Raw genomic sequence first — 60,948 nt, forward strand, 5'->3', positions numbered from 1 at the left:
CTCTTCCAATGTGTCTTGAACTTCATGTTGGCCATCTTCCATTTGAGATGGCGCCATCAACAACTCATCGACTTGGAGCTCATCATCTTCGTATTCTTCTTCTTGGACAACTTTAGTTCCATAAGTGTCCCATGCTTCCTCTTCCTTTAGTTTGTCCAGTACTTGCTGCACATGTGCCTTTCATATAGAGGTTGCAGCTACCTCTTTTTCTTTTTGGTTCGAATCAATCATCAATCTCCTCAATCAGCGGCTGAATTATCGGCCTAGACAGCACGATAATAGTAGGTTTGAGGATTCTTTCCAACGCCGAGCTTGGAGTTGGTGTTTGAATGTACAATGGATTTTCTTTCTTGTTATTGCTACGGATTTTGATGGGCCCAAAATCCCCATTGTAATATCTTGCCTCAAATGCACTTGCATTTGTTTGAAACGGTTGTCCATCAGCTTCTACAACCACCACATCATCCCCTTTCCAAAATAATAACAGTTGGTGCATTGAGGATGGTATGCACTGGTTTGCATGGATCCAATATCTGCCTAACAACGCTTGGAAGTTGGCAGAGGAGTTTACCACAAAAAATGCACATAAAGATGACATACTCCCCACAGTAACATCAGCGGGGAATACCCCAATGGTCTTGGTGGTTTCCCCTGTAAATGCAGCAACCGAAACTTCCGAAGGAATCAAGTCTTCTTCATTTTTGCCCAGATTTTTCAACATTCTTATTGGAAGAACATTCACAGCTGAGCCATTGTCAATCAAGACCCTGGACACTGGCTTCCCATTCAAGTGGGCTTTGATGTACAACGGCCTTATGTGCTTGGTCATGGCCGGTGTAGGCTTTTCAAGTATCACTTGTTTAGGCTTATTCGGGTGATCTTCCTTGATAATCACTCTTGAACTCCCTTCAGGGAGTTTATTTGCATGCTCTTTCTTTTTCACTGATTCTTGGGGCATCAACTCCCCATTATCTTCTTCCATCATTTTAAATCTCTCGGGTAGTATCACTACTCCTGTGGCACAGTGTTGCGTGTTTTAACTACCGCAAGTGTACGGTGTCAAGTTTTAGTACTGGTTAGAGTACAGATATCGATCCAACGAGGAGTGTGTGTAAAAATGTATATCAGTGCTCGTAATTAAAATAGTTTCAACTTTATTTAGAAAAATCAAATAAAAGGTTGGTTTGTTTGAAACAATTAAAAAGCGACTAAGCAATAAATCGAATTACCGACCGGAGAAATATCAGTGATAGAAAATATCTAGAGGAATGATTTCACTAAGTTTCCACGATTATTCTTCCTGGTAGCATTTAAATTCTTGAATTCCTATTATTTAATGGCCAAGAACACTTACGTATTTTATTCCCCCTTTCCCAAGCGACGAATAACTGTATAATTCAAACTTCGATTCAATTATTCCTAATACAAATCTAAGTTTAATTGATAGATGCAATCAATGTTCTTACCTAAGCCTCGCAAAAGTTATACGCCTTACGAACGATATAAACATCCCACGATGTGCCTCTAGTGATCTATAATCCTAATCCCTCTCCCGAGTTGCAGAATTAATCACAACATACAATTTATGGTCAGTAAATTGCAATGAAATAAGAGTAGAGAACACAATTAAATAAAACGGAATCCAATCATAAAAATATCCACGTCAAATCATCGTAAAGACAAAACTACGTCAACCTCTAGAATGGAAATTTAGTTCATCACGAAATCCAAGAGAAAACAAGACATGTTTGTGATTCTAAACATCGCCACGCAATAAAATAAAGAAACAAAGGAAAAGATAACAAATCCGAAGCGTCGTCTCTGTCCCCAGATCCGTCGTTCTTCGTAGTTGTGGCTGTTCTTCACACTCTGAATCTTCGTCCTGTGTATGCGCTCCGTCTCTTGCTTCTTTTCCCGTCCCAAGATGGTGTATTTTCGTCCAAAACGGCTAACTCCCTTTCTGACCTAGACGATCGCGCTTTTATATTTTTTTCTCGACGCGGCGCGCACGGTGCCGTGCTCGGTGCTGCTCCTCTGGCCATGCGTGTGTGCTTGCAGGTGCGCGTAATCTCACGCGGGCGCGCACGAGGTTATGTCCATTTGCTTCATTTGTGTACGCAAGGCTGCGCGTGATCTCGCGCTGGCGCGTGCGAGGTTCTGGTCATGCATGTGCGCGCGCTGGTGCGTGAGGTGTCGCGCGGCCGCGCGCAAGCCCCTGCCGAGTTTTTTTCATGTATGCACGCGCGGTAGCGCGTGATGTAGCGCGACCGCGCGCGCCCTTCTGGTCTTGGCAATGGTTGTACTCGCGGCTCGGTTTATGATTTCTTGGTCCACTTGGTTTCGTCTTCAATTATTTTTCCATTCGTGAAATGACAACAAAAACAAACCAAAAAACGCATAATTCTGTTCGACACCAGCATAATTCAAAATGGATTCTAATATAAATTAAGTGCAAATCTTGCACTTATCAAACCCCCCAAACTTAAACTTTTGCTAGTCCCGAGCAAAATAGAATAAAAACAGGAAGACAATTAACAAGTAATGAAACTCTTAACAGTCATGGATTCGTAAAAAGTGATATTGGCCTCAGACTTTATCTATTTTAATGTAATTCATGATTTCTCAAGAGTCACGTGTGTGTGTGATAATTCAATGTTCGTTTACCCCATCAAGTGCTCAAATAGAGTCATAATGCCCATCCACCTTACAGAATCAAGAAATCCTCAGTTTAGTTCAACTCACACTTCATCAAAATATAAATTCGCATTCATAGATCACCTAGGACTTTATCAGTGATTATTTGGCTCGAAAGATGGTCAACACACGTATGCCAAAGATGAAATCACACAATGAGATGCTCGCAAGCAAGTGATTAAAGTCTATACTCGATGACAATGTTTTTCAGGTATCCATAGGCTTGACTTGAACAACTTTTCTCCACTAGTATATTGGATAAATGTAACAAGGTTAATAGGTCTTGTAGGCTTGTAACGTTAGGCCACGGCTCACGGCTACAATAAAAGGTATGGAATTCAAAATTTGAGAGAAATAATCAAATCTTCATCAATTTCACTCCTTTTCATTCGCCATCCACTTATTGTTTTCTTTTCATTCATATCCTTCATCTCCCATATATTTTCTTTTTCACCACTTTTGATTCATCCTTTTCTTTGTTTTTCTTCTTCTTTTCTTTGCCAACTCCTTTTTGCACACTTTAAATTTTTCTTTTTTTTTTTCTTTTTCAAGGAGCATTTGAATCACTACAACACCAATGAATTTATTTCTCTCAAAATCAGGTAGGGAAATAAGTGTATGAGCTTCATTTGGTAGTTGTTGTGGGATATAGAATAGATACAAGTGGGGGCTAATTGTATGTCGTTGACACACACCACTTTATTTTTCAGTAGGCTCGAAATGGGACACTAGGGATATTTCATGTTCATTTGGTAGGCTCGAAGGCTCAACGGTTTCAAAGATCGCCTAAATCATTCCTATGTCACATATTATCCGTATTTCGCCTCGAAAAGTGTTCAAACAAGTTCTAGAGTACCGTCAATCCATTAATCAACCCATACAAACCAGCCACATGCAATTTTCAATCAAAATAATATACGAGGTAGGTATAAAAGAAATTTTAAGCATCTCAATCACTTCGAGGCTCAAAGGGCTACAATTGAAAGTTAGACAAAGAACACATGCCCAAAGATATTGTGAAAAATTTCCTAGATCATTTCTATGTCTGCAAAAGTGTCAATCAATGTCATGCAAGATTTACCAAGAATCGGATCTCCATCGTCTATTTAGCATCACAGGCATGCAACTTGTCTTTGAGCAATGATAGTATCAACAAACACGACAGTGCAGAATAATTGTGACTCCTAAGTTATCATGAACACATATAAACTTCAGGACCATAATTCAATTCTCATCATCGGCCACACATTTACTTATCCATGACTCTACCTAACAAGTTCTAACATGCAATAAAAAAAATTCAAATTAACTAATACTACGCAATAAATAAAAAAACTAACTAACAAAGCAATTGCACCCCCCCAAACTTAAATTATGCATTGTCCTCAATGTGTGGGGCCCTTAGCTCCTAATCGTTATTACAATACAATCTGATTAGGGTTAAGTAATCACAGCGGAAAACGAGTTTAAATTTTCTTTACGACGAGCCCAAAAATATCTCTTCTATAATTTGAATACTAAAAATAGTATCTAAATTCAAATCATAAACACGCCCACACATAACTAAAACCAATCACATACAAACAATTCATATCCTCGGGACATGCCCTGGTATATAGATACATATACATATATACTGGGAACAAGACATAAACATAAACCTCAGCCCAAGCTGTGGCTCCCACCAGAAGTACCATCTCCGGTCTCCTGATATCCTAGAATACCTGCCATTGTCCACACACAAAGACAACAACAGCCCCCCTTGGGGGTGAGCAAAGCTCCGTATGGAACAACCAATCATATATACAACAGATATCTAAACAATGATATATGGTATGCAATGCATGTATGTCGTGGAGGTATCAGGTCAAATGCCCATCCACTGAGCACATGTCAGAATCAATCGAATCGTTATCAAATCAATGCTCGAGCTGGCACACCGGCCGATATGGGAATACACGTATGATAGCATCGACAAAGCGCCATCAAATCCCACATCTCATATCCAATCATATGGGGCCACAATTGTCTATGCTTTACGGGCCATATAATACCGGCATAGCGATTGAGTTCACAAACCCCGGAATCCAATCAAATCATATCAGGGTATCCAAGGATCATAGCTCAACGTGTATGTCATGTATCGATGTATGCATCAAACAATGTGTGTTAACAAAACATTTATTTTATACATCGATACTCAAATCTCAATGTCATGTATGCCACATCAAATCATCAAACAGGCACATAGACACGTATTCCAATCCAATCAATCCAACATATATCATATAATACAGATACATGTCGTATGTTACCCGGTTGCAACATACCTCAATTCTTCGTTTCCAATTGATGTAGCCTGAAGATATTGATATTACACTTTATCTACATCAATAACATACTCATTCCAATCAATAACATACTCCAAAATCATTAATATGAGTTTCAAATATCATTTGAAACTTCAAAAATTCATATCAAATCATAATCATATCATAATTCAATTCCGACTTCAAAACTTAGTTTCTTGTCAGTTATTCTACTACATATCAGAAATTCAACTTCAAATACATGCTATTCCAGCACTTTGATATTTCAAGCTGCTGGAACTAGAAGAAAATTACCTCAGTCTGAAGCTCTCGACGCGACGATCACAAATATATAATTTGTTTCGTGTTTAGACAGCGTTTCGAAGTCGATTTAGAAGAAAGAAATCAGAATTCTCTCGACTTTCTCGAAGGTGTGAAATGATAAAATGAATAAAACAAACGGCAAAACATTCTTATCTTTCCACCGCTCTCGCGCTCGGGCGGTAGAATTCTCGCGCCCGAGCGCGAGACATTCTGTCCCCGAGTCACAAATGCACCGCGCTCGGGCGGTCAAACATTACCGCTCGGGCGCGGCAGGTTCTGCCCCGACATACATAATTCCTACCTTGGCGCTCGGGCGGTCATTTTCTACCGCCCGGGCGCCACTTGTTCTGTACAAATTTTTATGTTTGTACTAAATTGCCGTCCGACCTCTCCAATCGAGCTCTTACAACGTCAATTCATATTTAATATTCATTTCTCAATTCATTGTCACGATATACATCAAATACATAATCACATGACAATTTCATTAATTATCGATAATCACACAGGATTTACGATAATACGATACACGGTCCTTACATTTCTCTCCCTCTTAAAAGATTTCGTCATCGAAATCTCAAACATCTCTATCTTCATAACATTGGTAAACATACATATGTCACCAGTTATAGTACATATCAAAACTAAAATCAGAATAAGGATCAGAATACATCGAATACAATGGAACAGATGGACTAACATCGAATAAATGCGGATACGATTCTCGCATTTTGTTCTCCAATTCCCATGTCGATTCTTCAACACCGTGTCGTGTCCATTGCACTCGAACTAGAGGAATCGATTTGTTTCTCAATATCTTTTCCTTTCGATCCATAATGCGAACAGGTTGTTCAACATAGGAAAGAGAAGGATCAAGTTCAACCTCGTCAGGTGCAAGTACATATGACGGATCTGGTTCATATTTCCTCAACATAGAAACATGAAACACATCGTGAATGACAGATAGAGCTGGTGGCAATGCCAATCGATACGCAAGATCACCAACCCGATCAAGAATTTCGTATGGACCAACGTATCGAGGAGATAACTTTCCTCGCATGCCGAATCGAACAGTGCCTCTAAAGGGAGATATTTTCAAAAACACTCTGTCACCTTTCTGGAATTCCGAGGGTCGTCTTCGTTTATTCGCATAACTCGTTTGACGATCCTGAGCAGCTTTCATCCGCTGCCGTATCAACTGAACCTTATCATTCATTTCCTGTATCATTTCAGGTCCAGTCAATTGTTTCTCACCAATTTCATCCCAGAATAACGGTGATCTACATCGTCTCCCGTATAGAGCTTCAAACGGTGCCATACCGATACTCGTCTGAAAGCTATTATTATAAGAAAATTCAACCAATGGTAAGGCATCTTGCCATCCCATTCTGAAATCCATCACAATAGCACGCAACATATCCTCCAACGTTTGAATTGTACGCTCAGTCTGGCCATCAGTTTGAGGATGATACACAGTACTCATAGCCAAACGCGTACCCATCGCTTCTTGGAAACTACTCCAGAATTTAGAAGCAAACCTGGGATCACGATCTGATACAATTGAGACTGGAACACCGTGCAGTCTCACAATATTCTCAATGTATAAACGGGCCATTCTCTTATAAGGATAAGTCCGCTCATACGGAATAAAATGTGCAGATTTCGAAAGCCGATCAATAATCACCCAAATAGCATCACAGCCCTTAGGCAAACGAGGCAAATGAGTCACGAAATCCATAGCAATATGTTCCCAATTCCATTTCGGGATTTCAAGACTATGGAGCAATCCTCCCGGTTTCATTCTCTCGGCTTTCACTTGCTGGCAGACAAGACATTTAGAAATAAACTCAGCAATGTCCTTCTTCATACGTCTCCACCAGAATTGAGGTCTCAATGTCAAATACATCTTTCGGCCTCCAGGGTGAATACTGTATTTGCTACAATGTGCTTCTCGAAGAAGGGCAGATTTCAAATCAGAGTCGTCAGGAACTACCAGCCCAACATTAAGTCGTAAAGAACCATCAGAAGAAATCTGGAATCTAGACTGATGTCCAGCAGATACAAGTTCTTTCGACTTCTGAATCTGAGCATCGCTTTGTTGGGCCTTTCGAATCTTCGATATCAAATTCGGATCAATTTGCAATGCTAAGACAGTGATAGAATTCCAATTCGAGTGAAAAGTCCAACCAGAAGTACATATATCCTCATGTACCTTGGCGACACTGACAGAAGCTAAAACAGAATCATAAAATTTACGGCTCAGGGCATCCGCAGTAACGTTCACCGATCCAGGGTGATACTGAATCTCACACTCAAAATCTTTCAGGAGATCCATCCACCTGTGTTGCCTCATATTCAAATCAGATTGAGAAAAGAGATATTTCAGACTTTTGTGGTCCGAATAGATAACAAACTTTTCTCCGTACAAATAATGACGCCAAATCTTCAAAGCAATGGCGGCCAATTCGAGATCATGAACAGGATAACGTGTTTCATGATATTTCAATTAACGAGACGCATAAGCAACCACCTTGCCATGTTGCATTAGAACACAGCCCAAACCTTTACCAGACGCATCTGTGCACACCACAAATCCTCCGGTACCTGAAGGAATAGTAAGCACAGGTGCTGTGGTCAATCTCGTCTTCAATTCAAGAAAACTAGCTTCACATTCATCTGACCAAATGAATCGCTGATTCTTCTGTGTCAGTTGAGTAATAGGTTTAGCTATCTTCGAAAATCCTTCAATAAAACGACGATAATATCCCGCTAAACCCATGAAGCTACGGATCTCAGGAACATTCGTAGGTCTTGGCCAATTCAAGACAGCTTCGACCTTCGAAGGATCAACAGATATGCCATGTCTCGAAATGACGTGGCCCAAAAATACCACTTTGTCCATCCAGAATTCACATTTGGACAATTTAGCATACAAATGACTAGTACGAAGAGTTTGAAGTACCAGTCTCAGATGTTCAGCATGCTCCTTTTTGGATTTTGAATAGACAAGAATATCATCGATAAAAACAATAAAGAATCGGTCAAGATAATCTTGGAAGACATGATTCATTAAATCCATAAAGATATCAGGAGGATTCGTAAGACCAAAAGGCATAACCAAAAATTCATAGTGGCCATACCTCGTACGAAAAGCAGTTTTGGGCACATCTTCGTCTCGAACTCGTACTTGATGATACCCAGAACGAAGATCAATCTTCGAGTAAACAGAAGTACCCTGAAGCTGATCAAATAAGTCATCAATACGAGGAAGTGGGTACTTTTTTTTCACAGTAGCCCGATTCAGCTGCCTATAATCGATACACATTCGCATAGTACCATCTTTCTTTCGAACAAATATAACTGGAGCTTCCCAAGGTGATACACTCAGTCGAATATATCCCTTATCGAGAAGATCCTGTAATTGTTCTTTCAATTCTTTCAATTCCAATGGTGCCATGCGATAGGGAGCTTTAGATATAGGTGCAGTCCCTGGCACAAGATCAATACTAAACTCAACTTCTCGATGAGGAGGAAAATCAGGAATCTCATCGGGAAATATATCCGGGAATTCTTTCGCAACTGGAATCTCGGATAAAAAAGACTCCTTCTTCGAAATATCAATAGCGTAGATAAGATAACCTTCATCTCCGCTATTCAAAAGTCGAGACATTTTCAAGGAAGATACCAATGGAATTTTGGCTTGGGAACCCTTGCCATAAAAATTCCACTTGGGTCTATCAATCGGTCGAAATCGAACCACTCCATGACAACAATCAACAGTAGCTCGATTTGTCGTCAAGATATCCATGCCAACAATACAATCAAAGTCATGCATAGGGAGGACAATCAAATTCAGAAATATCACATTATCCTCGTATATCAATACACAATTATGCACAACTTCCTCAGACAAAATAATCTTCCCTGCTGGCGTGGCTATCGACAAAGTATCATATAACGGGGTACACTCAATATCCTGAGATGCAACAAATGCATGAGATATGAATGAATGAGATGCTCCTATATCAAATAAAACACGTGCAGGATAATCGCAAAGCGTGCAAATACCTGCAATCACACCACCAGGAGCTTCTCTCGCCAGATCCTCAGTCATGGCGTACACTCTCACTTGAGGAGGAACTTGGGAACTCTGACCACCCGGTCCTCGATATCGTGGCACACTTGACTGCTGAAAAGATGGAACAGGAACAACAGGTCTCATCATACTAGGGCCACCTCTAAATCCTGGCTGGGGTTGAGCAGAAGTCATACCCCTGTTCGGACATACTCGAGAGAAATGACCTTCCTGCCCACACTGATAACAAGTACCAAACATACCTCGACACTGCTCGATAGTATGTTTACCCCCACAATGGCTATAATAGGGAGCAATCACAGGACTCCCTCGCTGTGATCCGCTAGAGCTCGAAGAAGACGAAGAAACAGAGCCAGTCTTCTTGAACTTCTTACCTCTCGGTCGCAAAGTAGGCTGCTGAGCTGACACCGGTGGTGGAGGAGTATATTGTGGACCACCTCTCCTAAGTCCAGCCTCGGCTGCCTTAGCTCGTTCAACTGCCTCTGCTAGCTGGTAGGCAATCCAGAAACAACGTATGTATATAAAACAGGATGTAAACCATTTACAAACCTGTTATATTTTGCCCTCGCATTTCCAGCTACGTGAGGTGCATACTTCAGTAAATTAGAAAATTTCGAATCATACTCTGCAACAGTCATCGTTCCTTGCTGCAGATTATTGAATTCATTCTCTTGGGCAGTATAATAAGAAGGAGGGGAATACTGCTCCAAAAACTGGGCCTTGAAGACATCCCATGTGACTTCAGTCCCGGCCTCTCTCAATCCAATCTCAGCGGCTTCCCACCAAGATTTAGCTCGGTCCTTCAACTGATAGAGAGCAAGTTTCAGTCTCCGAGCCTTGGAATACTCAACAATATTGAACAAGTGCTCGATATCCTTCAGCCAAGCCTCAGCTCTTTCGGCACTCTCAGTGCCAAAGAACTTCGGTGGTTTCAGATCCTGGAATCGAGCCATCACAGCATCCATGGACAACCCTTCAAATTGCCCAACAATCCTCTCAGTACTGCTACTCGCAGTTTCATTTGTGTGATCCATCTACAAATCAAAAGATGAATATCACAATTTTATATCAATTTCATAATCTCATCATCTCATATAATCAATCTCATCAAATACTTACTCAAATCAAATCACATAAGAGCAAGTAATACAAATAAGTCAAACACATACGCACAATTCATTTGTGCCTATTCAAGTGTACACAAGACTCAATAGAACATTCCCAGCTATGCTCTGATACCATCTAGTAATAGTGTGGGGCCCTTAGCTCCTAATCGTTATTAAAATGCAATCTGATTAGGGTTAAGTAATCACAACGGAAAACGAGTTTAAATTTTCTTTACGACGAGCCCAAAAATATCTCTTCTATAATTTGAATACTAAAAATAGTATCTAAATTCAAATCATAAACACGCCCACACATAACTAAAACCAATCACATACAAACAATTCATATCCTCGGGACATGCCCCGGTATATAGATACATATACATATATACTGGGAACAAGACATAAACATAAACCTCAGCCCAAGCTGTGGCTCCCACCAGAAGTACCCTCTCCGGTCTCCTGATATCCTGGAATACCTGCCATTGTCCACACACAAAGACAACAACAGCCCCCCTTGGGGGTGAGCAAAGCTCCGTATGGAACAACCAATCATATATACCACATATATCTAAACAATGATATATGGTATGCAATGCATGTATGTCGTGGAGGTATCAGGTCAAATGCCCATCCACTGAGCACATGTCAGAATCAATCGAATCGTTATCAAATCAATGCTCGAGCTGGCACACCGGCCGATATGGGAATACACGTATGATAGCGTCGACAAAGCGCCATCAAATCCCACATCTCATATCCAATCATATGGGGCCACAATTGTCTATGCTTTACGGGCCATATAATACCGGCATAGCGATTGAGTTCACAAACCCCGGAATCCAATCAAATCATATCAGGGTATCCAAGGATCATAGCTCAACGTGTATGTCATGTATCGATGTATGCATCAAACAATGTGTGTTAACAAAACATTTATTTTATACATCGATACTCAAATCTCAATGTCATGTATGCCACATCAAATCATCAAACAGGCACATAGACACGTATTCCAATCCAATCAATCCAACATATATCATATAATACAGATACATGTCGTATGTTACCCGGTTGCAACATACCTCAATTCTTCGTTTCCAATTGATGTAGCCTGAAGATATTGATATTACACTTTATCTACATCAATAACATACTCATTCCAATCAATAACATACTCCAAAATCATTAATATGAGTTTCAAATATCATTTGAAACTTCAAAAATTCATATCAAATCATAATCATATCATAATTCAATTCCGACTTCAAAACTTAGTTTCTTGTCAGTTATTCTACTACATATCAGAAATTCAACTTCAAATACATGCTATTCCAGCACTTTGATATTTCAAGCTGCTGGAACTAGAAGAAAATTACCTCAGTCTGAAGCTCTCGACGCGACGATCACAAATATATAATTTGTTTCGTGTTTAGACAGCGTTTCGAAGTCGATTTAGAAGAAAGAAATCAGAATTCTCTCGACTTTCTCGAAGGTGTGAAATGATAAAATGAATAAAACAAACGGCAAAACATTCTTATCTTTCCACCGCTCTCGCGCTCGGGCGGTAGAATTCTCGCGCCCGAGCGCGAGACATTCTGTCCCCGAGTCACAAATGCACCGCGCTCGGGCGGTCAAACATTACCGCTCGGGCGCGGCAGGTTCTGCCCCGACATACATAATTCCTACCTTGGCGCTCGGGCGGTCATTTTCTACCGCCCGGGCGCCACTTGTTCTGTACAAATTTTTATGTTTGTACTAAATTGCCGTCCGACCTCTCCAATCGAGCTCTTACAACATCAATTCATATTTAATATTCATTTCTCAATTCATTGTCACAATATACATCAAATACATAATCACATGACAATTTCATTAATTATCGATAATCACACAGGATTTATGATAATACGATACACGGTCCTTACACAATGTATAGAAATGAAGAACATGACAACACATACCTCGCTCCCAAGTGTCAGAACTCGGGGCTCGAGTCATCGTTCGAAGCCTCTTCATCATCATCATCCATGGGCTGCGGTGGTGATAGAACTGGTGGTGGGTACTGTGGTGGCCAGACTGGATGTGGTGGATAGGGAACATCCGCGGGTCCAATAGGTGCGAAACGCTGGGCAAGCACTGATGTGAAGTCCATCATAAAAGACATGAAGACACCAGTAGTGTGTCGGTGTTCAGCTTGCTCTTGGCGTTCGACCCGCATATCCTGTTCCAGTCGGAACATGCGATCTCCCAAACTTGATCGAGGGATCGAGGGTGGTGGTGGCCGATTGCGTACTCTGGCCCTCTGGTTGTACTTTGCCCTGGCCTCTTGTCGTTCTATTTCGTATCCAAAGCGTGAACGGTCTACTTCAAATACTATGATTGGGCCCTTGGCTTTCAAAACCTGTTCATCGGCGCCCCATTGCACACCGGCATGAAGATATAAGGCGGTGATAGTATGTGCACAAGGGAGGCTGAAGGTCATGAGTTCCGTACCAGCACGCATGATATAACTGTGAATGAGCTTCCCAAGATCGACGGTTTTCCCAGTCATGATGGCGTAAATCAACGCCACTTTATCTTTTGTAATTTCAGTCTGATGGGAGGAGGGCATGATCCGTGAGAGAATAAAAGATGCCCAGCGGCGTGGGTCACGGCGTAAATCAGATTTCTTCAGCGTAACCGGGGAGCCCTGATTCAATAGCCACTCTGCACCGTCGATGCATAAGGTCCTGATAATCTGATCGTAGTTCACATCCCTAGTGATCAACTCAGTGTACCCGTCATTCTCAAAATCCGGTAGATTGTAGATTGCATTAATGGTGGCCGAATCAAAATAGACTAGTTGCCCTCGCACCAAAACTCCTTACTCCTCATGTTTGATTCTCAAATTCGTATAAAATTCACGGACTACGGATATCACGGCGTCTGGCGGAGACTGTGCTATATCTACCCATCCCCTTCGCACAACTTCCTCAATTATATTACAGTCAAGGTGGGTCATATCTAGCTCTCTTTCAATAATGATAGATCGAGACATGGTGCTCTCATATACCCGAAAGGCTTCCTCGTTCCAAAATTTGTGAGCATCGTAGGAACGAGACGAGGAAGCCCCATCCTTTGATCTTTTTCTCGGCGGCATAATGTTCAATTTGTGTCCACACCAATAATTAACAAATATAGATCACAAACCCACCAACAATTGCTTGAAATCTGAAAATTATCCCAAACAATAATAATGTAGAAGAAATGGTACCCTTGAAGACAATATCTTGAGATGACACCCGGCAGCCGGGGAAGGCGGCGGCGATGACTTGCTGCTGGAAGTGAGGCGACGACGGCGGTGGCTGGGAGTGCGGCGACGGCGGCGGCGGCTGGGTGGAGGAGCGGCGGCTGCTGTGGAAGGCGGCGGTGGTTTGATGATGGAGATGACCTGTGTGAAGGTTTGATGGTGAAAGAAAGAGTTGGATTGAGTTATGGAGGTGGTGGAGTATGATTTGGAGAGGATTTGTGAGGGTGGCGGCTGTTTGTTGTGGAGAGAGATTTGTGAGTACACAAAATCGAGAGGTAGGATTTTGTTTTAAAAAAAAAAATCTGTACGATGCGCGCGGTCGCGCGAGAAATGGCGCGACCGCGCGCAGGTTTCTGTCATCTGCAACTAAGTATGCGCGTGCGGTCGCGCGTGAACTCGCGCTGGGGCGCGCGGGTTTCTGTCCCTTGCCTTTGATAATTAGCGCGCTGCCGCGCGAGATGTTGCGCGATGGCGCGCCAGCTGCTGTGCTCTCTCTTGGTTCTGGGCGCGCTGCAGCGCGAGAAGTCGCGCTGGGGCGCGCATGCATCTGTATTTTCACACCTTTTATATATAAATATATATATATATATATATTTATATATATATATATATATATATATATATAAATATATATATATATATATATAAATAACCTGCAAAAATAAAACGATTCAAATTAGTACTTAAATATAGAAAATTAAAAATATTAACTAAGAAATTGAGTTAAAATAATAAAGTAGAACAAATGCGAAATTAAATAAATGCGGGTTGCCTCCCACACAGCGCTTGGTTTAACGTCCTCAGCCCGACTACCAGTTTTGCTCAATTGGGTTCACTCAGACTGAAATTGTCAATATTCCTCACTTCAGTTCCATAGTATGCTTTAACCCGCTGTCCATTGACCTTGAAAGTTCGTCCATCACTGCACTTCAACTCGATAGCCCCATGAGGATATACTGTTTCCACTACAAATGGCCCTGACCAACGTGATTTCAGCTTACCAGGAAACAATTTCAGACGAGAATTGAATAGTAGTACTTGTTGTCCTGGTTTGAGCTCCCTTCGGACAATGATTTTGTCGTGCCACTTCTTAATGTGCTCCTTTAGATCTTGGCATTTTCATAAGCGTCATTTCGGAATTCATCCATCTCACTTAACTGCAGTTTTCTGACATCGCCAGAAGCTTTCAGGTCGAAGTTCAACTTTTTAACTGCCCAAAATGCTCGGTGCTCCAGTTCTAGTGGCTAGTGGCATGCTTTCCCAAAAACTAGCCTATAGGGGGACATCCCAATAGGCGTCTTGAATGCGGTCCGATAAGCACATAACGCATCATCCAACTTCATAGCCCAATCCCTCCGGTTGGTGTTGACAGTCTTTTCCAGAATTTGCTTAATTTCCCGGTTAGATACTTCAGCTTGGCCATTCGATTGAGGGTGATATGCTAGTGCCACTTTGTGCTTCACACTGTATTTAGCCAAAAGTGAGTTGAAAATTCTATTGCAAAAATGCGTACCTTCATCACTTATGATGGCTCTCGGTGTTCCAAATCTGGTGAAGATGTTCTTATGCACAAATTTCGCTACAACATGAGAGTCATTAGTACTGGTGGCGATTGCTTCCACCCATTTCGACACATAATAAACAGCTAACAGAATATAAGAGTTACCAAAAGACGGGGGAAAGGGTCCCATGAAATCTATGCCCCAAACGTCAAAAAGTTCCACTTCCAAAACATTTGTCAGTGGTAATTCGTGACGCCTAGAGATGTTTCCTAACCTTTGGCATCTATCACATGATTTTACTAAGGTATAACTATACTTAAACAAACTAGGCCAGTAAAAACCAGATTGTAATACCTTAGATGTTGTTCGTGATGCTCCAAAATGTCCACCATATGGTGAAAAATGACATTTCTCCAAAATTTGCTGCGCTTCAATACCTTCTACACATCTCCTAATCACTTGGTCAGCACACCTCTTATACACGAACGGCCGTCCCAATAAAAGAACTTTATATCATGGATGAACTTTTTCTTCTGATGATAGCTCATATCTGGAGGGAGGGTGCCGCAAGACAAAAAATTAGCAATATCAGCAAACCAAGGAAGTACAGATTTTACCTCAAAAAGCTGCTCATCTGGGAATGTTTCCTGTATGGCTCCTTCTACTCTCTTCTCTTCCAGCTCAAGCCTCGACAAATGATCAGCTACCTGATTCTCACTACCTTTTTTATCCTTGACCTCAAAGTCAAATTCTTGTAATAGCAAAATCCACCTTATCAAGCGTGGTTTTACATCTTTCTTGGCGAAAGGTAGCGAATGGCTGCATGGTCAGTGAAAACGATTATCTTTGTGCCAATCAAATAAGGCCTGAATTTGTCGAAGGCAAACACTACTGCAAGCATCTCTTTCTCGGTCGTAGTGTAATTCTGCTGAGCAGCATCCATTGTGCGGCTTGCGTAGTAGATCGCCCTAAACATCTTGTCCCTTCTTTGGCCTAAGACAGCGCCCACTGCATAATCACTTGTATCACACATTAATTCAAAGGGCTCCTTCCAGTCCGGCACTATCATGATCGGTGCGGTCACCAATGCCATTTTAATCTTCTCGAATGCCTGCAAACAATCATCATCAAATATAAAAGTCGACTCTTTTTCAAGCAAGTTACACAGGGCTTTAGTAATTTTGGAAAAGTCTCTAATAAATCTACGATAGAACCCCACATGTCCGAGAAAACTCCGTATTCCTTTGATGTTCTTTGGTGGGGGAAGTTTTTCGATCGCAACGACTTTAGCTCGGTCCACCTCTAATCCTTAGACGACACTTTATGTCCGAGAACAATACCCTCTTGGACCATAAAGTGACACTTCTCCCAATTAAGAACTAGGTTCTTATCCTGGCATCTCTGCAAAACGAGGGATAGGTTATGTAAACAATGATCAAACGACGAACCGAATACCGAAAAGTCGTCCATGAAGACTTCCATTATTTCCTCCACCATATCTGCAAAAATGGCCATCATACACCTCTGAAAAGTGGCAGGTGCATTGCATAGCCCAAACGGCATTCTCCGAAAAGCAAACGTGCCATAGGGACACGTGAAAGTAGTCTTCTCCTGATCTTCTGGCGCTATAGCAATTTGGTTATATCCTTAATAGCCATCTAAAAAACAATAATGACAATAGCCAGCAAGTCTATCAAGCATTTGATCAATAAAAGGCAATGGAAAATGATCTTTACGTGTGGCATTATTTAACTTTCTATAATCAATACATACCCGCCAGCCAGTTACAGTGCGAGTAGAAATCAGTTCATCATTTTTCGTTTTTAACCACAGTTATTCCACCCTTTTTCGGTACAACTTGTACAGGAGACACCCAACTACTATCAGAAATGGCATAAATCACACCAGCATTTAGTAATTTCATTACCTCGTTTTTCACAACCTCTTTCATTGCTGGGTTCAACCTCCTCTGGTGATCCACATAAGGAGTATACGATTCCTCCATCAAAATTTTATGCATGCATATAGTGGGGCTAATTCCCCTAATATCAGAAATCGACCATCCTAAAGCAGCTTTAAATTTCCTCAATACTCTCAATAATTTATCTTTTTCAGTACAAGTAAGGGGGGAAGAGATGATTACCGGATATGTCGACTTGTCACCTAAAAATGCATAACATAAGTGGCTTGGCAGTTCCTTCAAGTCAGGCGAAGGTGATTTTACCTCGATTCTCTCATTTATATCCAACTCTTCAGGCGGTGCATCTTTCCTCCTGTCCTTCTGCAGTGCTTCAAGAACAACTCGTTGCTCTATCACTTCCCAAATTTCTTCATCCGCAGTTCCAGCAGCACCTATCAAACAGCTCTCCAGGGGATCCTTAGTTTCTGCACAATCAAAAGACATACATGAGTCTAAAATATCAATTCTTTTACAAGTGCTTACCTCATTTGACTCCTTCATGGCGTGATAGATATTAAAAATGACAGCTTCTCCTCCCACTCTCAGGGTGAGTTCACCCTTGTGCACGTCTATCAAAGCCCTTCAAGTTGCCAGAAACGGTCTCCCAAAGATTATTGGAGCATCATGACCTCTTCCATATCTAAAATCACAAAGTCAGCTGGAAAAATAAATTTATCCACTTTTACCAGTACATCCTCGACGATCCCACGTGGATATGTGAGACTTCTGTCTGCAAGCTGCAACGTGATAGTGGTTGGTTTTACCTCTCCAAGCTCCAATTCCCTGTAAATAGAAAATGGCATTAAGTTAATACTTGCTCCTAAATCACATAAAGCTTTGCTACATTTAGAACCACCAATAAAGCAAGGAATAGTGAAACTCCCTGGATCTTTTAATTTTTGTGGTAGCTTCTTCTGTAGTATGGCGCTACACTCTTCAGTAAGGTTCACAGTCTCAAACTCCTGCAGCTTCCTCTTCCTAGACATCACATCTTTGATAAACTTTGCATAATTCGGCATTTGCTCTAAAGCATCAGCAAATGGTATGTCGATGTGTATCTTCTTAAAAATCTCCAAAAATTTCGCAAACTGATCATCCAAATTCTTCTTTTTGAATCTCTGAGGGTATGGAAGAGTCGGTTTATATACTGGAGGTCGTTCAACTTCAACTTCTGTCTTGGATTCCTCAGTTTTGCTCTCTTCAACTGTCTTCTCACTTTCCACTCTCTCTTTAGGAGTTTGTACCTCTAATTCCTTTCCACTTCTCAAGGTGACTGCCTTGCACTGTTCTTTTGGGTTAACCTCTGTGTTTCTAGGAAATTGACCCCTGTTATGATCTTTCAACGCGTTTGCCAACTGTCCAATTTGAGTTTCCAAAGATTTCATTGTGGCACCCATATTTCCCATGTGAGTCTCCATGTTATCAAGACGAGACTCAGTCCTTGCCATCCGCTTTCTCGACTCAGCAACAAACGTTCCCACTAAATCTTCAAATGAAGGCTTTCCTTCCCCCTTTGATGTATTGAACCCCGGTGGAGGATTCAACACATTTTTATTATTTGCATAAGAAAAATTTTCGTGATTTCTTAATCCTGGATGATAAGTATTAGGGGGAGGGTTACCTCGATATCCTCCGAATCCTCCAAAATTTCTGTTGTTGACGTACTGAGCTTCTTCAGGAATGGATTGCTCTTCAGCAAAAGTCGGTGGAATCTCAGTTTCGGATGTGCTCACTTTGTTCATAGCTGCGAGTTGTGTGGTCAGTGCCGATACCTGTGCAGTGAGTGACGTAATGGGATCCACAGCATAAACCCCAGCTGTCCTTTTTACTCCTGCCCTTTCTGACGGCCACTGGTAGCTATTTATTGTCATCTGTTTGAGCAAGTCATAAGCTTGCTCAGGAGATTTGGCAAAGATCGTGCCACCAGCTGCAGCATCCACTGTTCCTCTTGTTTGCCCATTTAGACCGTTGTAGAATAATTCAATATGCACCCAGTATTCGAAGCCATGGTTTGGACAGTTTCTCAACAGCTCCTTGTATCTTTCCCATGCCTCATACAATTGTTCAAAATCAATCTGCCTGAACGTGCTAATCTCAATTTTCAACAGTGCAGACTTTGCAGGGGGAAAGTATTTTGCCAGAAATTTTGTCGCCAGCTCCTGCCAAGTAGTGATACTATCTAAGGGAAGCGATTGAAGCCATCCTCGTGCTTGATCCCAGAGAGAAAACGGAAACAAACGCAGTCTAATAATATCATCAGGCACATTATTAATCTTTACCGTATCCGTTATCTCCAAAAATGTTCTCAGGTGAACGTGAGGATCAGAGTTTGCTGTTCCAGCAAACTGGTTTTGCTGAACCATATTGATTAGAGCAAGCTTCAATTCAAAATTATTGGCGTTGATTGTCCCTCTTGCAATACCAGAGTAATGATTTTTGATCACTGGTCGGAAGTGATCTCTTATAGGAATCGCCTCTGGCTGGGCGTGTATGTCATTCTCTCTATTCTCAGCCATTGCTTGGATCTCTTCTCTTCTTGCTTTTCTTAATCTTCTAGCAGTTCTTTCGATCTCAGGATCAAAAATAAGCAAGTCAGGGCTTTGCGATCTTAGCATACACTGTCAAGCAGAAAAAATGAAAAACTCAGTCAATATAAAATAAAACAAAAATAAAGGCTCTAAATTAAAATCTAGACTAATTGATAACAATACTGATATAAATTCAAATTTGACACTCCCCGGCAACGGCGCCAAAAACTTGTTGCGTGTTTTCACTACCGCAAGTGTACGGTGTCAAGTTTTAGTACTGGTTAGAGTACAGATATCGATCCCACAAGGAGTGTGTGTAAAAATGTATACCAGTGCTCGTAATTAAAATAGTCTCAACTTTATTTAGAAAAATCAAATAATGGTTGGTTTGTTTGAAACAATTAAAAAGCAACTAAGCAATAAATCGAATTACCGACCAGAGAAATATCAGTGATAGAAAATATCTAAAGGAATGATTTCACTAAGTTTCGACGATTATTCTTCCTGGTAGCATTTAAATTCTTGAATTCCTATTATTTAATGGCCAAGAACACTTACGTATTTTATTCCCCCTTTCCCAATCGACGAATAACTGTATCATTCAAACTTCGATTCAATTATTCCTAATACAAATCTAAGTTTAATTGATAGATGCAATCAATGTTCTTACCTAAGCCTCGCAAAAGTTATACGCCTTCCGAACGATATAAACATCCCACGATGTGCCTCTAGTGATCTATAATCCTAGTCCCTCTCCCGAGTTTCATAATTAATCACAACATACAATTTATGGCCATTAAATTGCAATGAAATAAGAGTAGAGAACAAAATTAAATAAAACGGAATCCAATCATAAAAATATCCATGTCAAATCATCGTAAAGACAAAGCTACATCAACCTCTAGAATGGAAATTTAGTTCATCACGAAATCCAAGAGAAAACAAGACATGTTTGTGATTCTAAACATCGCCACGCAATAAAATAAAGAAACAAAGGAAAAGATAACAAATCCGAAGCGTCGTCTCTGTCCCCAGATCCGTCGTTCTTCGTAGTTGTGGATGTTCTTCACAATCTGAATCTTCGTCCTGTGTATGCGCTCCGTCTCTCGCTTCTTTTCCCGTCCCAAGATGGTGTATTTTCGTCCAAAACGGCTAACTCCCTTTCTGACCTAGACGATAGCGCTTTTATATTTTTTTCTAGACGTGGCGCGCGCGGTGGCGTGAGACTTGGCGCGGTGGCGCGCTCGGTTCTGCTCCTCTGGCCATGCGTGTGTGCGCGCGGGTGCGCGTGATCTCGCGTGGGCGCGCGCGAGGTTCTATCCATTTGCTTCATCTGTGTACGCGCGGCTGCGCGTGATCTCGTGCTGGCGCGCGCGAGGTTCTGGTCATGCATGTGCGCGCGCTGTTGCGCGAGGTGTCACGCGGCCGCGCGCAAGCCCCTGCCGAGTTTTTTTCATGTATGCGCGCGCGGTAGCGCATGATGTAGCGCGACCGCGTGCCCTTCTGGTCTTGGCAATGGTTGTACTCGCGGCTCGGTTTATGATTTCTTGGTCCACTTGGTTTCGTCTTCAATTATTTTTCCATTCCTGAAATGACAACAAAAACAAACCAAAAAACGCATAATTCTGTTCGAGACCAGCATAATTCAAAATGGATTCTAATATAAATTAAGTGCAAATCTTGCACTTATCACACAGTCCACGGTGATGTGAAATTCTCCAACGCGAAAATTAATTGTTTTTCTTGCTTGATCATCCTATTCGCTTAACAAATCATCATCATCATCTTCCACAAACTTATCTTCAGTAGCCGATCTTCCAAAATTAGATTTACTCCCCACTGGCTCCCTGGAGACTGGAGCATCAATTGTGGGTTCATTTCTCAACTTAGCGGACTCATCTCTTCTTGTAATATCTCTTTCTCTTAACAGCCGTTTCTTTTGAGTCCTAGTCGGTGGCCTAGGGAACTTTTTGTGTTGGGCCACTCTCCAAGACTCACTGAACTCCCCTCTGGCTGGTAGGACGTATCTCGACTTTGCTCTCTGGCTCTCAATCATTTTTCCTTTTGAGATTTCATATGCATGCCGCTCCATGCACTGATCAGCTGATATTTTCCTGGTTTCCACCTTTCGTGACTCAACTCTACGTATGTTTCTCCTGTCTGAGTATCTTTGGTGCTGATCACGAGATAATTCCCCTCTGAACTTTTGATTCTCAAGCACTGGTCTTTCAAGGAATTGTTGGTTCCTCGGCCGATAGGCCGTGGATTCACCAACATTTCTAGGGAAACGCTGCTGAACTGTTCTCATTCGATCGGCACTATACTTTCCATGAGCTTCAAACAATTGACTCTTTGGAATCCAGTATTTCTTGATTACTCGGTCTTTCACTGCAAAGGATAGGCTTCTTTTCTCATTGAGAAGATCCCTCAAATCTGTCACATTCACATTAACCAAAGCCACTGGAGGAAAAGGATCATCATCCACCGCCATAGGCTCTTGTTTGTTAGGGCATTTCACAACTCCCTTGTTAATTCTATCCTGCAAAATGTTCTTGAACGGCCAACAAGATTTGGTGGCATGATTATAGGAGTTGTGGTATTTGCAATACTCTCGTCCCTTCAGCTCTTCCATAGGTGGCATCCTGTGATCAGGTGGGAATGTGATGAATTTTTCTTTTACCAAGAAATCGAAAACTTCTTTGGTCTTTGATACATCAAATGTATACTGCATGTGTTTGGGGAGTTGAGAGATGTTCTTCTTTTCAGGTTCTGCTGGCTTCTTTTTTAGTAAGGGAACTGTGCAAGAACCAGCTGACCGAATCTCTGCCAGTGCCACATCTTCCACCTATAGATAATAAGATCCCATAGCAGTTTTCTTCTTGCACGACTCTTCCCGCAATAGTTCTTCGTATTCAGCCACTTTGGCAGCTAGCTCGAAGAAATCCCTGAACTTCATTCCCTGGAATTTCTTCCTTAATTCAAAATCCAGCCCTTTTTGTGCCATCTTCACGAACTCGGTCTCAGGTAGGAATACCTTGCACCTATTCTTTATCTTCTTGAACCTGTCTATGAAATATTCCACAGACTCTCTTTTCTTTTGAGTGACTCTGGATAAGTCGGCAATGCACACTTCTGGCTCTATTCTATAGAATTGAATGTGAAATTGTCTTTCCATCTCTTGCCAACTCATCACTGAATTTCTGGGGAGTGAGGCATACCAAGAAAATGCAGTACCAGTGAGGGAATTCGGGAATAGACGCAACTTTAGATTGTTAAAGTTCTCCAAGTTGGCTAATTCCTCGCACTGGATGGTGAATCTGGCTATGTGTTCCATTCTGGACTGGCCATCCTCCCCAGAAATTCAGTGATGAGTTGGCAAGAGATTTGGCAGTCCCAGTGAGGGAATTCGGGAATAGTCGCAACTTTAGATTGTTGAAGTTCTCCAAGTTGGATAATTCCCCGCACTGGATGGTGAATCTGGCTATGTGTTCCATGCTGGACTGGCCATCCTCCCCGGAGAATAAACTGAAATCATGAACTCTATAACCCCTTGGGTATGGGTTATTCACGTCTATGTAGTCTGGATAGGGTTTGTGGAAATTTGGGCGGCCAATCTGTTTCAAGGCCGGCCCATATAGCTCTTGAACATCCTCTCTCACCATTTCTGGATCAATCCCGTGTATGTTCCGAGCGGGGAGTTGGTGATGGTATTAATTTGCCCCCCGAGCTTGAAACCCTGCATTTAAACCAAAATTACCTCCTGGGAAGCTCCCTTATACTCCTTGATAATCCATGTGTGACATATCTTTATACGCTCCTGGTTGGTATAGAGGATTGGTCACGTTCTACACTTGAGTAAGTGGTTGTTTCGAGCTCCCCACTCTACGAGCACGTGGATATGGCAGAGCCATCCCTCCTAGGCTTTCTTCTCTCTTGTGAGGTGGTGTATACCTTCTTTCTGGTTGATTTGGGAGAGTAAACTCCGGGCGGCGAGGATCGCCAGCCCTTGAGTTTCCAACTCCCTGGTCAACTTCATGGACATTGTTATTTCCCTGATCCGCCTCTTTGACAGTGGTATTTTGCTCTCCTCGAAGTGACTGACTCGGTTTAATCAAAATGGTCTTCACACAGTCAGCCATTGCCTTAGACAAGGCCAGTGAGATCTCCTCAATCTTTATAGCAGTCAATTTTTCCATAACCCTGTTCGAGACTTGATCGTAAGTAGTAGGAATCTGTAGATCCACTTCTTCAACCTGTGGTTCAACAGCGTGTTGCTCTGGCTTGGGCACCTGAGTTCCCTCTTGATTAGCCAGAGACTCCCCGCTCTCCTGACTGACGTTTTCCTTTCTTCTTGGCGGCATAGTGTGGTCCCACCGGGCGTGCCAAAAATATGTTTGCACAATATTTGATGTTGCGGGCGTGCCAGGTGAGAAAATGCATCGATTTGTGTAAAAATGATAAAAATCTAACTTCTAAAAACAAACGAAAGTGAATTCTAAATTTGACCGTCGGTTCTAATCTCTTAAAACAACTATAACGCCAAAATAAAGAAAACTATTGGAATTTGAGGAATAAATGCCTGACATTGTTTATATTTTCAATAAACCTTAGGAATTTACAAGACATGACATATAATATAAAGTCGTTGAAATCTAAAACGAGAGAACGCTAGAAATCTTAAAAACTATCACTTGAAGATTGAATTTTAGCAGAGAGTATTTCTGCAGAATTTTGTCTGTGTAGTTGTTGTGTAGAGTTGTTTCTGTGCTTGCCGATGTCTTTTTCTTCCAAGTGTTGTGCAGTTTTTCTCCACTCCCCCATGACCCATGTTCCCCGCTCTTCACGCCACGATCTCAACCTCTCCTCCCACGATCTTCTCCATTTTCAGCATTTTGTGACCAGTTTTTGAATCAATAAAAATTAATCTGCTACATTTTATGGGCCTATATAATTTAATTGGGCTTCCATAATTAATTATTTTTAGCCCAAACAATAGGATGTTAGAATTTTTATACCTTTAGTGAATAAATCACTAGGCTCCACCTATTTTGGGGTTAGCGGAGATAGCTCTTGATGAATCCCTACGTTCTTTCTTCAAGAACTCCATCTATTAAGTCCACGACTAGAAGATTTGTTCCTCTTTCAAACATCACTAAAATATTTGAAAGAACTTTTTACGTTGAGATCAAAATTTTTGAGAGATGACTCAAATCTCTTTAACTTGAAGAGTGGCCAAAAATATTTTTAGGATTTGGAGATGCAATTCTCGTGTATCACCATTGGGAGTAGTGGAGGTTAGGTCATTTTTTCTTTTTTATTTCCTTAAAAACAATATCATCGACCTAAATTCCATAATTAACATTAATGAACTTGATAATTAATTGGGCTAGTCCAACTAGTTTAATTAATTAATCAAAGTCCATTATTAACTTTAATTATTTAATATGTTGGACTTGTACTCTTACAAGCCCATTAAACATACTCCCAATATATTTAATTTAATATTTAGTAAACTCAACTTTTGAGCTTAACAAATTAAATACATTATAAATTCAACATTTGAATTTAATATTTAAATTATAAATTCAATTCATTAAATTTATCACCTTCAAAATTTAATGAACTCAACTTTTGAGTTTAATAAATGTTCAACTTCTTGAACTTATTCTGTCAACGGGAACAAACGATCCAGTGCTTGTGTGACCCTTAATGATTCAGGGATATAGCTAGCCGTGAGTTCACAACTCTTTGTGATCCAGGACATAATCCTTTATTCGGGCTTATTCTTATTTGACCCATTCTACTTATCAAAAATTGATCATGAGAATGTCAGAAATCATATTTCTGATTAAACCTATCGAACCATGGTAAAAGCATCTAGTAACATAGCCTCATGATTCCCTAGGTATCATTGATAGTGCCTGCAAGAACCAGTCGATTATGATTAGCATATAGTACGGTCCCTTCATCTCATATATCCCGATCGAATCCGCAAGCATTGGTTCATCGAAGGCTGCATATTAATTTGATAACTATGTGACACATATAAATAGTGGCATCGCATGTACGGTTGGAGAACTCCTTCTCTAACGTACATCTCATACTCTGGCCATAGATTCCACGCACTATAATTTCACCAGATCACATAGGATATCCACACCCGTAGGTGAACGGTGAATCCCCGACTACAATGCACTGACTCCTATATATGTCGCAACTGCACCCATCCATGCCACCTGATGACTCTGCTGGAGCCAGTAAACGAGTCAAAGCACAACCCTAGCATATAGAGCCTCAGTGTTGTCCCGGGTCGTAAGGACTAATGGTGTACAATCATAACCACTGACTTATCCTCTCGATGAATGATAACCACTTGGAAACTCCGAAGGAGGGTTGTTCGGTATAATCATCATATGACTACACATCTGCATGTTTTCACATCTCTATACCCTTACCAAGAAACGCGGTACACAACATCACAGATGCTAGTCTCGAGCTCAAGCGACCTTTATCCATGTTTTAGGCGGCTGAATCGACGAGGAACGAATTTAGATCATACAGTGTTTACAAATGAGTTTCAACATCGAATTACGATTCATTTATATTAAAATATAATTAAGGTCTTTATCTATATTGTTCACATGGATATACAGATAAAGAATTAACAAACCATGAAATAATGAATTATATTAAAATAAAGATTGTTTATTACAACTGAGTCAATAAAATCCCTAGCCAACAATTGGCTTGTAGGACATCTACTCTAACAGTGGATTGGTATCTGATCATGCTTTATCGCTTTCCAATCCTGATCTAAACCTGCTCATGTTTTGCCAGAGTGGAGAGGCCCTCAACCACTTTCACCGACTTCAAAACTTGTTCATAATTGGTCATGCAAAAGATATTTAGCATAAATCAAAAACATAAATATTTTATTTTGCATGTCGAACGTACTTACATGGCATTGAGGGATTCGTTGGATCTCGTTTGAGGCCACTGCTGCATATACTAACACAATTTCAAGCACTTAATTTCCATATCTGTTGGAACTTTTCAAGTTTGCAATCTTGATTTTGATGTTAACAAAACTTGTTATTATGTTTCTAACATATTTACTCAAGTGTGAAGTTGCAAACACAAGAAGCAAGCTGAAACTGAATTTTGCACAAACTGAATTTCTGGCAAGCTTCGGTGTTTTGAAGATATCTCTCAACTGGATGATCCAAATGACAATCCGCCAATTGGACGGATCAGAAAACTCAATTTGGAACAAGTTCTATTTCACGTCAGTTGGGCAAAATCGGAAGTTATCATGGTCTAACTGATCGCTCAATTACCGAACTGATCACACGAAAACAGCAATCAGTTGGGTTTGAGCAGCTGCGGTATTTTGATCATATCTCTCAGCTCGGTTATCGAAACGAAGCGATTCAGTATGAGTTGGAAAGCTAAGACAAAGATCTACAAATCATTCTTATAAGTCAAAGTCTGAATCGAAGCTTATGATGCTGATAAATGACGATGAAGCTACTGGTTATGCACAAACTGAAATCAGCTAGGCTGATTTCAGCACACCAGCTGAAACTGAACCAGCTGAAGACCAGTTGAACCAGTCCAACTGAACCAGTTGAACTGAACCAGACCAACTGAACCAGTCCGACTTAATGACCAGTTGAGTTGACCAGAGTTGACCAATTGACCAGAGTTGACCAGTCGGGAAAATGTCCAGCAAGCTGAATTTGACCGTTGCAATCTCGGAAACAGTACAGAAACTTTTCAAACGGTCATATTCTTGTGTCTAACGTATATATCAGTGTTGGAGCCTATAAATACAACATATTGAAGATCAAACAAGAGCTTTGGAAGTGGATTGAAAGCATGGGCAGTTAGCATGAAGAAATCTGCTAGTTGAGAGCACAAGCCCTTGTGTGAGGATACACTTGAGATATACACTGTAAATGATAAATTCCTCACACACAATCACTCACACATATACAAGAGAGTTGAAGTTCAAATATTAGTTGAGTGAGTCTTGCACAAAGACGTAAAACTTGTGTATGTAGTCTTTGCATATGAGATATTAAACAATATGCTGATTGTGAGGTGCTGCCTACAATCTTGAGTGCTAGGAGCTCAGTTTTAGGCAGTGGGTAAGTCCTAGCTGAATGGGTTTGTACAAAGTGTTGTATAAATCAAAGTCTTCTAGTGGATCCTTCCCAAGGGGAAGAAGGGGTGACGTAGGAGTGTTTGAAATCTCCGAACATCCATAAACAAATTCGTGTCTATTTGTTTATTGCATTTATTTATCATTTCCATAGTTTTAAAGATGCATTGTTGAAGCATTTTTTTGTGTTCTTCAAATACCAAAATATTGCATACCAAGTGTTTGATAAAATGCTTCAACCGAAAATCTTTTTACTCATTCAACTTGCATATATCTTAAATGGTTTACAAAAGATTTAATCGGTTTCTACGAAGGATTATTTCGAGTATCTTCCGCTTGGTTTTTAACCAAACTCGATTTAATTCATCGGTATTCAATATTTCAAGAACCGAGCTATTGTAGCTCCACGATTACCTCCCTAATCGATCCTAACAAGTGGTATCAGAGCGGGTTGTTCTTGAAAGAACATTGAAACTGATTTTGATGTTTAAAATTCGAAATTTCAGATTTTTTACACATATATATGCAAAACTGAATTTTCGCGCAGCTTGTAGAGACCATGGGAAAAATGGCATATCTCCTAGCTCGAGTGTCCAAATGACGAACCGCTTTTTGCGTTGCAAACTAGACTCGTAGAGGTTTACAGCGGTATAAAATTTGCAGCCTAACAATTGAAAATTCAAAATAGACGCATATATTAGATATTTCACATCGGCTAGAATAAGTTCTTGGGAGTTGTATATATAGACTTTGACTATCCTCCTTTCTTGAGCTAACTTTTGAGGTGAAGTTAAACATATATATATATATATATTTATATATATATATATATATATATGTGTGTGTGTGTGTGTGTGTGTGTGTGCACTTAAACATTTTTGCATGCATGGAACCCTACTGAAAAACATATCATTTAAAAATAATCGTAAATATTCATCAACTTAAAACAGTGCAGTTAAAATGGCCAAACTCGACCAACAGAAAAAGCGAAATGTAATGAGTAAAAATCCTAAAACCAGCAATGTAACATAACCAATGTATAAAATGCTCATGTCATCTCAAAACACATAGTGTAAGGTCCAAAATTAAGACGACGTAATCCAACTGCATGCAAAACTATTAAAAAAATGGAAAATGAGTAATTAACATATTTTAATTGCCATTTGATTATGTGACATACATGCTTACTTGTTAAATATGATTTTATTATCATCATGCATAAAATTGCATTTTTAGGGATATTCAAGTTGCGATCGAGGAACAAGAACCGAGGGCTGAAAAACGTAAAAATTTTGTGTTAAATAATTATTTTTATGAAACGTCCTCACCTTTTATTGCTTTAAAAGTACTAGTAATTTTTTTTTTTTTTAATACTCTCATAATTTCGGTCATTGCCTACCCATAAAATAATCTTGCACCATTTTAAATTAAATCGTCTAACTAGTATTTGAAAATTGAAAGGAAATTATCAAACAAGAAATCGTAAAACGTTTTACTAAACCTAAAAAGCAATAAATGTTGAAAAGTATAGCCCATACTAAACTCTCAAAAATTTCTCAAAAGCATAATTAAAATCTTAAAATCTTTAACATAAAACTTAAATCATAATGCGGAAAATATAGCGCTGGTCCTCGGGTTGTGTGAGCCATCAGTCCAGTAGTATCACTCATCAAGACCTCCCTCAGAACCACCTGCATCCATCACACCTAGTGAGTCTATAGACTCAACACACCATAATCTTGATAACAAGTAATACGTAATACAGTCAACATATAACGGTGAAAAATACTTTTAAGTAAAAATAACATTTCATGATATGCATAACTTTAACATTTTCCTCAACATGACATAAAATCCTTTTGACATAATCATAACATCTTTTCATCTTTTTTTATCCTTTGTTGAATTCAGATCGTTAATTGTGACTTTCCTCAACATGACATGACATGACGATGGATCCATCAGAAATATAACCACAGTACTGGGCGGCGGGGGACACCAGCAACACTCTCACCGGTCAATTGGGCCCTGGCCTAACATGAATCGAATAGAAATACGATCGTCGGGGCTCCCAATGGGCTTCTACCCTCACGACATTCCTATCCTTACCTCAAAACCTCATAACCTCTTAACCTCTTGTTCGTAATAATGGAAACACGATCGTCGGGCTCCCACTGGGACCATCACCTTCACGATATCGCCACTATTAACGAACTAATCACAATCATTTCACTTCCTTCAACGTATTTCATTCACATCACTTAAAAAAAATCGTACATAACATATCATTTTCATTTTGAAACCAAGCATGCAACATGTATTTTAAATGTCTTCTTAAATCATAAAAATTCCTTAGACATTTAAAAATCATAATTTAATCATGAGAAATTCATAAGCATTTCAAAATCATCATAATAGCATAAAAACAGCATTTCGGGCACTGCCATGACCTTTACTAATTTCCCGGTGTAAAATGACCGTTTTACCCCTGGCCTCGACATTTTACGTTTTCGACCTTTTTCATGATTTCATGACTCTAACATGTCCCAAATAATTATTTAAGCTTACGTGAATTTTTTCGTAATTTTATTTGGCCTAAAATTAGACTTTTTCAATTATCTTTTCTTAATTATTTTAACGGTGTTTTAATCCCGAAAAATACCAACTTTAATATAAAATTCCTAAATTATAAATTTAGTCTTTTTATAATATTACAGCCCTTATGGACCACGACTCGACCCCCGTGAGTCGTTTTCCAAAATTTCTTTATTTTAAAACTCGTTTTGACATCTAAACTTCGACCCCGAGCCATCTCTTAATTTTATCGAGTTACCCCCGAACCATATCAAGCCAAAAGGTGCTCAACATGTTAGATTAGCCTACTGTACCCTTAAACTACCAAGAAAATTATCCTAAGTTAAAAAACGAGGGTCCCTTATCTGATCCTATGCTGGCCGAGAGTCCTTAACACGCTAGGACTCTAGTTTTCGAAAATAGGGAGAGGGTGGCCGATCAATGCGATGCAAGGTAGGGTTTTGATACAAAAATTACACATTAAATACTTAATAAATCCTTAATCTAGACTTTAGGCCTATTAAGCCAATAAATTAAGCCCATTAGTTAATTTAGGATTTAAATAAAATAATACCAAAGTTTTTCTTTAATTAAATGTTTGAATTTATTAGCCGGGTTGCTAAAAAGCTCGATTTTTTTGTTGAAAAACCAACACTGATAAAATATACGTCCCGGCGTATAAAATCATCTCAAAACCCTTATTTTCGAAAATAGTAAAAAGCATCGACCATATTTTAAATAATTAAAAATAATCATTTAAAAATATTTTACATCTTTCAGCCATCGGTCCCCGTTCCTCGATCGTCACTTGAATATTCCTAAAAATACAATTTTAATGCAACAATGCAGAAAATGTAATTTAAACATATCAATATGCATCACATAAATAATTAATGCTATTAAAACAATTTAACTAAAATACAAAGAATTTAATAATTGCATGCACGTGGTTTGCGTGGACTTTTAAATTTTCGGGGCGTTACATTTTAATTATTTAAAATATGGTTGATATTTTTCAGTATTTTTGAAAATAAGGGGTTTTGAGGTGAATTTATACGTCGGGACGTAAATTTTATCGCTGTTGGTTTTTCAACAAAAATGCGAGCTTTTTGGCAAACCGGCTAATAAATTCACAAATTTAATTAAACAAAAACCTTGTTTATGTTTTATTAAATTCTAATTAAAACTAATGGACATAATTTAGAGGCTTGATAGGCCTAAAAGCCTTGATGTTGATTAATTAGTATTTAAAGTAATGAATAAACAAAAACCCTACACTTTGAAAGAAAAACTCACGCCTCCCTCTTCCATTATTCTGAAATACTCTCTCAAACCTCACGGTAGACACACTCACAATTTAGAATGTATTTTTCGAAGGGTGCAAGCAAGAACAAGCCGAGGTTGCGTCCCGTTCTTCATCGTCAACGGATTTTCGACCGTATATAACGCAAAGGTACGCCATAATTCTTCCTTTTCTCGTCTTTCACACCATAGTAAATGATGATACCCCGATATGTCCCGGGCAGTTGATCCCGGGAATGCTCGGGTCATGGGTCAGGCCCATGAGCGATGCCCGGATCAGGACAGCCCATCTCTCGAGTGGTTGATTCAGGACATAGCACCAGAGTTCTGGTATAACTTCTCTTCTGACATCTCGAAGCGAGGGAGGCATTTAATGATGTTGAAATACACGCGGCCGACCTGTTAACATTAATGAGTGACTGGACAGATGGGATATGACCAATATATGATTTGACATGTCAGAACAATAGGGTATAATCAGCCGCCCTAGTATATTTAATGCGCACGTCCCAAAAAACGAGGTCATCATTATTTCCTCCACTATAAATACCAGGTTTTGCATTTATTCCTTCATTCAGATATTAATGAACATTTAACACACTCATTTATTGCACACCAATATCACAGCCATCACTTGGCTACATTGGTTTTATTGCTTGAGTACCCTGCTGACTTAAGCATCGGAGTGGCCACGCCGGGGACCCCCTCCGGCGCCCATTCACGTGGTTGTTTTTCTTATTGGCAGATCTTTCAAAGGCCAACGAAGAATCTTCTTTCCAGTCCGCCGTCTTAGCTCATATTTCTTCCCGTATTCTTGATAGCTTACCTGGTAGAGTTACCTACCCGACTCCACTGTTCGACCCGGGTGGCATCATTGGCGCCGTCTGTGGGAAATCTGAGTCCTAAGACGTGGATATGGCTCCTACTAGGAGAGCAAACCAAGACGCCTCTCGAGCCCCAGAGGAAAACAATACACGTCTCTCTGGCGCAGGTGGTCCCCCCCCTAATGATCCTCAACCCACCATTCATTTGACTCCCGAAGAATTGAAGAAAATCATAACCGATGCTGTCAACATGGCTAACGCCAAAAAGGCTGCTTCTCACCAGGCCAGTCAGCATGAACAGCAGCGTAAGCAAGCACAAGAGGAAGAGAGAAGGGAAGAAGAAAGGGAAAGCGCAGGTTCTAAATCCCCCACTATCGCTGGAGAATTGGAAGAATTAAGAAAAAAAGTGAAAGCATTGGAAGGGCAGGCTGTCTCCAAGGGCGGTATTTTTGTAATCAAAGGCTGCCCATTCTCTGACATCATCGTCCGGGAACCACTTCCCGGGCATTTCAAGTCGGCAAAAATCAAAGATTATGATGGAAGCTCTGACCCTGAGGAACACCTCGCGCGTTTCGAAAATATGGCCATGTTGCACTGCTATGAAGACCCAATCAAATGTAAAGTATTTCTTACCACTCTGGTCGATTCCGCACAGAGATGGTTTGAAGGGTTGGCGCCACAAAGCATCTGTTGCTTTGAAGATTTTCAAAAAGTGTTCTTGCATCAATTTAGCAGCAGTAAAAAGTACAAAAAGACCGCCTTCAGTTTATTCGAAGTAAAGCAAAGGCAAGATGAAACCCTGAGGGCTTATCTCAAAAGATTCAATCGGGTGGCCCTTGATGTGCCGACCTGTGCACCTGAGACAAAAACCACCGCATTTATGCAAGGGTTATGGGAAGGGGATTTCTTCCGATCCTTAACCAAAAAACTGCCTGAAAATTTTGAGGATCTACTGTCACGAGCGGAGAAATATATCAATATGGAAGAAGCGCAAAACCAGAAAAGAGAGGCCTTGAAAAGAGCAAGAGGAGATCGGACTTACAAAACTGAAGAAAGAGCTCCTAAGAAAAGTGGTGGGGGTCATTTTCCCCATGTGCCTTTAAAGATGGCTCGGGACAGAGAGATTCAAGAGTGCAGGTCAAATGAAGTCCTTCCTCCCCGTTCAGAGGTCAGAATCTCCAAGCCAGAACAAAAAAGGTACTGTACCCTTCATAAAAATTGTGCTCACGACACTAATCAGTGCCGAGTCCTAGGAAGAAATGCTAATAGACGTCCCGTGTCCGCGCCTCACCCGCCACGAGAACGATCTAAACAACCACCCTGGTTGTCCAGACGTTCATCGCTGAATATTCCCCAAAGAACGATGAGCACTTCAAGTGGAAGACGAGGAGGAGAAACGAGTACCCGGGAAGAGAGAATCAAGCCAGCGGGAGGAGAGGATCCTTCTCCGAGTCGAGGAGTAATCAAAATGATTTCGGGGGGAGCTACTGATGGCGACTCTAATCGGGCAAGGAAGGCAAGGGGTAGGAGGGAGTGTCTAGAAGTTGATAATAAAAGAAGAGACGAGCCGATTATAAGCTTTGGACCAGAAGATCTCCAAGGAGTGAGTTTACCTCACAATGATGCGCTGGTCATTCAGGCCCGCATCGCCAACTATGACGTGTTAAGAATTTTCGTGGATAATGGGAGCTCTGTCAATGTTATTTTCAAAGATGCCCTCATCCAAATGGATCTGCATGAATACCAGCTGGAAACTGTGGAAACCGCCCTGTTCGGGTTTGCTGGGCACGCCGTGTATCCAGAAGGGGAAATTGCTCTACCCCTGACTCTGGGCACTGGAGACTTGAGAAAAACTGTAATAACTACTTTCAAAGTAGTGGACGCCCCATATTCATATAATGTCATCATAGGGAGACCAGCCATGAATGAAATGAGAGCAGTGGCCTCGACGTACCACCAAAAGATCAAATTCCCAGTGAAAGGACAGGTCGGAGAAGTCAAGGGCGACCAGCCCTCTTCTCGAAGATGTTATGGAGAAACAGTCCGAATTGATCAGAAGAAGGCAAGAAGGGAAGGGAAGGGGAAAGAACACCAGGAAGAAGCCCGGGAAGGGGAAGTACACTTTGTGACGGAAGAAGAGCAAGAATCGGTGGAGATCGAGTCGGGAAAGACTATCCGGATAGCTCGGGACATCTGCGCCACCACCCGGGTAAAACTCTTGCAATGTTTAAAAATTAATGCCGATATCTTTGCTTGGTCTCAGCAGGAACTGTCCGGGATCTCGCCCCAAGTGGCCGAGCATAGACTAAATATCCTCCCAGGGTCCCGGCCAATTAAGCAAAAAAAGCGACATTTCGGCCCGGAGAAAGATAAAATAATTGAAAAACAGGTCGAAGCATTGCTGAGGGCTGGACAAATTAGGGAAGTCCATTTCCCTTCTTGGCTATCGAATGTAGTTCTCGTCCCAAAGTCTACTGGGAAATGGAGAATGTGCGTAGATTTCAGAGATCTGAATAAAGCTTGCCCGAAGGATTGTTACCCACTCCCTCGGATTGATCAGCTAGTCGATTCCACTTCTGGGTGTGAAATCTTGAGCTTTTTGGATGCATATCAGGGATATCATCAGATCCCTTTAGCTACAGAAGATCAAGACAAAGCTAGTTTCGTCACGTCTGGGGGAACTTTCTGCTATGTTGTAATGCCTTTTGGACTAAAAAATGCAGGGGCTACATATCAACGACTGATGAATCTTGTCTTTCAAAAACAGATAGGCCGAAATATTGAAGTATATGTGGATGACATTTTGATTAAAACCCGAGAAGTCGCCCATTTCATCGATGATCTGATCGAAACCTTCGCCACTTTGAAGCAGTATAGGATAAAACTTAACCCGGCCAAATGTGTGTTTGGGGTTAAGAGTGGCAAATTCTTGGGGTTCATGGTCACGGATCGAGGAATCGAAGTCAACCCAGAAAAAATCAGGGCCATCATGGATATGCCCTCTCCTCAGTCGGTTCGAGATGTGCAAAAACTGACAGGGAAAATTGCAGCCTTATCACGCTTCATTTCCCGATCTGCACACCGTAGCTATCCTTTCTTTCAAGTTCTGAGGAAAGCACAGAAATTCGGCTGGGATGACAACTGCGAGCAGGCCTTTCAAAATTTGAAAAAACACTTGGCTGAATTGCCTGTCTTAGCAAAACCCGAGCCCGGAGAAAAATTGTGGGTCTATCTCTCAGCCACCGAAATTGCTGTTAGTTCCGTGCTCGTCAAGGAAGAAGGGACCGATCAGAAGCCTGTCTACTATGTCAGTCACGCCCTTCGCGGAGCCGAAATGAGATACAGTGAATTAGAAAAGATTGCTCTAGCTTTGGTAATGACTGCTCGAAAGCTGAGACCGTATTTCCTATCACATCCCATTGTGGTCCTCACTAATTCTCCTCTCGGCAGAATTATGACTCATACAGAGGTCTCGGGGAGGATGATCAAATGGACTGTAGAACTCGGGGAATACGATATTGAGTATAAACCCCGGGCTGCAATAAAAGCACAAGCGCTATCAGATTTCTTAACAGAAATGATCCAGCCCGAGGAAGAAAAAGTGTGGAGGGTATTTGTTGATGGCGCTTCAAACATAGCGGGATGCGGAGTGGGGGTCGTCTTGATCTCCCCACTCGAAGAAAGGGTTAAATTGGCTTTAAGGATTGACTTTAGGGTCACGAATAATGAAGCAGAATACGAAGCTGTCTTGGCAGGGTTGCGTGCTGCCCGTGAGATTGGGGCATCCCGAATCATCATTTATTCCGACTCCCAGCTGGTTACTCAACAAATTAAGGGAGCTTACGAAGTTAAGAATGAAAAGATGCTCAAGTACTTGAATCTTATCACTTCTCAAGCGTCATCCTTCACAGACTGGAGTATCGAACAGATTCCCCGGGAAGAAAACACCGAAGCCGACACGTTGGCTAAATTGGCGGCTTCCTTGACAGAAGTAAGCACCCGGGAGATTCTCTATTGTTCGAAGCTCGTATCCTCGCTTGAAGAAGAAACACCCCCGCTGAGAAAAGACTCTTGGATGACTCCTCTCATAGAGTATATAAAGGAGGGAAAACTTCCCGAAGACCGGACCCAAGCTGTAAAGATCAGGAAGCAGGTACCCCGATTTGCCCTTTTAAATGATGTTTTATATAGGCGATCCTTTCAGGGCCCCTTACTCAAGTGCCTATCGGGGGAAGAGACAGAGTATGTCCTTCGGGAAGTACATGAGGGATGTTGTGGGGAACATCTCGGGGGAACGGCTCTATCGCGGAAGGTTATTTTAGCAGGATTTTGGTGGCCTCAAGTAAACCAAGATGCTACCCGGCTCGTCCAGAAATGCCAAGGTTGTCAACATCACTCTAATTTCCACCACCGCCCAACTGCTAACATGCAACCGATCTCCGCATCATGCCCTTTTGACCAATGGGGATTGGACATCGTGGGTCCCTTTCCGCCAGTTCGCGCCCAGAAGAAGTTCCTCCTGGTAGCTGTGGATTATTTTTCTAAATGGGTAGAAGCCGAGCCGTTGGCAAGAATCACCGAGGATGAAATCATGAAATTCTTATGGAAAAACATTGTCTGCCGATATGGCATCCCCAGGAAATTGATTTCAGACAATGGCAGACAATTCCAAGGAAAAAAGATTACCTCTTGGTGTCAGGAAATGAAGATTATGCAATCTTTTACCTCAGTAGCCTACCCTCAAGCCAATGGCCAGACAGAGGTAACCAACAGGATCATCGTGCAAGCTTTGAAAGCCCGGTTGCAGGGGAAAGGAAAAGATTGGGTAGAAGAATTACCCAGCGTCTTATGGGCTTATCGGACTACTCCTCGGACATCCACTCGGGAAACCCCATATGGTCTGGTTTATGGATCTGAAGCAGTCTTGCCAGTAGAAATCGGGCAATCTTCCACTCGAGTGGAATCCTATTCGAGCAACAATGACTTATCTCGAGCCCTGGAGCTCGACCTTGTGGAAGAAAAAAGAGATCGGGCGGTCATCCGGATGGAAGCTTATCGCAGCAGGATCATAAAATCCTATAACAAGCACGTCCGAAGAAGGGATTTTCACGTGGGAGATCTGGTTATGAAAAAAGTTAAACCGGTGGGTGATGTGGGGAAGCTAGAAGCCAAATGGGAAGGGCCTTTCAAAGTAATCAGAAAAGTCAGTTCTGGTACGGCCTATTACCTCGAAGATCCTCAAGGACGTGTTCTTAAAAGACCATGGAATGCTTTTCATTTAAAGAAGTATTATGCTTAAGAAACATTTGTATCTGTTATTTCTACACTGAATGAAGGAAATTACTCGAAAGAATTATCTTTTAAGTCCAGGGACCCGTACCCTGGCCCGGTGGACCCGTACCCCGGATAATCTTTTAAGTCCAGGGATCCGTACCCTGGCCCGGTGGACCCGTACCCCGGATAATCTTTTAAGTCCAGGGATCCGTACCCTGGCCCGGTGGACCCGTACCCCGGATAATCTTTTAAGACCAGGGACCCGTACCCTGGCCCGGTGGACCCGTACCCCGGATAATCTTTTAAGTCCAGGGACCCGTACCCTGACCCGGTGGACCCGTACCCCGGATAATCTTTTAAGTCCAGGGATCCGTACCCTGGCCCGGTGGACCCGTACCCCGGATAATCTTTTAAGACCAGGGACCCGTACCCTGGCCCGGTGGACCCGTACCCCGGATAATCTTTTAAGACCAGGGACCCGTACCCTGGCCCGGTGGACCCGTACCCCGGATTATCTTTTAGGACTTATACCCAACCCGGGTAAACCGTATCCCATTTAGCAATCGAAATTACGAAATTTTTCTAAAGGAAGCAAAATCGAAAAAAAGAAACATGCATACATAGATCAGAGGAAAGAGGTTACAAAAAAAAAAAAAAAAAGAGAGTTATTTATTCCGCAGGAGGGTCCCGCTTATCCATATCTTCCTTGTCATCATCTGGGAGAGATGCAACAGCCTTCTCCAAATCCGGGAAATCTTCCATATCCGCTGGAACCAGGCCAGCTTCCTCGAATTGCTCCAAACACTTGTTGAAGCCTTGTTCAAAGTACGGGAAGGCTTTTCTGGCCAGCATTCGTTTAAAATCCGAAGACTTCAGAAAGTGTGACATCTGCTCTGTCTGGGTTTTCCTCAAAAGGGCCATTGCCGCCTGAAAGTCCTCAGCCCGGACCCGGTGGTATTCTGCATCTTCTCTGGCAGCCAGCATCCCTTCTCTAGCCTCAGCAGCCATCGCCTCGAAATCCTCGGCACGAGCCCGGGAGGATTCTGCTTCTGCCCTGGCCGACTGCGCCTCCGCCCGGGCAACAGATAAGTCTGCCTGAAGCAGATCCATCTGCTGTTGCCAAATGGCCTTCTCCCGGGCCAGGACATTCTCATGAATTTCCCTGATCCGATTTACTTCCTTTTGGAGCTGACCATGCGCTCCCTGAGCGGCCTTGGTTTGGGCATTAGCTCTCTTGGCTATCTTCGCCACTCGTTCATGCCCATGAAGTAACATTTGTAAACCCTGGTAATGAAAAGGTCAGGAAAATTTGCAGGAGAAAGGAAGAAGCAAGAGAGAGGGAACCCAAAAAATGAACTTACCGAGAAGGTCCGGGCCGCTCCTTCGCTCAGGAGCATATTAGGGTGCATTCCCTGAAGATGTGCCACCTCGTCAGGTCGGAGGAAGCTCCCGATCACCCCTAGCAGATCTGAACTGATGGTATCCCCAAAAATATTGGGGAGAACCAGAGGCCTCGTCGCCGAAATGCCTGCAGAAGGATCAGCCAAAGCAGGGGAAGGGGTCATCCCCTCGGGCTCATCTTCCACCACTACCGTCTCCACCCGTGGCTCCGTGGTGGCTCTCCTCTTGCGACGGTTCAGGGAAGTTGAGTCTTCCTCCCCTCCCGAAGAGATAGGCCCCACCCGGGGAGAACTGGCCCCTGCTTGGGCATCACTCTCTGCTTCCCGGGCCAAATCTGCCTCGCTGGCTCTGCGTTCTTCTGTTTCTTGAGCTTCAGCTGCCTCCCTAGCACGGCGTGCTTCCAATTCACCAGCTTCGGCCGCCTCCCTGGCCCGGCGCTCCTCCTGTTCCTGGGCTTCCTTCGCCCTTTTCTCCGCTCTAATCCTCTTTTGCTCCGCTTTCCTCTGAGCAGCAGCCTCTAGAAAGCTTGCTTTGATCATGTCTTCTTCGGCTACATCAAGAACACAGTGGGTCAGCAAAGTAAAGTTGCGAAAAAAAAAAAAAAAAAAGAAGAAAAAAAGCCAAGAAAAGCGATTTACCCGCCTGCGACCCGGGTTGATCAAACCCGTCGATGATCTGATCTACAGGGTCTTCAGGCCGGGACCCGATCCCGTAATAGGCCATATTGTTCGACCCAATCAGCACTGAAGATAAGAAGGATTGCTTTCCTAAAGCATCCCAGGCATCGGTAAAAGGAGGAAGAAGTTTGAAATCTCGGGGAAGCTCAGGTTATTTAGGCATGGAAGGAAGAAACCCCAAAGCACAGGTGGGGAGAGTCGGAAATTTAAGAAAGAAAAATTTTGTTTTCCATCCCTTCAAAGAAGAAGGGATGTCGGTTAAAAACCGATAGTGCATCCGGGCCATAAAAGAAAAAACCCCGTCATTAAATCGACAGGAATAAAAATAGTGAAAGATGGAGGAGTTAATGGGAATAAGTTTCATGCGGAACAAAACAAAAGTAGCTGCCATAATACGAAAAGCATTGGGATGAAGATGATTAAGAGGAAGGTTAAAAAATCGAGAAACTCCTTCAAAGAAATGATGAACCGGGAAACGGAGACCACTCCTAAGCTGCTCAAGGAAGAAAGCGTGGTATCCGAGGGGAGGAGTATCAGGATGGTCAGTAGGTCCGGGAATCCTAATGTCATAAGTAGAAGGAATAGCTCCCAGGGACCGAATGTCTCCTAAACTACCCGGACGGAGAGTGGAAGACACCGTAGAAAACCAGAAGGGCCCTGTTATTTTATCCTTCCCTCTACTCGAGGAGCCCAGGGGTCGGGAAGAAGACGCTTTAGCAGTCTTCTTGGACAAAGATCGAGAGGGAATAGTAGGAATACCCCTCGGAATCTGAACAGACTGGTCAGAAGGGGTGGGAGAATTGTCCTCCGATAGGCCCCTAGCATTTTTGCCAGAGGTAGAAGAAGTGGAATTGGACATGATGGAAAAGAAGCAAATAAGACACAGAAAAGAGAGACTTACTGAGAGGAATTGAGGGTGATGGTTGATAGTCGGAGAGATCGCCGGAGAAATCTACAGAGAAGACCGAGGAAGAAAACAAGCAGGGCTTCGCCGAAGAATAAATTTGCAAGTGATTTTTAGAAAAATCGATGGATCGCTATATATAAGGGAGAGATGGAATCTATGCCGTTGATCTAGCATAGATTGGACGGGCTAGATTAGCCTTGGAAGTTGAGCGGCATCATTCGGCGGGAAAATTGAAAAGACAGTTGCTCAAATCGAGGCGCCATGGTAGCTGAGAATACGTACGGGCTCTGACAACACGTCATCAGAATTCTATCATTATGACTGCGCAATGATTGACTGAAAAAGCGAAGAGAGGGATTGGGATAATGCCATATCTCGGCCTTATTCAGATCCCGGAAGAACTAAAGTTATCGAATGAATACCCACTATACCCAGATTGGGACTTACCGATTTATCATATGACTATTCTTTTATATCCATGCGTGAAAAAGGTAAAGAGGTAATACGCCCCGATAGAATCCTTTTATCACAATCAAGAAAGAAAACATGCCAAGTCCCGGCCTCTTACGAGGTAACTCGGGAGCAGAGGATCCCATCACCCGGCTAAAAGGCCCGGACAGCATGGGACCCGGAGTTCGGATATGTTTAGGCCTACCTTTTTCGGTTTTCGGATTGATGATTAGTTTAGCTGGTGTTAAAACATTTGCAAGGAATTAAAAGAAGACGCAGGAATTAATTGTCTAAATTTTCATTAAGGGAATGGTCGGCGTCGTATTACAGAAATTTCAGTGGCCACTCGACCTTTCCACTCATCCATCAAGTCAGTAACTTCTTGAATGCCAAGATTGACAAAGGAATCAGTGCTCGAGACCTTATTTAGATGCCGCCATTCCTTCCACAACATAGCATGCAGCAGGTTCTGGTCAGTCAACAACTCTTCAATGCGGGATACCCCTAGTTCCCGCCTGTATTTCCTCGTCACCATCCTTTGAGAGCGAGTGAGGACTGTGCCGTTCAAATAAAGAAGGCCGATGAATTGAAGCTTATGCCAGGTACATATGACTTTGGCCAGAATGTACTCATCGACATTCTTTTTGAAAAGCTCTACATAGGGACGTAACTCCGCTGGGATTTGACTTTGCACACCAACAGAAGAGATGGCACTGCTGCAAGTACTGGAGTCGCTGGAGCTCGACATTGTTCTGTTGGTATGGGTGCATCTTATCCACCAATTTATTTATAGGAAAGGGAGGAAAAGATGTTTGGGATGAGGGAATGTGAAGAGCCTAAGGTTAATTAAAGCATGCCATCATTTATTGGGAAGGAGAATGTATCATAGCCATTAAGACCAGTGCACGTGGGCGATTAATAAGGGCCTCGAAAATTACGTGGGGTAGACCAAAAGGCGGATGCAGTTATCAAAACGACCCCGAATATGAAAGGTTTCCCGAGATAATGTTTAATGATAATGCATGCATCATTATGACTACCCGGATATCACAAACCTTGGAGCTTCGTATCCTCTCTAAGAGATTGTCAGGGCCCAACGTAATGTTTCAAAGCAAAGCCGGTGATCAACCATTACCGTTGGGATACTTTTGTTTGGTTTGTTCAGCAGGTATTCAGTAATAAAGACTCATACCAGATCTTAAAAATACAAAGCAAGGATGAAACAGAAGAATAACTTTATTCACTTGCTAGCATTTCTACTAATTACATCGGAGTATTCTTCTTCTACAAAGAGTATCCACATGGTTTTCCATTTTCTTAGCTCATTTGGGGAAGACTTGAGGAAGCCCTCGGTGCTTGTAATGCCCGAGAGGATTTTCATCTCCTTAAGCAACGTCAGCTGGTAGATGTAATCACCCTCGAAGATGTTCACCTCTTCGGTCACGTTCAGACGTTCCCGATACTTCTCCGTCTTTACCACCAGTCTAGAAGCATTAGCTTCTCCGGTCTCGTGGAGAAGTTGTAATTTCTGAAGTTTCTCCCAGTAACGAACAATCTTATGGAACACTTCATCTTCTATCTCGGTTTTCTTCTTCTCAACTAATCGCCACGAGACTTCTTCCATATCTGAATTCGACGGATTACTGGAGCTCGCCATTTGACTCTTGTGACCAACTATTTAATGGTAACTTGGAAAAAATAAAAAAGATGTTGCTATATTTATAATAGCAAGGGGCTAATCACAACCGTCGAATCTTTGGATACATAGACGGTCAGGATGGACATTGGGAATTGCACCAGAAAGTTGAAAAGACGTACACGCCTAACGAAATATTGCGATAAATCATCCTCGAAAACATAAAAACGTGGGAGATATGATTGATTGATGTACATCGCGAGTCTTCACCATACACCGACGTCTGTGTAGCTATGCTCAGTCCAGAAGGTGTATCAAAATGGCTTTCCTGACCGGGCACAAGGGACTAATCGGGACAGCGAGTAGACTCTAGCCCGACTATTTAAGGAAGGAGTGATGATACCCCGATATGTCCCGGGCAGTTGATCCCGGGAATGCTCGGGTCATGGGTCAGGCCCATGAGCGATGTCCGGATCAGGACAGCCCATCTCTCGAGTGGTTGATTCAGGACATAGCACCAGAGTTCTGGTATAACTTCTCTTCTGACATCTCGAAGCGAGGGAGGCATTTAATGATGTTGAAATACACGCGGCCGACCTGTTAACATTAATGAGTGACTGGACAGATGGGATATGACCAATATATGATTTGACATGTCAGAACAATAGGGTATAATCAGCCGCCCTAGTATATTTAATGCGCACGTCCCAAAAAACGAGGTCATCATTATTTCCTCCACTATAAATACCAGGTTTTGCATTTATTCCTTCATTCAGATATTAATGAACATTTAACACACTCATTTATTGCACACCAATATCACAGCCATCACTTGGCTACATTGGTTTTATTGCTTGAGTACCCTGCTGACTGAAGCATCGGAGTGGCCACGCCGGGGACCCCCTCCGGCGCCCATTCACGTGGTTGTTTTTCTTATTGGCAGATCTTTCAAAGGCCAACGAAGAATCTTCTTTCCAGTCCGCCGTCTTAGCTCATATTTCTTCCCGTATTCTTGATAGCTTACCTGGTAGAGTTACCTACCCGACTCCACTGTTCGACCCGGGTGGCATCAGTAAATATTTTAAATCATTATGCATGAATAAAAAAAGAACACTTGATTATATTTCGTTTTTCATGCATATGTGTTGTTTAAAGGATGGTTTTTGATTCCAAATTCATGTTATATTGTGTTTAAGGGGCTGCCATGAATAAGGATATGAATAAGCATGTATTTCCACAAGTTTAAAGGTCTAGAAACACACAAAAAAGCAACAAAACACACGGCACAAACAGAAGCACAAAACTGGACCACTTTGTTTTCATGGGTGTTGAGGGGCTCTGCTTTTGAGTTGGGTGGCTGGGCTAGGGTTCGGTTGGGACCAGGGCCTAGCTAAGGGTGTTCTTGGGTCATGAGTGCAGTCCTAGCCATCATAGGACTCGTGCACAGGGCTCGGGAAGGAGTCCTAGCTTGCTAGGACTCCCACCCGAAGGGGTTGCTGCTGCACGCTTTGGTACAGCAGCGCGCATGCAACGTTGTGGTTTAGCAGGAGGGCACGGGCTGGGCTAGGGTGTCTAAATAGGGTCCTAAGAGGGTGCACGACAGGCTGGTTCAAGGGCCGGGCTCGTTGGTAAGGGTTGGGAAGCATATCAAAGAGTCCTAGTTCCATACAATTCTCGGCCAGCATAGGGGTATTGGGGAGGATCACGTTTTAGGGTTTTGGGATGGGTCCTTAGTGTTCTAAGGGTCCAGTAGGGTACTTCAGGATGTTGGTCAAGTTTTAGATCAACATGGTTCTGGGGTAACTCGTGAAAATCAAAAGTTGGCTCGGGCTCGAAGTTTAGGTGTCAATTTAGGGTTTTAACTAATGAAAAATTGAAAAACAGCTCACGGGGGTTGAGTCGTGGTTCATAAGGGCTAAAGTAATATAAAAAGACTAAATTTTGAATTTAGGAATTTATATTAAAGTTTGAGATTTTTCGGGATTAAAATACCTTCAAAACAATTATTTAAAGACAAATGAAAAAGTCTAATATTTAAGTTAAATAAAATTATGAAAAAATTAATTTAAGCTTAAATAAATATCTGGGACATGTTACAGTCATGAAATTGTGAAAAAAGTCAAAAACGTAAATTGTCAAGTTCAGGGATAAAACAGTCTTTTTACACCAAAATTAGTAAATGTCATGGCAGTGCCCTAAATGCTATTTTATGATATTATGAATATTTTTGAATGTTTATGAGATGTTCATGATTAAATTATGATTCATTTAAATGTCCATGAATTTTTATTATTTAAGGTTGACATTTAAAAGACGTGTTGCATGCTGGGTTTCAAAAGCAAAAATGTTATGTTATGCATGATTTTTTTTAAAAGTAATGAGAATGTAAAATGTTGAAGGAAGTGAAGTGATTGTGACTAATTCACTAATATTGGAGATATCGTGAGGGCGACGGTCCCAGTGGGAGCCCGACGTTTGTGTTTCCATTATTACGGATATGAGGATATGAGGTTTGAGGTAAGAATGAGAATATCTTGAGGGGAGAAGGCCCCAGAGAGATCCCATTTATGGGAGAAGGCCCCAGAGGGAGCCTCGACGATCGTATTTCTATTCAATGAGGATAGGCCAGGTCCCAATTGACCGGTGAGAGTGTTGCCGGTGTGCCCCGCCGCGCAGTACTGCGGTTTCATGTAGATTGATCCATCGACTTTTGAGGTTTGAGAAAAGTCACAATTAACGATCTGAATTCAACAAAGGAAAAAGAAAAAAGAAAAAATGTTTATGATCATGTTAAAGGTTTTATGTCATGATGAGGAAAAAGAAAAAGGTTAAAGTTTATGTTTGCATGTCATGAAAAAGTTATTTTACGTAAAAATATTTTCACTGTTGCATGTGGTTTATATATATATTATTTGCTATAAAGATTATGGTGTGTTGAGTCTTTAGACTCAGTAGGTGTGATGGATGCAGGTGAGGTTGAGGGAGGTCCTGACGGATGATTTGACTGGACTGATGGCGCACACACCCGAGAACCAAAGCTTCTACTTTTTTCGCATTTACGATTTATGGTTCATAATTTATGTTAAAGATTTTAAGACTATTTATTTATGCTTTTGAGTGATTTTTGAGATGTTTAGTATGTGCTATACTTTTCAAATTTATTGCTTTTTAGGTTTGGTAAAACGGTTGACGATTTCATTTTATGACTATTGCACTTGATTTTTTTGGTAGGAGTTTATTTTTAAAGGGTAAAATATTTTATAAAAATATTTTCATGTGTTGTTTTTCATGGCCGAAAATTGGGTGTTTGAAAAAAAAAATTCCAGTACTTTTAAAGCAATAAAAATACAGATGTTTCAATTGGTATCAGAGCAAAGGTCCTGTAAAGGGTTGTGCCACCATCAGCGCCGGGGAGATCAGTCGTCAAGCCTCAAAGTTGTAAGTTTTTGATACATGTTTATTAGCTTTTTGAGTATTTATGCTTTATATGCTTAAATTGCTAATTGGATTAAGACATGTCACATGGTTAGATAAATTAGATTTAAATGCAAGTTGGTTACGTTAGAATTTGGAAAAATTTCTGATAAAATGCCTCCTAGACGTGCCCCTATTAATGAAAACCAAGCAGAAAACAGCGTGAATCACCAAGGGAACAATCAATGAAATGCACCACCACCACCCCAGGGGATGCTGCTACTCGTGCTCTTGAGGGGATGGCTCGTCTTTTCGAGCAGCATCTACAGTAGATGCAACAACAGCAGTTGCAGCAGGCGCCTAGGCCACAAAACGACATTTATGATCAGTTCCGGAGGCTAGGGCCGAAGGAATTTTCTGGCACCACCGATCCCTTTGCTGCTGAGAGTTGGATCCGTCCACTTGAGTTACACTTTCGTTATTTGGATATGGGAGATGCGGATCGAGTGCGGTGTACTACTTATCTATTCAGGGATGACGCTTCTTTATGGTGGGAGGGAGCCGAGCAGTTGATCTTGCTACTATCACTTGGGCTCGTTTCAAGGAAATATTCTATGAAAAATACTTTAATGTCGATGTTAGAGGACGACTGATGAGGGAGTTTATGACCCTCCGCCAGGGGGACGCGACTGTTGCTGAGTTTGTAAAGAAGTTTGATAGGGGTTTCCATTTTGTACCCCTCATTGCTGGGGATTCTGCGATGAAGCTTAAGCATTTCATGGATGGCCTTCGACCTACGCTTCGCAACAATGTTATGATGATGCCACCTTTGGATTGTGCTACTGCCATCGCTTATGCTTTCCAGTCCTAACAGGCTTTGAGGGACATCGATTTTGAGAATCAGCGCAAGAGGCAGCAGAATCAGAATAATAACAATCAGCCTAACAGAAGCCGTACACGGGTCCTCCTAGACCTCAAGGGCCTCAAAAGCCCCAAGGTCCAGTGAAGAAGCCAGCACCACCAAAGCCACAGAATCCTGGAGCACCAAAGCCTGCTGAGAGGCAACCATGCAAACAGTGCAACCGTCCACATCTTGGCAAATGTGAATAGGGATGGCAATGGGTAGGGTATGGGTCGGATTTGATACATCCATCCCTATACCCATTTATTAAATTCATCCTCATACCCATCCTCATACCCATCGGGTATTGAATTTCATCCCCATCCCCATACCCATCGGATTATCGGATACTCATACCCTACCCAAATACCCTATTATCATATACAATTGAATTTTTTCAAATTTAAATTGTTTAAATGAAATTATGAATATTTTAAAAATTATTTAAATGAACAATAAGAAAAAAGTAAACTTTATAAAAAAAAAAATAACAAAATATTAAAAATAGTTTATATTAGTTGAACAAAAGTACGCAATTTAACAAAAATAAATTATTTTTCAATTTTAAAGTCAAACATGGAATAAACTTACCAATGAAGAAGATGAGAAATTGAATGAAAAATAAAAGAGCGGCAAAACCTTGAAACATAAAACTGAAAGTGAAAGGGAAGAGAAAAGAAAAACTATCGATTTACTTGGATTTGAGAAAATGAATCTTTAATATAAATAAATATAATTACTATATATATATACATATATACATACATACATATATATATATATATATATATATATATATATATATATATATATATATATAAAGAGAAAAGAAAAAGTATCGATTTACATGGATTTGAGAAAATGAATCTTTAATATAAATAAATATAATTACTATATATATACATATATACATACATACATATATATATATATATATTTATATATTAATTTAAACGGGTATTCGGGTAGGGCGTGGGTCGGATTATATCAAACCCGCCTCCATACCCAAACCCGAAAATCCCCATACCCGATTACCCAATTATTTAATCGGGTCTAAAAATCCCTCCATACCCTCTTCTATTCGGGTCGGGTATCGGATCCTCCAACGGGTTCGGAGGAAATTGCCATCCCTAAATGTGAATGTTGATCATTTAAATGTTTCTACTGCAAGGAGGATGGACACAAAGCTAACGACTGCCCAAAGAGGAAAGCAGCTACTGCGACACGAGCTTATGTTATGAATGCCGAGGAAGCTGAGGAAGAGGCAGACACTACACTCATCACGGGTAACCTAATCATTTGAAATTTTTATATTGCTCATTACTGCATGAAATGTTAAATTGGTTAATAGAATTGATTTGGGAATAAGATCTAACCTAGTGGAATTTAAGTTGCATGTTCTACCCTAGTGGATGTAAGTTATGATTTTAGAAGCCATAGGAAGTGATGTTAATTTTGTGCCTTATTTTATGTAAAGGATGGGTTGATTCCAAATAAAAAGTTTTAGGGCCAAAATCAAAGAAAATCATAACTAAGGGATTTTTAGGGGATTCGAAATTATTGAGGCTTAAATGTGCTAAAAAATATGAGGTCTAAAATGCAATTTTCGATAATTAAAGGACCAAAAGGCAATTATTGAATTCTTAAGGGACCATAAGTGTGATTTTCGAAATCTTCAAGACTAAAACGAGAAATTTCGAACAAAAAAAATTTTGAGGGACTAAAGTGCAATTTTTCAAGAAATGCTTAAGTTCAACACGCAATCTACATATAACTTTGGGAATTAATGATAGCAAATCCTTAAGTTTCAACACGAAAAGATTTAAAAGATATTTTCACCGCAGGGAGGATCATCATTCTAGGTGTAGCTACCTATGCATTGCTAGATTCAGGAGCTACACATTATTTTATATCTGAAACCTTCATCAAAAGACTGAAAATTACTACTCAAGATACGGGTTTGGGTTTCAAAGTTTCTATTCCATCCGGTGATCAAATGCTCACGTCTAAGATTGTTAAGAATCTGGAGCTTCGTTTATTCAAAAATGTTGTTCGGGCAGATCTTATTGTGCTTCCTATTCCCGAATTCGATATTATACTTGGGATGGATTGGTTATCACCGAATGGAGCTTCGATTGATTTTCTTCAGCGATCGGTATCTATTAGGCCGCCTAGTGGTAAATCTTTTGTCTTTGAGGCGGCAAGACACAAGCAAATGCCGCACATTATCTCTTGTTTATGTGCGAGGAAGCTTATTAAGCGTGGATGCCAAGCTTATCTAGCATGTGTCACTACTACACATGAATCCATCAGTCAGAAGTTAGAAGATGTTGATATTGTGAGAGATTTTCCTAGCGTCTTTCCCGAGGACGTTTCTGGTATTTCGCCCGATCGTGAAGTGGAATTCTCTAACGATCTAATGCCGAGCACAGTTTCTATATCAAAGGCACCTTATCGTCTAGCACCTGCCGAAATGAAAGAGCTAAAAGATCAAATCCAAGAATTGCTAGACAAAGGTTTCGTTCGCCCTAGTTACTCTCCATGGGGCGCTCCGGTATTATTTGTGAAAAAGAAAGATGGTAGCATGCGTCATTGCATTGATTATCGAGAGCTTAATAGGGTCACTATCAAAAATAAGTATCCACTGTCAAGAATTGAAGATTTATTTGATCAATTGCAAGGAGCATCAATATTTTCTAAGATTGACCTGCGATCTGGATACCATCAATTGAAAGTAAAATAGTTAGATGTCCACAAGACGGCATTTCGCACGAGATATGGGCACTATGAGTTTATGGTCATGCCATTTGGGTTGACCAATGCGCCAACGGTCTTCATGGATTTCATGAATCGCGTATTTCAGCCGTATCTGGATCAGTTTATTATTGTCTTCAGTTATGACATATTGATCTATTCCAAGAGCAGAGAGGGGCATAGCCATCACTTGAGGATCGCAATGCAGGTACTGCAAGACAGAAAGCTATATGCAAAGTTCAGCAAGTGCGAGTTTTGGCTGGATAGAGTGGCGTTCTTAGGCCACATAATTTCTAGTGATGGCGTGGAAGTTGATCCGAGTAAAGTGGAAGCAGTGAAAGAATGGCCAGTACCAAAGAGTGTCACCGAGATTCTTAGTTTCTTGGGACTAGCTGGCTATTATCGCAAGTTTATACAGAGGTTCTCATCTATAGTGGTACCTATGACCGCCTTGACAAAGAAAAATGCTAAGTTTATTTGGGGACCCGAGTGTCTAGACAATTTTGACAAGTTGAAGCAAGCCTTGATATCAGCACCAGTGTTACCTATGCCATCAGGGCAAGGGGAGTATGTTCTTTACATCGACGCTTCTAAACTTGGTCTGGGCTCAGTTCTTATGCAAAACGACCGAGTTATCGCCTATGCGTCGAGGTAGCTGAAAATTCACGAAAAGAACTATCCTACTCATGATCTTGAGCTTGCAGCAGTAGTCTTTGCACTAAAGATTTGGAGACACTACCTTTACGGGGAGAAGTGAAAGATATTCACCGATCATAAAAGTTTGAAATGCTTTTTCACCCAAAAGGAGTTGAATATGAGACAACGCAGATGGCTTGAGTTAGTGAAGTACTATGATTGTGACATTAGCTACCATCCGGGAAAAGCTAATGTAGTGGTAGGCGCGTTGAGCAGAAATACAGCAGTTATCACTCAATTATCACTCCAAAAACCGTTACAGTCCGAGATACAGCGGTTGGAGCTTACAGTGTATGCTAGGGGCAAGGCCCCAAATCTTGCCACATTATCATTCCAGTCGAATTTGAGAGATAGAATTCGAGATGGACAGTCCACTAATGAGCAGTTGCAAAAGTGGAGAGCTAGAGATGAAGCCAAGGGCCGGAATTTATATTCAGTGGTGGATGGTTTATGTAAAGGCCTCTAAATCCGTACTTGAAAATTTGCGGAAAATTAAAAATTTTCTTTTAAACTAAATAAAATATCTCATTCACAAAATAAATTGTTAAAAAATGCATAATGTTTAAAAATAGCAGCGGAAGAATTTAATGTTTGCAAAATAGCCGTTTAAAATTAATCCAACGACAGAAAAATGTTTGATCATAAAATAATAAATGGTGAAAGATGAGGTCCTCGGGTTCCACTACTGCCGACCCAAGCTAGCTCACCGGTCCCCGTCCTTGGTCCCGACATCATCAATACCTACAACAATCAAGTCTAGTGAGTTTAAAGACTCAGCATGCATACATCATAAATAACAAATAAATAATAATAAAATCGCATGCAAGTGAAAATATCTTGTAATGAGGTGTAACGTAAAATATCATTTCAATGGTAATTATAGTACGTGCATAACTGAACTGAAAATATCATAGTGAAAATGTTTGCTTCTTGAGCTCTGTCCTGAAATAGCATGTCATACTTTTTTGTGGTGAGATTATGGTCTACGCTAGTGGTCCCTGAACTGAACTGACCGGTAACTGGCGACGGGGTGAAGTAATGAGGGTCTGATCAGACTAATGCCACGGTATACTGGGTGGTACAAAACTGAACTGACCGGTAACTGGCGACCGGGTGAAGTAACCGGTAACTGGCGACCGGGTGAAGTAATAATCCCATGATAGTAAAGTGACCACAAGCAATATCGCATAAATCTCAAAATGAATATTTTGCACGTAATATAATTAAATAACATAATTAAATATCCTGTAACAATTTTACTGATTGGGTTGGATCGCTCCTACGCTTGCTGCGATTTAAATCTAACATGAGAAAAATATGCATATGATTTAACTTGACCAAACTTGCAAGTGAATCCTAAAACTGAGACAATCGCGCCTAACGACTTCGTATTTAATCGTGACTCCGTCCCAACCCGAACCAACACCGAACCATCATAAAGCCATGATTAAGATACGCATAAAATGATGAAACAATTCTCCTAAATTTACAGTACACGAAATTTAGTGAATGGAGGCCAAAAACATGGAACGCTCTTTCGAGAGTCATTTTGGCACATTGCACCGTAAATTCTTGTACGACCTCTAAAATGATCCGAATTACAAACGGCAAAAAACATGACCTTTCTAACTCGATGAGGCACTGTCCAGTCCAAGGCCATAGGCTAAAAGCCAACCAAGAACCCGGAACACACTTCTGAACCGCAGCACGCTTGCTGTTAAAATTACAGCAGCCGTGCCTTCGCTTTTCTTGTGTTGTTTTCGAGACTACCGGCCATTGGGGCTTGAACCACCGACCAGAGACCCGTACCAATATTCTAGGGAATGGTTTAAACCATGGCTAAGGGCCATAGGCCAGCCACAATTCGAACCACCCCACAATTACAGCCACACTCCCAGCCGAGAGCACAAGCTGTACACACATGGGATAGTGTTGTCGTTTACTGTCATGGATCATCCTCGTGGTCATTTGGTTGGCCATGGCATGATCTAGACATCCAGGGGTATGGTATGAACCGGGGCTATGGGCCAGATGCAAACCAAGATTCATACCACGCCACCAACCGAGAGTCACACTTGCTGGAAAAATGAGAAGGCCGAAGGGGGGGGGGCTGTTCTTGTTCTTTTTGTTTGAAACCAATTGGGACGTGAACCAAGCCACGAAAGAGCATCTTGGTCACGTCCTAGACATGATAGACAAGGGTTCTAACCATGGATATAAGTCCCTAGGACAGCCAAGATCAGAAGCTCTCCCTTGACAGCCAAAACAACAAAATCGAAACACAAAAATTTCAGCAAGGAGTGTTGCTTGTAAAATGTTTTTGCTGGGGCGAAAGGGTTCACACCAATGGACAAATCCCTTACTAAGCACCCCTACATCATGTCTAACAGCAGCCTTGAGCCTGGAATTGGACCAACACCTGAAACCATCGAAACAAATGCAAAAGGCATAAAGTATTCAAGAGGGCAGAAAAATTCTGTACATGGTTCGAAAGTTGCTGTCATGTATTTCGGTTTTCATGTTAAAAAAATCATGCACATGAGATGTTAAAAATCAGTATATGACTTGATTGAGGAGTGAATTAAAAACATATACATGCCTCGATTTTTTTTTTGAAGAAAACATAGATACGTAACGACGCAGCGCGGAAGAGACGGAGCGCTTCGCTTTTCTTTCTTCTACTCAATTTTCTTCCTAATCCCTCACTGAAACCTCACGTATTTTTCCTCTCTATTTTCTTCTGAAATTTTCGAAAATTAGGTAGAGAGAATGACTAGGAAAAATAGGTAAGATGGAAAGATAAAGGAAATGAAAATATTCTTTCTATCTACTAGTTTGAGAGATAAGGAAAATAGAATGATATCAAAGATTTTTTTGAGGGATATGAGAGTGTATTAGGTCGAATTCAAGTCTAGGTGCAAGGAAAAAAATTTGTTTAATTAATGATTTGAGAGATATTTAAAAGTTGGGGGAAGATATCTATCTAGAAAAGTTTTAAGGGAAAGATAATTAAAGAATTGAATTGTAAATTAAATCTTTCAAAATGGGGAGAGGGCCGATTTTTTTTTTTTTTTTTATCAATCAAATGGGATGGAATATTGCTTATTTATCAATTAAATGTGGATTAAAAATGGTGAGGAATTTATCTCCCAAAAATGGATAAGGAAGAGATCAAGGAGTTGAGTTGTTAACAAATTTAAATCTTTTAAATGAGGGGAGAGGGGTGATCGATTTTTATTAATTAAATGGGGGAAAAATGTTGCTAGATAGACATGGTAGAATATTGCTTAAATATTAATTAAGTGGGGATTTAAATTGAGCGAATTATCTACCATGAAATGGATAGGGAAAACTATTAATTAAATGGTTTGCCAACTAAATTTAAGTTAAATTAAAGGGGCCGAAAATTTCATCTACAATGGGGGGAAAATATTTCTTAAATATTGTATTTTTAATCTTTGGTGTTTTATCTACTCATTAAATATTTTAGAGAATTAAGGATTTAATTATTGAACTTTATTTACTACTTATCTCAACTTATTTAAATAATTCCTTAAACCTTATTTTACAATAAATTTAATTATTATTTATCTTAAATAAATTTTTGGAAATGTTTTCTTAATATTAAATTTTTATCTCTTTACTCCAACTCCGGTCCGGCCTCACTTAATGAACTGAAAAGCTAACCACTAAACTACTGCATAAAATGAATAAATTTAAAGACAAGAAATTTAATACACATGCAATAAAAAAATCATTTTAATTTAAATACTAGGAATTATGCATGGCTTAAATACGTAGTCTAATTTACAGGTTCTACAATCCTCCCCCCTTAAAAGAAATTTCGTCCTCGAAATTAAAACTCACCAAATAGTTCGTGATAACGACTCCTCATCTCTGGCTCAGATTCCCACGTAGCTTCCTCTTCTGAATGGTTGAGCCATTTGACTTTGACTCGCTGCACCATTTTGTTCTGAAGCTTCTTTTCCTGTCTGTCTAAGATTTACACTGGTCTCTCCTCATAAGACAGGTTTGGAGTGAGCTGCAACGGTTCAAAATTCAAGACAAGCGAAGGATTTTCCATATACTTCCTCAGCATAGAGACATGGAACACATTGTGTACTCCGATCAGATTCGGCGGAAGAGCAACATGATAAGCTAGAGTCCCAAATCGGTCGAGGATCTCTAATGGTCCAATGATTCTTGGACTGAGTTTCCCCTTCTTCCCGAATCGCATGACACCCTTCATAGGTGCCACCTTCACAAAAACATGATCGCCCACTGCAAACTCTAAATCTCTCCTCCTTTGGTCCGCATAACTCTTCTGTCGACTCTGAGGAGTCCTCATCCTATCACGGATCTTGGAAACTACACTGACAGTCTGCTGAATAATCTCTGGACCCAACTCTGCTCTATCTCCTACTTCATCTCAATCAATAGGAGATCTACACTTACGACCATACAATGCTTCATATGGAGCCATTCCTATAGACGACTGAAAGCTGTTGTTATAGGTGAACTCCACTAATGGCAAGTTCGACTCCCAAATCCCTTAAAAATCAATAACACAAGCACAGAGAAGATCCTCCAAAATCTGAATAACTCGCTCTGACTGCCCATCTGTCTGAGGGTGGAAAGCTGTGCTAAACAACAACTTCGTACCCATCGTCGAATGCAAACTCTTCCAAAATGAGGAAGTAAATCTGGGGTCTCTGTCAGATACGATAGAAACTGGGATACCATGAAGTCGGACTATCTCCCGGATGTACAACTCTGCATACTGAACCATGGTGAAAGTCGTCTTAATAGGCAAGAAGTGCGCTGATTCGATAAGACGATCAACAATCACCCAGATAGCATTTGATCCTCTGACTGACTTCGACAAACCGGTAACAAAGTCCATGGTGACATTCTCCCACTTCCACTCGGGAATAGGAATAGGCTTGAGCAAACCTGCTGGTCTCTGATGCTCTGTCTTCACTAACTGACAAGTCAGACACTCGGATACAAAGCGTCTGATATCCTTCTTCATTCCTGGCCACCAGTACAATAACTGCAGGTCTTTGTACATCTTCGTACTCCCTGGATGAATAGAGTACGGCGACCTATGGGCCTCTGATAGAATATCTGCTCGGATAGAATCACTGCTAGGAACCCATATCCTGTCTCGGTATCTCACAATGCCATCACTAACTGAATACAAGACACTGTCCTTGGCATCATCTCTCTACTTCCACTTTGCCAACTGCTCATCTGCTGGCTAACCACTGCGAATATGGTCCATAAGAGTGGACTGAATAGTCAAAGTAGATAGACGGGGAACTCTACCTTGAGAATATGCCTCTAGATCAAACCTCTGCATCTCAGACTGAAGGGGTTTCTGAATCGTCAAATGGGCCATCACTGCAACTTTCCTGCTTAATGCATCCGCAACTACATTAGCCTTGCCTGGGTGGTAGCTAATGTCACAATCGTAATATTTCACAAGCTCCAACCACCGCCTCTGACGCATATTCAGCTCTTTCTGCGTAAAGAAGTACTTGAAGCTCTTATGGTCGGTAAAGATCTGGCACTTCTCTCCATACAAATAATGCCTCCAGATCTTCAAAGCAAAAACAACGGCAGCCAACTCTAGATCATGGGTAGGGTAATTCTTCTCATGAGTCTTCAACTGACGGGAAGCATATGCTATCACCTTCCCATGCTGCATCAGTACTGCACCGAGACCGAGCTTCGAAGCATCGGTATATAGAAAAAACTCACCAGGCCCAGACGGCATAGCCAAAACTGGTGCGGAGATAAGAGCTTGCTTCAAAGTATCGAAGTTCTTCTGACACTCATCGCTCCACACAAATTTCACATTCTTCTTTGTCAATGCTGTGAGTGGAACTGCGATAGAGGAGAATCCATGAATAAACTTCCGGTAATATCCTGCTAAGCCAAGAAAACTGCGAATCTCAGATGCATTCTGTGGCACAACCCAATCTCTGACTGCTGCAACTTTCGCTGGGTCTACCTCAATACCACTACTAGAAACAATGTGGCCTAAGAACGCTACCTTCTCTAACCAGAATTCGCACTTACTGAACTTAGCGAACAATCTGTGCTTCTGCAAGGTCTTAAACACTGTGGTCAGATGTCTGCCGTGATCCTCCTGATTCTTCGAGTAGATGAGAATGTCGTCTATGAATACTATCACAAATGTATCAAGTTACGGCTGAAATACGCGATTCATGAGATCCATGAAGATCGCTGGCACGTTCGTCAGACCAAACGGTATCACAAGGAACTCGTAGTGGCCATAACGAGTCCTGAAAGCAGTCTTGGAAACATCGGCGTCTTTCACCCTCAACTGGTGATAATCGGATCGCAGATCAATCTTGGAGAATACTGAGGCTCCCTGCAACTGGTCAAACAAATCCTCAATCCTCGGAAGTGGGTATTTGTTCTTCACGATGACCCTGTTCAACTCCTGGTAATCAATGCAAAGCCTCATAGTGCCATCCTTCGTCTTAACAAACAAGACTGGCGTGCCCCATGGAGAGAAACTCGGGCGATTGAACTCCTTGTCAAGTAGCTCCTGAATCTGCTTCTTAAGCTCTGCCATCTCTGTCGGTGCTAATCGGTATGGTGCTTTTGAGATCAGAGCCGTACCTGGCATAAGCTTAATAGAAAACTCCACATCTCTCTCGGGTGGCATACCAGATACGTCCTAATGGAAAACGTCTAGAAAATCTCTGACAATCGGAACATCTGCGGCTGACTGACTGGGTGCCTTGGGGACAGATATAAAAGTTGCTAAAAACGCCCGACACCCTCTATTCATGAGCTTCCTAGCCTGGACATAAGGAATAATACGCGGTAACGGAAAGTACCTGTCTGGCTCAAATAAGAACTGTGTCATCCCAGGCGGTCGGACTAGAACAGATCTCCACTGAAAGTCTATCAAAACTCTGTTCCGCAATAGCCAATCCATCCCCAGAATGATGTCAAACTCTGGCATCGGCAACACGATAAGATCCACATACACCAGATTTCCATGCAGCTCAAGGTCTGTATCTCGGATCACATTGGTAGCTGTCATCTCTTCACCAGACGGCAATACTACTGAATAGGCTACATCTAGCCCAATGACCTTGAGAAAATTGGAATGAGTAGCCCCTGATTCTATCAGGGCTTTCGTAGCTGACCCCGCTATAAAGGTTCTCCCTGAAAGTTGGAATGTCAAGTTGAACCCAATAATTACTAGAACTATCTTATAGACATGCAGAGGCCAAGTTCTTCTAACATAAATTCCCAACATAATACTGAGTAGAGCATGCAATCCTATAACAATTTCTAAGTTCAAAATCTTAATCCCGGTTCCCAAAACACTGAAAATTAAATATTAACTTAAAGCTTAAAGGTACCTGTCATCAGCATAGTATCGGGGTTCGTCTCCGTCGCATGGAGAGCAAACACTCTGCCCTGGGTATGAAGGTTCCTCTGAGGGCAATGCGGCAGCGTGTGGTCTGGGCTACCACACTTGTAACACTTCTCTCAGCCAAACATACATGCTCCAGGATGGCGGCGTGAGCACTTGGGACAGACTGGGTGCTCAAATGTCCTCGGGACTGCGCGTCCCTGCTACTGGTGCTGTGGTCCTCCTCTATTTCTGGGCGGGCCGTGATGCGGCCTCTTGTTCTGGTGCTCTTGCTGCTGAGGAGGAAAAGGGCGGTGTGGTACCTGAACTGGTCGCTTCCCCAAGCGATCCCTCTCAATGTCGATCAGATCTTGCTCTGCAGCCAGAGCTCTAGAAACAGCAACTTCAAAGGTAGTAGGGCCAGCAACCCTAACATCGTGGCGTAAGATCGGCCGCAGTCCATCAAGAAAGTGCCTCAGCTTGGCACCCGCATCATTCGCAATCAAGGGCACAAAGTGACAGCCCCTCTCAAATTTACGGATGACCTCCGTAACTGTCAGATCGCCCTGCCTCAGGGTCATGAACTCCCTGGTCAATCGAGAACGCACCTCATCAGTAAAAAATTTGGAGTAAAATACCTCCGTGAAGCGTGCCCAAGTCAGTGTAGCCAAGTTCAGGACTACTGATGATCCTTCCCACCATAAGCGGGCATCTCCACTGAACAGATAGGTGGCACAGTGTACTCTGTCTGCATCTCCAAGCTCCATAAACTCGAAGATAACCTCGAGGGACTTGATCCAGCCCTCGGAAATCATGGGGTCCGTCGTCCCCGAAAACTCCTTGGGACGCATCTTCATGAATCTCTCGTAAGTAGCCTCAGGCCCTGTCGGCCTAGCTGCCACCACGGCATTATTCCCCGCAAACTGTGCGAAGAACCGGTTCATCTCAGCTAGCATCTGGGCATTAATATCAGGCAGAGGGGGTGGAGGTCCCTGCCTCTCTTGTCTCTGGTCCTCACCGTCCTCACGACGGTGCTCACCACCACCTCTCGGGCGTCCAACCTGGCGTCTAGGAGGCATACTGTTCCATATATAACCCATACGTAACTAACATGCATAATTCCATAATTTATTTTAAATGAATACTGAAATAATTAAAGAATCGGAATGTAAAATATTTCATGGAAGCATGCTGTTAAAATAATTCATGCTTTAAATAAAATGCTGAAATGTAAAACTTATAGACCGAAGACGTGGCTTCGTGAGATTCTCATAGTCAGTAGTAGTGTAACCCTTTACAAGAACATAGGCTCTGATACCAACTGTAAAGGCCTCTAAATCCGTACTTGAAAATTCGCGGAAAAAAAAAATTTCTTTTAAACTAAATAAAATATCTCATTCACAAAATAAATTGTTAAATAATATATAATCTTTAAAAATAGCAGCGGAAGAATTTAATGTTTGCAAAATAGCCGTTTAAAATTAATCCAACGAAAGAAAAATGTTTGATCATAAAATAATAAATGCTGAAAGATGAGGTCCTCGGGTTCCACTACTGCCGACCCAAGCTAGCTCACCGGTCCCCGTCCTCGGTCCCGACATCATCAATACCTACAACAATAGAGTCTAGTGAGTCTAAAGACTCAGCATGCATACATCATAAATAAAAAATAAATAAATAACAAAATCGCATGCAAGTGAAAATATCTTGTAATGAGGTGTAACGTAAAATATCATTTCAATGGTAATTATAGTATGTGCATAACTGAACTGAAAATATCATAGGGAAAATGTTTGCTCCTTGGAGCCCTGTACTGAAATAGCATGTCAAACTTTTTTGTGGTGAGATTATGGTCTACGCAAGTTGTCCCTGAACTGAACTGACCGGTAACTGACGACCGGGTGAAGTAATGAGGGTCTGATCAGACTAATGCCACAGTATACTGGGTGGTACAAAACTGAACTGACCAGTAACTGGCGACCGGGTGAAGTAACCGGTAACTGGCGGTCGGGTGAAGTAATAATCCCAAGAAAGTGACCACAAGCAATATCGCATAAATCTCAACTTATTTAAATAATTCCTTAAACCTTCTTTTACAATAAATTTAATTATTATTTATCTTAAATAAATTTTTGGAAATGTTTTCCTAATATTAAATTTTTATCTCTTTACTCCAACTTCGGTCCGGCCTCACTTAATGAACTGAAAAGCTAACCACTAAACTACTGCATAAAATGAATAAATTTAAAGACAAGAAATTTAATACTCATGCAATAAAAAAATCATTTTAATTTAAATACTAGGAATTATGCTTGGCTTAAATACGTAGTCTAATTTACGGGTCTACAGTTTAGTTCGCTATCGAGATCGTCTATGGGTTCCTAGTGACGATTCCTTGAGAGATATTATTATGAAGGAAGCTCATGACACACCTTACTCCATCCATTCGGGGAGTACAAAGATGTACAAAGATTTGCAGTTGTTATATTGGTGTCCAGTGATGAAGAGGGACATTTTGGGATTCGTATCCGAGTGTTTGACTTGTCAGCAAGTCAAAGCAGAGCATCAAAGACCAGCGAGGAAATTGAAGCCACTCCCTATTCCCGAGTGGAAATGGGAAAATATCACCATGGACTTTGTAGTGGGATTGCCAAAGACCGTTAAGGGTTTGAATGTCATTTGGGTGATAGTTGATCGTCTTACCAAATCAACACATTTTCTACCTATTAAGACGACATTCACCATGATTCAGTTTGCAGAG

General features: G+C 41.4%; 1 protein-coding gene across 1 annotated transcript; it reads left to right on the top strand.

The window, feature by feature from the left end:
- The first annotated feature begins 32,766 nt into the window (after positions 1 to 32,766).
- Positions 32,767 to 37,974, top strand: LOC140819178 (uncharacterized). The gene has a single exon (XM_073179184.1). The coding sequence runs from the start codon at positions 32,767 to 32,769 to the stop codon at positions 37,972 to 37,974; it is 5,208 nt and encodes a 1,735-aa protein (XP_073035285.1).
- The last annotated feature ends 22,974 nt before the right edge of the window (positions 37,975 to 60,948 follow it).

This window comes from Primulina eburnea, chromosome 18 (genome assembly GCF_022965805.1).
Source record: "Primulina eburnea isolate SZY01 chromosome 18, ASM2296580v1, whole genome shotgun sequence".
NCBI classification, from domain to species: Eukaryota; Viridiplantae; Streptophyta; class Magnoliopsida; order Lamiales; family Gesneriaceae; genus Primulina; species Primulina eburnea.

What these genes read in the sequence shown, in the direction of transcription:
- LOC140819178 (XM_073179184.1), top strand. Translation starts at nt 32,767, where the DNA reads ATGGCTCCTACTAGGAGAGCAAACCAAGACGCCTCTCGAGCCCCAGAG.